The 71,300-nt window shown below is 47.3% G+C and overlaps 2 protein-coding genes across 2 annotated transcripts; one reads left to right on the forward strand and one right to left on the reverse strand.

Annotated features, from left to right (window-relative positions):
* Positions 1–13,928: 13,928 nt before the first annotated feature.
* Tsn (translin) lies at positions 13,929–20,382 on the reverse strand. Its single transcript, XM_075987658.1, has 6 exons — positions 20,167–20,382; positions 18,954–19,047; positions 18,191–18,287; positions 17,208–17,323; positions 16,720–16,799; positions 13,929–16,367 (listed from the first exon to the last, which is right to left on the reverse strand). Exons 1-6 carry the CDS (start codon positions 20,230–20,232, stop codon positions 16,134–16,136), a joined length of 687 nt encoding a protein of 228 aa, XP_075843773.1. The 5' UTR covers positions 20,233–20,382; the 3' UTR covers positions 13,929–16,133.
* Positions 20,383–29,197: 8,815 nt separating this feature from the next.
* Positions 29,198–37,527, forward strand: Nifk (nucleolar protein interacting with the FHA domain of MKI67). The gene is made up of 6 exons (XM_075987659.1): positions 29,198–29,336; positions 31,037–31,177; positions 32,725–32,833; positions 34,518–34,729; positions 35,830–35,889; positions 36,691–37,527. Exons 1-6 carry the CDS (start codon positions 29,244–29,246, stop codon positions 36,889–36,891), a joined length of 816 nt encoding a protein of 271 aa, XP_075843774.1. The 5' UTR covers positions 29,198–29,243; the 3' UTR covers positions 36,892–37,527.
* Positions 37,528–71,300: the final 33,773 nt, after the last annotated feature.

Below are 71,300 nucleotides of genomic sequence, written 5' to 3' on the forward strand. Positions count from 1 at the left end.
TACAAGGCCCATTGAAGGATCAAAACCAAGTTGTTGTTGCTGCCATGGAGGAGGGGCTCAAATCTCTCCCCATCCCTGAAGATTTAGAAGGCAGTTAATAGTTGCTGAAGGTAAAGGCTGGCAAGACCCTACCCTGTCTGAGATCTGTAGACAGATATATTCATACATATACATATATATATATATTATTTGTTAAACATATACATATTTGGATATATATATATATAATCAGGGGCCAGTAAAACTGCTTGTTGTAGAATAATTTTTTGTATTCTGTGAAGATGTTACTCTGATTGGTCTAATAAAGAGGTGAACGGTCAATAGCTAGGCAGGATTTCCAGTCACAGAGGATGCTGGGAAGAGGAAGGGCGGAGTCACCAGCCAGGTGCAGAGGAAGCATGGCATGAAGATGAGGTAACAAGCCATGAGCCACATAGCAGCATGTAAATTAATAGAAATGGGTTAATTTAAGTTATAAGAGCTAATTAGAAATGAGCCTAGGCTATTGGCCAAGCTTTTATAATTTAGAGTAAGTCTCCATGTCATGATTTGGGAGCTGGATGGCAGGACAGAAAATCCACCTACAATTTCAGCGAGTAAAGGCACTTGCTGATGACCTGAGATCAATTTCCCAAAGCCTCAGGGTAGACGGACAGAACTGATACCTGCAAGTTGTTCTCTGACCTCCACACACACACACACACACACACACACACACACACACACAAATAATAAATAATCTTTAAAATTTCCAGCATTCAGAAGATAGAGACAGGCAGATTTCTATGAGTTCAAGACTACCCTGCTCTACAGAGCTGGTTCCAAGCCAACCTGCCGATTACACTGTCATAGTGACTCAAAAAAAAGAAAAGAAGGAAGAAGGGAGGGAGGGATGAAGGGAGGGAGGGAAGGAGGAAAGAAAAAAAGAAAAGACTAAAAGGTGTAATAAGAGGTTTAAAATAGGAGCTGGTGAGGTGGCTCAGAGGCTAAGAGCACTGGCTGCTCTTCCAGAGGTTTTTGAGTTCAAGTTCCAGCAACCACATGTTGGCTCACAACCATAGTGAGATCTGGTGCCCTTTTCTGGCATGCAGGCATATATGCAAAAGGAACAGTGTGTACATAATAAATCTTTAAAAAATGCAAAATCACAAAAAAAGGTTTAAAATAAATAGATAAATCATAGATGTTGTAATTCTGCTGGCCTGCCCTGTCACCTGGGTATCCTGTCCCTTTAAGAGACAAGCTCTGGCTGCTCCCAATTTCCCCTTCCCAGCGAGGCAAGCTGATCTCCTGCCTCTTCTCATCCACTTTCTGAGTGTCTGTTCTTCTTCTAAAGAGGCAGCCTCTGTCTTCTCTTCCTCCCCACTTTCCTCTCTTTCTCTGTCCCCCTCCCCTCCATAACCCCCTAACCCTTATTTCTTATACTCTCCCAATACCCACTAAATAAACTCTACACCCAAGCTCTCTCGGCATGGCACACCTGTCTGTCTCCCACCTTCCGGGGTCCCCCACCCACAATGGGACCCCACCAGGGTTGCGCTGCCATAAATCACAACAATAGCATATTCTATAAAAGTAAAACAGAAAAGGGAACTGAGCTACAGGGGAGTTGACTTTAAGCATCAGATGTGCTGGCAGAGGCAGTCCTCTTGGCTGTGGAGCAACAAAATTTGCTTCCGACCTGGCTCTCAGCACTATAAAGTCAGCAGCAATTTCTGCTGTCCACTCTCCCTCGTTCCTCCCCGTTCTCCACCTTGTTTCTCTAGCCCTACAGTCAGCTCAGGGTTTGCACGATGGCCTTCCTAGAACACCGTTGATGGCTGCTGTTGGCCAGAGTGTGAAGAGTGAAGTGAGCCAGCAGAGGTGTCTAGCACATTTCTCTGGCTAGAACACAATGCCTACACTGGCTGATTTATAAGGAAAAGACTCTTCTTGCAGTTCTGGAGGCTGGGACACCCAAGGGTGGGTGTCTGCTGAGGGCCTTCTTGCTGCATCATGCAACAGTGGAAAGCAGAGGCAGGTAGGGGCTGAACCCCTAAATAGCACCTTTAATCAGGACCTCCACATAATCACCTGCTCCCACAACTGTTCATTCATTTGTAAAGTTACCTTATCACCCCCTAGGAGCCCCACTTCTCAACGTGGTTGCATGTGGGTTAAATTTTCAAATGTGAACTAGAGGAACAAAAAACGCAGAGGTGGGGGCTGGTTGAGGAGCCCGAGACAAAGAGGGGAAGGGAGAGCTAGCTGGATAGGGTGCTCAACGGGAGACCAGGGAGAGGAGAGATGGTCAATTTGGGAACTGAATTCATTTTACAGGATGCAGGTCTCAAACCCAGCCCACTTAAATTCTGAATCCTACCAATCTATCTCCCCCGTCTGTTGTGTCCCCTTAGCAGTGTGAAAAGGCTCTGAAGGGGCGGGAAGAGAAAAGAGATGGAGGCAAGAGCCTCACTCTGTTTATGCAGTCACTGCTGGTATCTTTGCCTGTTCCTCTGCCTGTGTGACCTTGTCTTGAGACTGCCGAGTCTCCAGAAAACAGTCCATATGAAAAATACACATTGTTTTTTCTGTGTGTGGGGGGAGGGGTGTTCATGCAGGTATACATGTGTACAGGTGTACCATGCCTCAGACTCCTTCTGTTTTTCATTTCAGATTAGGTCAACCCTGGACCTGAAATGTCTCCAAATAAGTTAGACTAGTTAGTGTTGACTGAGGTTTCTGTCCTGCCCAGTTCCTGCACTCGTTACGTCCCAAAGAAATCACACAGAGGTCTACATTAACTATAAACAGATGGGCCCAATTGCTGAGGCTTCTTATTAACTCTTACAACTTCTATTAGCCCATTATTCTTGTCTATGTTAGCCACGTGGCTCTGTACCTTATTCAGCGAGGCAGTCACATCTTGCTTCTTCTGTGGCTGGGTCAGGACTGCAGATTAGGACTTCCTTCTTCCTAGAACTCTCCTGTCCTTATTGACCCGCCTCTACTTCTTGTGTGGTTGTCCCGCCTATACTTCCTGCCTGGCTACTGGTCAATCAGCGTTTATTTAAAATATAATTGACAGAACACAGACCATTGTCCCACACCAAATTAGTGTCAGGATCTGCCTATTACTGCCTCCTGTCTCATTACTGAGATAGAGAGCCATTGTGGCTGATTTTATGCACGGGTTTGGGGGATCAGACTTGGGTCCTTATGCTTGTGAGACAGGCACTTTTACCAGGTAAGCCATCTCCCCAGCTCAAGACCTTCCTTTTAAAAGAAAAATGTATTACATTATGCAGTGGGGAGGGGCTGTACACCATACCATGCATGCAAACAGAGGAAATGTTTTTAAAAGCTGGTTTTCTCCTTCCACCATACAAGATCTAGGGATCAAATTTGGGTTGTCAGACTTGTCAGCAAACACCCACTATGCTATCTCATAGCTCCCAAACCCCACCTCAAATGTGTTTTTATTTTATGTGTATGAGTATCTGGTCTGCAAGTATGTCTGTGCATGTTGATGTACATACAGAAGCCAGAAGAGGTCATTGAATGCCAAAGAACTGGAATTGTAAGTCACCATGTGCTGGGACTCAAACCCCACCATCTGGAAGGGCAGCCAGTGCTCTTAACCACTGAGCCATCTCTCCACAGCTCTAGACCCTCTCTCTCAAGCAGCAATTCTCTGGGCCCCTCCCAGTGGCCCAGAGCAGCCATACAATTCTCCAGAGGGCTGAGTATGTGAGAAAGCTGGCTACTGTGTCAGCAAAAACCAAGGCAACAGAAACAGCCCTGCCTCTCTAGCGGCCTCCCAGGCACTGTCTGTCACCTCTGCAATGTTAGCTAGCATGGCATTTTGTCTGAATTAGTTCCTGATATCTAAAACTTGGGAGGATGCAATAAATAGGTGGGTAAGTAAATAGATAGATGGATAGATGGAAGGACAGATGGGTGGGTGGATGGATAGAGATAGACAGACAGACAGATAGATAGACAGATAGATAGATAGAATATAGGAAATTCAAAAGAAATGTCTGCCAAGTTGGGGAGGTGTCTCAACAGTAAAATGCTTGCCTTGCCAGTACAAGGCTTTACCATAAAAAAATAAAATAAAATAAAAAATAAAAATAAACAAGCCAGGCATGATGTCATTGCTTGCAATCCCAGTATTTAGGAGCCAAAAGCTAGCTAATCGCTGAGGCACAATGGCTCTCCAGCATAGCCACAAACAAAGAAAAAAGACAAGACGGATGGTGCCTGACAGATAACAGCTGAGGGCCCCGGCTCTGCACATACGGTCACACAAGTACAGGCACCTGCAGACACATACACACACACACACACAGATAACAGCTGAGGGCCCCGGCTCTGCACATATGGTCACACAAGTACAGGCACCTGCAGACACATACACACATACACACACACACACACAGATAACAGCTGAGGGCCCCGGCTCTGCACATACGGTCACACAAGTACAGGCACCTGCAGACACACACACACACACACAGATAACAGCTGAGGGCCCCGGCTCTGCACATACGGTCACACAAGTACAGGCACCTGCAGACACATACACACACACACAGATAACAGCTGAGGGCCCCGGCTCTGCACATACGGTCACACAAGTACAGGCACCTGCAGACACATACACACATAGATAGATAGATAGATAGATAGATAGATAGATAGATAGATAGATAGATAGATAGATAGACAGACAGATAAATCAGGAGGTTCAGCAACGGCCCACCCCAAGGCCCTGCCACCCATGGCCTAGAAATCCTGTTTGAGCAGGACACCTGCCTGCCTCCCTTGGGTGTGAGACTGACTGCTGCATTGGTCATCATCACCTCTGTCTCCTGCTGCACTGGAAACACTAAGAGAAAATGAATACAGCACACAAATGGACCATGAGAGGCACTAAAGCAGGACTATTTCTCCACATTACAAAGCATTTACTTTGTAACCTACCGTTTTCTACTTACCTGTGGGAAGGTCAGAATCCAGAATCATGAGATTCTCTGATTCTCTGGTCACAAGGTGGGGGATTGTCCGATGATGTTAGTTGAGCTAGGAAGACCCTTCCTGAATGTGGACAGACCTGACCCCGGGTTATACAGTGGAGGACACAGCTGAGAACCAACATTGACCCCCACTGCCTTATGATGGATGGGTACAACGTGACTTCAAGCTCCTATAGCCTTGACTTCCCACCAGGATGAACTGTGCCCCGAGCTGGAATAATCCCTCTGGGCCAGTGAGATGGCTCACCAGGCAAAGGCACTTGCTGTCGGGCCTGGTGACCAGAGTTTGAGCTTCCATCCTTGGGACCCACATGGTTGAAGAGGGTACTGACTCCCAAAAGTTGTCTTCTAACCTCCACATGTGTGCCATGTTACACACACACACACACACACACACACACACAGAAGCAAAATATATATCAAATTTTTAATTAAAAAAAAGCCCTTTCATGAGTTCGAGACCAGCCTGGTCTACAGAGCTAGTTCCAGGACAGGCTCCAAAGCCACAGAGAAACCCTGTCTCGAAAAACCAAAAAAAAAAAAAAAAAAAAGAAAGCCCTTTCTCCCTTAAGTTGTTTTTTTGAGGATGTTTTATCATAGCGACAGAAAAAAAAACCTAACACCCCACCCCCTCACCCCTCCATTCTCCACCCCCACATGATGCACCATCAGCCAGTGAGAACCCAGTATTATCCACATGGGAGCCTCGCTTGCCCAGGGGCTGAAATCACACTCAGTGAAGCTTTGCTCAGGCAGCCCCTGCCTCAGGCAGAGCAGCTCTCTGAGCAGCTGGAGTTGGCAGTCATGGTCAGCTTTGCTGATGCGGGTGCTCCAGGAAATGACACTGAGCGGAGGCTGGCTGCAGGCATGGGGCTTAATGAACTCCCTTTGCGGTCTGCAGAGGCTTCTGAACCCTAACCTTGGCTTTGGGCCTGGGGACAGCTCACTAATTCAAAACTAGAAGTCCTTTGTCTTCCTCCACTGTGTAGATTAAGCTTCCCACTGTTCAGTGTGCTGTTTTACACCTCTAAAACATTCGCTCATTCGGTAGGCAATGCTGAGCATCTACTGTGAACGAAGTGACCTTCTCTACCGGTCCTCTGAGAGCGGCAAACTACAGAAATATCACACAGGGGCTGGGGATGACTCAGCTAGCAAAGGGCTTGCTGTACAACCATGAGGACCAGAGTTTGAGTCCAGACACCCACATTAAAAAAGGAGGAGGAAGAGGAGGAGGATGAGGAGGAAGAGGAGGAAGAAGGAGAAGAAAAAATTAAATTGGGCATGTATAGAATATTATTTTAATTGTGTACATATGTGTTGCATTTGTTTCACCGTGCCTACCTAAGGGACCTGACTGGTCTAATAAAGAGCTGATTGGCCAATAGCTGGGCAGAGAAATGATAGGTGGGGCTGGCAGGCAGAGAGAACAAATGAAGAAAAATCTAGGCTTAAAAACAAAAAAGAGGAGATTGAGGGATATACTTAGAATAAGAAGCCAGGCAGCAGACATAAGAAGCAGCAAAAGTAAGATATACAGAAAAAAGGAAGAAAAAAAAAGCCCAAGGCAAAAGGTAGATAAAGAGAAACAGGTCAATTTAAGAGTTAGCCAGAAACTAAGGCTGAGCATGCATAACTGATAAGAAGTCTTTGTGTCATGATTTGGGATGAAACACCATGACCAAAAACAATTAGGAGAGGAAGCAGTTTACTTAGCTTAGGCTTCCACATCATAGACCATCACTGAAGGAAGTCAGGGCAGGAACCTGGAGGCAGGAGCTGATGCACTTGATGCACAAGCCACCCAGGGGTGCTGCTTACTGACTTGTTCCTTGTGGCTTGCTCAGCCTGTTTTCTTATAGAACCTAGGACCAACCAGGGACGGCACTGTTTGGGTGGAAAGTTCCATCCGGAGACCCCTTCCCTATGAGTTGCCTCAGTCTAAACTCCACCCCCAAGAAAGTCGGCCAAACAGTGACCCCTCCTCAGAGATGCTCAAGGCCACTCCCACAGCGTTTTTTTAACTGCACCCTAGAGAACAAACACATGGTTTCCTGTCTTCCTTCCCCATCTCCTTTCTGAGGGCCTGGAAGGCCACCAGAGAGTGCTATATCCAGTAAACCTGGGATTTTTCTAATTTAGTTTGATTTGATCTGATTTGGATTACATCGGCGAAGATGTTTATTGGGCCACAAAAACTTTTCAGGCACCACCAAGAATGGGCTGGGCCCTCCCACATCAATCATGAATTAAGAAATGCTCCACAGGTCTGCTACTTAATCATATGGAGACATTCTCTCTGCTGGGTTTCCTCCTCTCAGATCTCTAGCCTGTCTAGGCAGCACAGACACATCGCAGGAGCACTCTTATTTATCTGAATACTGAATCTCTTACCTGTTCACATATTGTTTCAGCACCCCTAACACCTTTCTGGGGTGGGGTACACATGTATGCAGGTACATTTACATATGCAGAAGTCAGTGCATAACCTCCGGTTATTTCTTAGGCACCCTTCTTTTTTGAGGCAAAGACAGTCTCTTACAAACCTGTGATTCAGTAGGTGTTAGAAATATTTCTTAGACGAGACTCTCTGCCCATGCAAATAATTCCAATCAGAACAAATTAGACCGAATAAAAGATGGCCATGTTTAATGCAGTGACCCTGGATGGCACCGGGAAAGCATGGCGAGGGGGAGAGAAGGGAGGCCACGTGAAACCCGGAGACCACATGTTCATTCTCTGGGGGGCAGCTTAAATAGCCTGTGGGAGTGGTCCTGACCCTCTCTGTGGAGGGGTAACTGGTTGGTGGGCTTTCTTGACCCTCCCTGGGGAGGGGTTACCTCTTGGCAAGCTTTCCCGGAGGTGAGGTGTGGAGTCCGGACCAAGGCAACTCCCAGGGGAGGGGCTTGAAATGGATGCCAGGGGCTAGGGTGACGCTTCCAACCTAATATCCCAGACTCCTTGAATATAGGGTTGTCAGGGGGCTGGGATCTCACTCCCAACCAAATAGTAAGCTACAGTGGCTAGCCAGTGAGCTAGGAGGGGGCATGGGCAGGGGTAGGGGCGAAAGTGGACAACCAGTCCTAGCCTCCCCAGCACTGGCTACTGTAAGGACACGTGGACAAGCCTTGATTTTTTCCAATTTGTTGAGAATGAACTCAGGTTGAGTTTGTTAGGTGTGCCAGTTAATGTTAATCACCAACTTGGCGGAATCTCTCCTGGAAGTCGGGCCTCTGGGCATGCTTTGTAGGGGTTATTTTGATTGGCGTGAGGTGGAAGACCCACCCAATTTGAGTGGCTCTGATATTAGACTGAATAAAAGGGAGAAGCCAGCTGGGCACTAGTGTGCTTTCATTTCTGTCTCCAGCTGGAGAACCAGACGTGAGCAGGTGCCTCAAGCTCCGGCTACTTGGAGCTCCCCACTGTGCCCCAAAGTCAATCGTTTCTACTTGGGTTGCTCTTGTCAGAGTATCTAATCACAAACAACAAGAAACATAAGACACAAAGCCCTAACATCTTAAAGAAAAGCCAAATCATCCCCTCATCTTTATGCTAATTTTAAAGGCAACTCCACCCAGATCAAAGTTAGGTTACCCTAGGATTTCCTCTTGGTCTTCTTGGGCTAGGGAGTAATCCCACAGATCATCAAGGGTAAAACGGTTCACGTGAACACCGAAGATACAGTTGAAACTAGCCCAACAGCACGTGACTACAGCCCAACTACTTAAAAGACTCTAGCTGAAGCACGGCTTGAGCCAGAGTACAAGGCTAGCGTGGGCAACACACCAAGAGCCCATCTCCTTAAATCATTTCGATACAACCGTAAAAGGTAATTGGCCTTGCTTCACAGTTGAGAACTTAGGAAGGACAATTCCTCTCCAAGCCAAGAAGCACATACAGCTCCCTGGATGCTGGCTGGGGTGCGCTCCAATGGGCAGAGTGCTCGCCTGCCAGACACAAACTAGCACTGAAAAGAAAAACTAGGTATGGTGAAGCCTGGAATTCCTGCTCTGAGCGCGTAGAGGCAGTGTTAGGAGTCAGAAGACATCCGAGAACACTGAGTTCTATCAAGTTGTAATTAGTGAGTTTTTATTTAAGCTACAGCTGTCCTCAGTTCCCATGGGTGGCTTTGTAACTGAGCTAAAAGGAGAGGGCTGCTATTAAAGCCAAAGGCCACGATTTACTCTTGTGAGAGAAAGTCCCAGGTCTTTTGCACTCCTGCGATTCCTCCTGGTGTTGTCTCAGGAGCCACAGACTTCTAAGATGGAGTCCTCAGCTGCTACATCCCCTGCTGTCTCTGGCTCCTGTGAACCCAGTCACTGGCTCACATTTATGCAGTTCTAAAGGTTGATATCTTAACTGTGTTGACTGTCCTTTTTACTGTAAGTAGCCAGTTTGTGACACCACAGGGCCCTATTGTAACAATCAAAAGCGAGAGGGGAGGATTTTAGCTGATGAGTACTATTTCTTCCTCTCTTCCACATAGATATGGGGACAGGGAAGACACAGACCAAGACACAAGGGCGTCCCCCATGGGGTTCCAATTCCAGATACTTAGCAGGAGGCAGTTTTCTTTAGCTATCAAGGCAGGAAGATGCGGGAGTTCAAGGTCATTCTTGGCTAAACAGCGAGCTGAAGGTCAGCATTGGTCAGTATTTGTCTCAAAAAAAAAAAGAAGTTATAAAACACACATACAAACCCAACACTGATGCTAGCTCAGCTGTTATCTATCTCCCAAGCAGGTGAAAGACTTGGATAAATCCAGACCCCTCTAGCAGAAAGAGCAGAGCCAAAATAATCTAGCAGGGAGAGAAGAACCAAAAATCTAGGTTAGCCAGTTCCTAACCTAGGTAACTCTGTTCCAGGGACTAGCTGACCATAAAGTTAGATTATAATCTTGAGAATAATCTTGAAACAGGGAGTTACCCCCTTGTGATTATCACTGGTATTTTCGGAATTTTCCAACAATGCCCTCCCTAACCCCTTTGAGTTATTGGGCTATGGTTTCTTCCCTTAAATACCCCTTCTCCCAGCTACTCGGGGTCAAACTCTCTACCCCTGCGTGGGAAATGAGTTTCAGCCCCAGTGCACTGTTTCCTGTCCTGTCAATAAACCTTGTGTGATTGCAGCAAGGACGGTCTCTGCGGGGTGGGAGGGGGGGTGTTATCCCGAGACTTGAGTGAGAGTCTCCCCACTCCTGGGGCCTTTCACAGGAAACCCACAGATCCACCTCTTGTCACCACAGCCAAGTGTGGCCTGCAACCCAGTGGCGCCCTGAATAACCATTCTCTCACTACACGATTTCACATCCTGGCTTTTTATAGTTTAACAGGGCGACGGAGTCTAGTTCACAGGAACTGACTCTAAAGGTGACGTGTCATCTGCAAACCGGAGCGTGTGTGGGTGCGAGAGCTTGCAGGTTTTTGCCTCTCCCTGCGACCGCCATTGTCAGGTTTGTAGCTGCCAGCTAGGGAATAATAGAAGCAGATTCCCTGCCATCATGCACTGCACAGGGCTTGCGTCAGAATGAGACCACCTACAGGCAATGCCTGCACACTTTGTCAGTGTTAGGACAACACAGCCCACCTGACCTACCCTACAAAGCCACGTGGTTCTCAGGCCATGAGATGCTGTGTTAAAAATCTCCCTGCCTGAGTTTGATCCTTAGGATCCAGCAGTGGAGAAAACTAGTTCCGGCAATCCTCTGACTCCACTGGCACCACTGCAGCACAAATACCGGAAAGAGAACAGGAACAGCCAGAAGGACTGTGAAGTGGGCATGTTACAGCCCACGCGACCATGATCCCACAATGGCAGCAGCCGCCTACAGCGGGCCTGCAGAAGGTCTCTCAAGAGCCCCTACAGCCCATGTGACCCAACCCTTACCTGCCAAACTATACGCTACTGATGGATTCTAGGTGCGCCGGCTGGTGTATGTCAACTTGATACATTCTAGAATCATCTGAAAAAATACCTATGTAAGATCCAGCTACAGGCAAGCCTGTAGGCATTTTCTTAATTAGTGATTGATGAGAACGGGGCCCAGTCCATTATGGGTGGGACCAATTCTGGGCTGGTAGTCCTGTGGAAATGTAAATCGTATAAAACCTTTCCTCCCCAACTTGCTGGTCACAGTGTTTCATCACAGCAATAGTAACCCTTAAACTCTAGAGGAGGGGCAGGTGTGAATTATGAAACAAAACAGGAACCTGGAAAAGGGAGTAGAGAGGATAGGGCATTAGGGGTAGGAGGGAGACAAGAGGCAAACGCACTACCTCCAGGTAGGACACTATCAAAAATCCAGGTATTTACTCACTCGTTCATTTATTGATTTGTCCAGACAGGGTCTCTCTGTGTAGCTTTGGACCCTGTCCTAGAACTCACTCTGTAGACCAGACTGGCCTCTAACTCAGAGATCTGCCCGCCTCTGCCTCCTGAGTGCTGGGATTAAAGGTGTGCGCAGCCACCACCGCCACCCAGCTATAAAATGTAACTCTTATCCCAAAACCTTGTAAAGACTGCATCTTCTACCGCTTTCTGTGACAACCACTCCCACTTTCCTGCCAACCTCTATTTCCTCTGCCTAACAGACCTGGGTATTGGTTTGTCTTGGGGGTGGGATATGGCACCTGCTCACATGCATGTCCCAGTACGTGCACCCCTACACGGGTGGGGGCCCAAGGGGCGTCCTACTCTGTCACAGGGTCTCCCACTGAACTTGGAGTTGGCTGGCAGGCTGCAGGCCCCAGCAACTCTCCCATGTACCCCCAATATCACTAGAGTAAGAGCCACACCCAGATTGGGTTGTTTTTTTTTTAACTTGGTACTGGGGATCTGAATTCAGGTCCTCAAGCTTATGCAATTTGTACTCTTGGCCACTGGGCATTCTCCCCAGCCCCTAACTCATCAAACCATGCCCTTATGTGGTTTCTGCCTTCAGCTTGTGTTCAACATTTCACACATTCCTACGGAGCTTGCCCACTTCTGACAAACCAACTAGCTGCTACACAGCATCACCCCAGACATCCAAAGGTGGCACTTTAACTGTCGGTGGCCCCCTCCTCCACTCCCCAGCTGAGTCATCTGCACCTCAGTCTGCTACCCAGCCCGTCCTCCCTCAACCATCCAGTACTAGCGGTTTACACAGCTTCAACAGCTTGGGTGTGGGTCACTGTCCGGTGAGGAAGTGTTTTTATTTATACAGTTCTTACTATAATGGCCTTGACAGTTAATCTCGGTTGTCAATTTGATTGGACCTAGGATCAATTAAGACAGCTCCCTCTAGTCTACTAGGGTATTTCCCAGAAAGACTGACTGCCGAGAGCATCTGCTCTGCTGCTGCCGTCAGCAGTCACCCTTCACTCAAGTCACTGGGGGACTAAGCCTGTCTCTGCAGTGTGCAGACAGCCACTGGTGAACTAAGCAGTCCGTATTATACAAGCAAGCCAATCTAACAGATCCCTTTTATAATGTCCTCATTGCAAGAATCCTGTTCCTCTAGAGACCTGAATACAGCTAGATACCAAGAGAAAGTACTCCCAGCTTGTCAAAAGCCTTCCTGTCAGGAATGGCTAGGAAGCTCCAGCTGAAAGAAAAACAGTTCAGAACAAATAAAACTTGAGTAAGAACATGGCTTGGGCAGCTCTTCTTCTGCCTATCCAGGAGCTAGGAAGTCTTTCTGGTGCTTCCCTCTAAGAAACCCTCACTATAGCTTATTTATTCTGTGTGCACATTAATGTGCAAGTCCTTTCTCTCCTTACACCATGTGGGATCCTCAGGTCCACAAGACTAAACTCAGGTTATAAGGTTTGATGGCAAAAACCTTCCCCCACTGAACCATCTTGCCGGGCCCTATCTGGTTTTTTTAGTTCTGTTGTTGTTTTTGAGTTTTATTTTTAATTATACGTATGCATGTGTACTGTGTAGGAGTACACGAATGTGCAGGCGATTGCCCAAGGAAGCCAGAAGAGAGCATCACATTTCCTGGCATCTCTGAAGCTGCAGTTACAGGCAGTTGAGCCACCAGACTGACATGGGTACTGGACAGCCAATGCAGGTCCTCTGAAATGTTGTGGTCTAGCTGCCCTCATTCCCCCTGACCGACAGCGAAACTTCCTTGTGGTCTATAATTGACAAGGATGTTTGTGTTCTTTCTGGCCAGTGGTTTTCCACAGAAGCAGGAGAGGTATAAAAGACTCAGGGCAAAATAAAGGTTGCTGTTCTTCCACCTGAAAAGAAGGCTCCGTGTCTCAATCCCGGCACCCCCGCTAGTCTCGGCATCCAGGCTGCGCTGGGGCAGCATGAAAGAGCCATGATCTCTTCGGCTGCCCTGGATTCCTAGAATTAAAGCACAGTTGAGGCTGAGGCTATCCATGGTTGGTAGAGTGTTTGCCTAGCATGTACAAAGCCCTGGACTCGATCCCCAGCAGGACAGCACTGGGAATCAGACCTGAAAGCCTGGCACTCAGGAACTAGAAGCAGGAAGATCAGAAGTCTAAATAATCCTCAGCTACACAGCAAACTGAAGGCCGTCTGGGCTCCATGAGACCCTGTCTCAAAAAAATAAATGAAGAATAATTCTGGGAGCTGTGTATCTCAGTGGTAGAATGAACGTTTAGCATATGTGAGGCCCTGGGTTTAATCCACGGGTCATCAAAACAAAGATAAACTAAAACCAGAGGCACAATTTCTTGACATCTTCAATTCAAATACCTTTAATCTCCTGGTGGAGGTAGATTCCAGACATTGCCTGTACTTCACATTAGAGCCCAGGAGTGGCCAGCGGTGTCTTGGTTAGAGTCACTGTCACACAGCAGTACATGCTTACCACTCTGGGCTCCTTCACCCTCAGAGAAACATCAGCAGTTAATTCTCTGCGGAGGAGAGCTCAAACAGAAGCACACTAAGTTACAAAGGGACCAACAACAGTTTTATTGCTTTACAAGCCAGCAATGAACACAACTAATTATCAACATGACACTTCAAAACTCTCCGATGGAATTACAACACCAGAGGTACGCCTTCGCTCTAAGTGCAATTTCACTGCACTGTTAGAACTCAAGTTCAAGAGTTAGGGAGGTGCAGCGGCACTGGCGAGAGTCCCAGCTGCTTGGCAGGCCGAGGCAGGAGGAGGGCTTGAGCCCAGGAGGTTGAGCCCAGTCTAGACAACACTACAGGTGGGACATCACACCCTCTGTCTCTGAATAGGGAAATCTAGACCGTTTGGCAAGAGCTTTAATGTCTCCAGCAGAACCCACACCTGAGCAACAAAGCAAGAACCTGGGGAACCTCCTGTCTCTGAGCGTGCAGCTGAAAAACCTACTCAGTCCAGCCTGTGCTAACACTGAGCATTTAACAACCTTCCTGGACACTTTCAAGAGCCTAAACCTGTACTCAGGAAGTGGAAACAGAGGTGTGAGTCCCAGGCCAGCCTGGACTATTTCCCTGTCTCAAAGGCAAGCTAACAAAAAATAGCCTAATAACCTATTCTAACCCCGCAAAAAGACCATGAAGAAAGCTGGTCTCCACGCCCAACCACACAGAGCAATCACATCTCATGCCTGCTCCTTCCCTGCGATGGGAATTAAGGTCGGCCTTGCCTCACCCCACTGCAAAATGAGGGGCTGAACCTAGGCCTTGAACATGCTAGGACGACACAGTCGCTGAAACACCCTCGTCTTCTAGGTTGTATGTCACAAGGTCTCACTCAATTAGCCAGGCAAGCCTTGAGGCCTGAATTTGCCATCCTCCTGCCTTAGCCTCCTGAGTAGCTGGAGTACAGGACTGCACTCTCAGGCCCCACTTTCCAGTCAGCCTTAAACCACCACCTGATAAAAGCCAGTGTCAAATATCCCACTGCACAAACAAGAAGCCCAAACTATTATCAAGCAAGAAAGGGGACATTCCTAAATACTTCCTATTTTACTGGAAATACCAACAGCTTCCTTTCACAGGGTACAAAAAAAAGTAGGGTATTTTTGTTCATTGGATTTTGGGTTTGTTTTTTTTTTAACGTCCCAGGGATGGACCCAGGGCCTCACCCCTGCCGGGCAAGTGCTCTACCACTGAGCTACATCACCAGCTGTGACTGTTAACAATTTCAGTCCTGCCCCAGGAATGGCCAGATATGCATTCTTATACTATCTAAAGAGAAGGGTCGGAGTTCACAGGGTTTACATGACTACCATGAACTACACATTTAAATGGTACTGATAGCCTCAAAACCTGAAATTTCTTATTCCAAAAAATACTACCAATCACATGGAATTTTTAAAGCCAAGTTTTACTTTCTTCCACACCAAACAGCACTGCTTTCTGTAAGAAGACGCTCCTTGGGTACAGCTAAGGGATAAATGCACAAGGATGGCTTTCTACTCCCAGACCAGGTCTAGTGCCTGCTGGAAAAAGGTCTCATGGCTCACGGACACGGCACAGGTGTTAGCTCACGACAGGTGTGGGGACGACAACTGCTAGGCAGGCAGGACGTAAGGTGGCCTCAGAAGACAAGGTGCTCCAAGCAAACAGACATCACTTCAGAGAAGCTCTTTCTAAACTGGCCTTGCTGAGCTGGACTGTGCAGCTCCATCTGCTGTATTCTCACGGCAGTGAAGGAATCAGGGCCTCTAATTTTCTCGGCCAAAAAAAAAACCTTAACTAATTTACACGACTTACAATAAAAAGGGGAAAATAAAGTTCCCTTGTCTAGTCTCACACTATATCCGGGCTAGGACTGGGAATGAAGCACAAACTCGGACCTAGAAAACATGGGTCACTTCTGGAAGAATCACAAACAAGACAACAAACTTGTTAATCACATCAACAGTCCGGTAAGCAAGAAAAGAACTTTTACCAAGAGACCGACATTTACACTTTCGACAAAATGGGAATACAACAAAGTACACAGCAAGTTCACTGAAACTTCAACAAAAATCCTATCCGTGGAAAGGGCTTTTATATATCCAAAAAGTATCTCAATTCTGATACACACACCACACAGCTGGTTACGAAAATAAAGAGCAGTGTTTAGCAACTGGCGTGCTAACTACAGAAGAGGCACCGTGCTACCCTCCCTAGCAAAGGCCGGGTCGGCAAGGCCAGCGCGGGGAGAAGCTTCTATTTTTCACCACCAGCCGCCGCCGTCTCCTTATTAAAGCCACGAATGGAAAGGTCATAGACCACTTCTTCTACTTTCTTCACATCGTACTTCAGGCCATCGTAGCGCTTCCTCAGCGAGTCGTTTTTCAGGTTGAGAAGGCGGAAGCCTGAATCCAGCTCGTTGATGAAAGTCGAGATGTGAAGGGGCCGAGAGTAGTCCCCGGCCGTCACACTGTTGACAGACAGCCGCGACTGCACAGGAGAAATCAGGGCATCACTGTGAGGTTTCTCCCTCAGCACCTCCTCCCAGTAACCGCTAGAACCTGAAATCTAGACACCTACACTGAACTGGTGCTCCGCGTTCATGTACATGTTAAGCAAGAACCCACTAAAACTTGAAACTTGTCTTCTGATTTCCATGCAGACTCCATGGCACATGTACACAAACACAAAACATGATTTTTTTTCTTCCCACAAAAAAAAAAAAAAAAAAAAGGTGGCCAGCACAAGGAATGACAGCAAGTTTGTCCTGGGGCCTCCACATGGACATTCACAGATGTGCACCTGCACACACAGGACCACACCCAACACCCACACTTCTTACCAGCTCACTGGCAAGAATTAAAACTCCTGAGAGATAATCTTCCACATCCAAATGAAATCCTTTTTCCCGATCTGGTTCAACTAAAAAACACATCAGAATAAAAAAGACAGTCATGATATGAAGGCAATTTAAGTAGAAGAATAAAAAGATACACACATATACATTAAATGAAGAGATGAAAATCTTTTCTAGCTTTTTAGAGTGTTCCCACCCTTACCAACTCTACAGATACTACTGCATGTGGCTCATGGTGGCCTCCCAGCCTGACGACCTCGGTTCAATACTAGGAACTGACTGATGGGACAGAAGGGAAACCAACACCCAAGCTGTCCTCTGACCTCCACACGAGCACATTCTGTGCACACACACACAATGCACTGCAGTTATTGGCCTTACACACACACTCACAAACACAGAAGATAGTTCTCACCCGACACCAAAACCTAAGCTAATATACAAGACTCTACAGATCACACGGAGGCACTTACTGCCAAGAATCTCCGTAACCGCCTCTCGAGTCACCAGGGTCTCTGTTTCCAAATACACTACGAAGGCCGCCAGGAAGACAAGGCGCTGGAGCACAAACCGCCAGTGCTCATGAAACCTGCAGCAAAGGTACAGCAGGTACCAAGTTAAGGACTACCACAAGGACATACCTGATATGGCTCAACCCAGTGGATTAGAAACGGCGTTCTTCTACAAACAAAATCTGTGTGCAACCACAATATGTAAAACAAACAGAAGCCATTCATCACTCAAATACATTAAATAGATTTGGTATAAGTTTGATACGTTCAGATTTATAATATTTACTTGTAAGCTTAATCAAGTAGAATCACAATCCAATTTTTTATTAATATAAAAATTAAAATTGAAGAGGGCTCAGGTGGTATAGTGTTTGCCCTGGACTCTAGTCCACACACAGTATAAACCAGGAATGGTGGCACACTTTGTAATCCCAGCACTCAGGAGGTAAAGGCAGGAGGGTGAGATGTTCAAGGCCATCATCCCTTACTATATACCAAGTCTGAGGCCCCCTGGGCTAAAATGAAAAGAAGGGAAGGGGGAGGAATGTTGCAACTAAATTACAATCTCAACAAATAAAATTTTCTAAAGTAACAGTTTCCTTGTAAATTGTTTGAAAGTAAATATTAGAAAATATGAAAATGCAGCCAGGCTGTGGTGACGCACGCCTTTAATCCCAGCACTCGAGAGGAAGAAGAAGGTAAATCCCTGTGAGTTCGAGGCCAGCCTGGTCTACAAGAGCTAGTTCCAGGACAGCTAGGACGGTTGCACAGGGAAACACTATTGCGAAAAACCAAAAAAAAGAAAATATGAAAATGCTAGTCTTACTGCCATTATTATCAACATAATCCTGTGGTTCCTTCTACAAGACTTTTACCTATCCATATGAAATCATCCTGTCCCTTCAGAGCCTGATGTTACCAACAGTGCCCGTTTTCTTACAGACCTGTAGTACTGCTCGGCGGGGAACTTGGTCTTCAGAGACGTCAGATGCGTCTTCACCGTACCAAAATGTTCTCGCGCTTTCAAGCACCTCTTTGGAACTGGTCAGAAAAGATAGTCATGTTTAATAATGAAAAACTTACCAAACTGTAAACACAGTCCTTGCTTAATAATCTATGTAGTCTACCTGGACATGAAACAACCGAAAACCAGAGACTAGTATCCCTCAGCATCTACTCCTACCTGTCCTCCGATACCCAATTGTTGCTGCCTCACAGCGATTCTCAGACTGATAAGCTCTACATCACTACGTAAATGACTTGCCTTAGAAATCTGCAAGCTGTTACTATAAGACTCCATCAGAAAACCATCTCAGCTCTTAGCTACACTGGCTGCATCTTACAACAGAGATCCGCCTGCCTCTGCTGCCCACGTGCTGGGATTAAAGGTGTGTGCCACCACCGCCCAGCTAGATTTACAAGGTTTTTAAGCAGCTGTAATTAATGCCAGTAGAATGTCACAGCAACAAACATCCTTATTTAAACCACACTATGTACAAGTTGAAAACCAATCAAAATACTAAGAATATAGCAAATCCATAAAATGATCAAATCACTACGCTCCAATTCTTACTGCTATAAAAAAGCAAAACGGACATTTTACACAATAAAATGGCATGGATGTATTGGGTATATCTTTTTAATGGAAAATGGTTTAGAGACTGATAGATTGCACAAAAATCTTCAAAAGGAAAGCAAAGCACTTACTGTCCTGAAACCCTGTGCCCTGATGGACCCCTTGAAGCAGGGTCAAAATCTCTCGAGCAGTTTGTTCTAAACTCTGTACAACTTTTCGAATTTCCTAGAGAATTAAAAATAAAAGTTAGATAAGGTCAGTGTAATCATTACCACAGACACATATAAACAAGCCACCACAACCTCACATGCAGGCACAGCCCTCAGGACCTTCACAAGAAAGGACTCTTCAGGCGTGAACCCACACTCTTCCACGGACTACTTGTCACTAAAAGCCTTAGATTCCTCAGGGGGCCAGAAGAGAAAAACAGCCACCTGCCAAAGTACCCACCTGAGACACTTTAAAAATGAACAGTCAGCAATGTAAATGTTGTCTACAGAACAAAGACTTGTTGAGAGGTTTTCATTCATTCATCCACACACTCATTAAGCACATTAGTGACGGGCATTAGCAACCACTGAAGAAGCAAGCAATCCCTTTTGGCAATTTAACAAATAGGACACGTAAACATTTTTTTAATTTTTCGTGATTTTAAAAGCTAGCAGAAAAGCAATCCTTTACGTTTTAAGGTCAAGACGAGAACTACAAATTGTTCTCGTGGTGACGCCCGTTTCTGTAATATCAGCACGAAAGACGCTAAAGGTTATTGAGCTTCAAGTTCGAGGCCACACAAGGTCTCCGGTACAAAAGGAAAGAGTCAGCGAAAGCAGGAGATAAATCCCAGCAAAAGCAGACAGTACAATATCTGAAGCACTAGAGAAATGAAGTAGTAAATGTGAACACACACACAGTGACAAATGTAAACTGAGATCAGGGAGAGACACCTTATGAGCCACAGCAGCATCTAGATTTTTGTTTTAATTCTATGTGGGATGAGAAGCTATAGCAGAGTTTGGTGTTGGTTTTGTTTTTAAGGAAGGATAGTAAGTACTTTATAAGAAAAAAACACCAGCAACCAGTACAGGAAAGGTGTACTGACTGATAGCACCGGGCGTTAAGGAAGCCTGGGACTGGAATGCTGAAACAGTGGTATTTCAAAGTGGCAGGAAGGAAAAGTGACATTCAAAGAGGCAGGTGATGCTGAGGAGCAAGAAGAGAAGTAGAATCCGGAACCGAGAGGCGGCCTAACCTGAACCCATCGGACCCGAAAACAAGAGACCGAGCAGGGGCGGGACCAAGTAGCCCAGCCTGGCAAGGAAAAGGGAGAAAGGTGGGGAGGCTCGCCTCTCGGATGTCCTGCTCGGCAGCCAAAAAGCCCTGCAGCTCCACGAAGATCTCGCTCACAGACATGGCGCCGGCCGCCCAAAAACCAGCCAGCGCCGGAGCCCCGCCGAAGAAGCGCGTCTCACGGACTAGCAGCGAACTCGCTCGTACAGCCCGTCGCTGTCGCTATCGCCGCGTCCACCGGCTCTGCGCCACCGCTGGCGCCGGGGTCTTCCCACAGTCGCGGCGCGCCGGAGCCGGGGCTGCCCGCCGCGCTGCCTGAGGCGCCGCGCGCAATGTCCCGTGCCGGGCGCGTGTCCCGATGCCGGACAGCGGCACTAAGGGCGAACCTCGCCTGCCGCCCGCAGATAGGCATCTCCGCAAACAGCCCTACGGAAGGGGCCTCGAAGGCACGTGGCCATAGGCCAGCTGATAGGCAGCTCCAACTGAGGAGGCGGGGCCGAGGGCGGGCACAAGTCCTAGGCATCTCGGGAAACGGGGAGGGGAGGGGGTGCCTTAGCGGCACGTGGCTCGAAGAGGGCGGGGCCTGCGGATGGTGCCGTTTGCTTATGCATATGCATATGTTATTTATATACTTCAAACCAAGGGAAGAAAAAATAGTTCGCGTGCTTCACAACAAACAACATGCATAAACTGAGTGTAAAAGAATGTCGAAAGAAGTAATTTGTTAAACAAAAACAGTAAGTGGTGGCTGCCTTTAACCCCAGCACTCTGGAAGCAGAGGCAGGAGGATTTCCTTGAGTTCGAGGCCATCCTGGTCTACAAAGCAAGTTCCAGAACAGCTAGGGCAGTTACACAGAAGAACCCTGTCTCGAAAAAGAAAACAAAAAACACCTTGGGGCAGTCAAGTGCTCATTTGTCATTCATCAGGGTCTTAACTAGGCTGGTGTTGAGGTCATTAGGTAGCCTTGAACCTTCTGATCCTTCATCTCCCCAGTGCTGGGTTGACATGGAACACAATGCCCAGCTTTAAGTCATCACCTCATCAAACTCCCATGCCTGCCATTTTATGCAACCTTCTGGGGAAGTTTCTAAAAACTCCAAGTTCAGGGATGTGGCAGACAGGAGGACAAATACCTCCAGTAGCAACAGTTGGGAAGAGTGGCTTAAGGAAGATAAGGGCCTCTTTCTCTGCCGAGTCCTATGTCCAAAACAGAAATCTCTGGCCTCCTAGGCAGACCACACCAAGTGACTATAGCTGGTATGCAAACCCAGGAGCTAGAGAATACAGGCAAACAGTCAGCTAGAGAATACAAACAGTCAGCTAGGGAATACAGGCAAACGGTCAGCTAGGGAATACAGGCAAACGGTCAGCTAGGGAATATAGGCAAATGGTTGAAACCCACTGGGTCCTGTGACTGCCCATCAGACAGAAAGACAGCAACTGGGAGTGTGTGGCTTGAGATAGCTTTCCTTTTCACTTGAGGGCATGGCTTCTCTCACCAAATTACAAATTACTAAACCTTATCTCTAAAAGTTAGAGTTACATCTCTGAAAGGTACGTTGGGGAACGTCTCATATCTGCAGTCCCAGCTACCTGGGACAGAAGTAGAAGGACCTCTGAGTTAGGAGTGTAAGGCCAACCTGGGAGCACCACTGAGTAGCATTGTGAGACCCCCTTCTCAGAGTGGGTCAGGAGAGCAGCGCTGTAAGACACCTATGTAGGGGTGCAGAAAGGGTAGCTGGGCCAGCTGTGGTGATGCACACCTGTGTAACCGGCATGTTCAACAGCCAAGGCAAAAGGATTGGAAATTTAAGGACTCTCTAAACTAAGAGTAAGACTAGGTCAGAAACAGAGGCGAGGGCACCAAAAGTGCATGCCAAACAGAGCTTCTGTCTTTATGAATCTAACTATACCTCATAGAAATGTAACCCTGGAGGCTACTAATCTAACTATACCTCATAGAAATGTAACCCTGGAGGCTAGTTGCTTGAGTGCTTATCCAGTGTTAGGTCCAAAGAGCCCCCCCAAAATTGTGGGTATTAATGACAATGTCCTAAACAGAAGCATTGTTACTGGATAAATGGAGTCCTGAAGGTGAGTTTTACCGGGAACCTCCCTTAACCCACCCAAAGGTCATCTACCCCAGGCAAGGGCATCTAGTTCCTGACAATCTGAACAGCCTAGGTTCCAGGAGCACATAAACTGGGAGTGGGGGTGCACACCTGTAACCCCAACACTTGGGAAGCAGAGGCAGGGGAACCAGGAGTTGAGGTCATCCTCAGCTCCACAGTGAGTTGCGGGTGAAGGAGTGTTCTCCAGTGTCGGGCTTTGTCTCAGGGTTTTGACTGTAATGAAACACCGTGACCCAGACAGCCTGGGGAAGAAAGGTTTACTCTTCCAGGTGACAGTCTACCACTGAAGGAAGTCAGGACAGGAACTCAAACAGGGCAGGACCCTGGCTGCAGGAGTTGATAAAGAGGCCATGGAGGGGTGCTGCTTACCTGCTTGCTCTTCATGGCTTGCTTGGCCTGCTTTCTTATAGAACCCAGGACCACCACCCCAGCGATGGCACCACCTTCCATGGGCAGGGCCCTCCCCATCAATCACTAATTAAGAAAATGCCCTACAGTCTTGGCTACAACCTGATCTTATGGAGGCATTTTTGAGGCTCCCTCTTCTTAAATTACTCTAGTTTGTATCAAGCTGATAAAACTATCCAGGATAGGCTGGTTTCATGTTATTTTACAACATCCTCAAAGTTCATCTGCATTTTAGCATGTAGCCAGACTTTAAAATCCTTTGTAACATTGAATGAAATCAAATTTTACCAATTGTCTGTTGACCAGCATTCAAGTAATATCCACCTTTTGGCTGGCTTTCATTTATTAGTAGCATCTGTGGGTGTGTGGGGTGTTAGATTTCTGAGGCAGTATAACAGAAAGCAGAAAAAAGTCCTCAAAAGACTGGACTGTTTATTTCAAACATCGAGGGACAGGCACTCTTCTGTGGGAAATGGGTGCCTGTCGGGGGCGGGGGTACAAATGAGGAAACGGTTTGCAGCTGTTGGACCCTAGTGTCCAATCACCGAGGAGGAGGAATCACCCCAAGAGACCATCTCTCATCACAAATGATGTAAAAGCATGAGGATTTTTATTAATTCTGTCATGACAGGGTCTTCCAGCAGTCGGGAGGCTAGAAGACCCTGAATGTCTGGCTATTTTTAAAGAGAAAAACCACAGAAGGAAGGGGTGTCTGGGGGTTGTTCTTTAACTATTATGATTGGCTTATTCAAAAAGGCTATTACCAATAATTGGCTGGAGAGTGGTTGCCAGATCAGATGAGGTAAAGGGAAACTTCTGAGGGTCACTTTGCCCCTTTCCCAGAGACTAAGTCAAAACATCAGTAACTGAGTCATCACCTAAGGGTTATCATGCCCCTATTCAAACAGATGAAAAGTTCCTAACATCTTAGTACGTGCATGCATAGCTGTTATGTCCTTGGTTCCAGGGGAGAAGGGGAAGTACTAAGAGTTGTCAGAAATGGCTTCAGAATTGTCTTAAAGTTCTACACAGCCATAGGAGGCTAAGATGGCTCCACAGTCTCTCTTCCCTGGAATTGTCTGCTTCAGGCAAGACAGATTGTTTGGGAGATAGGTGATCTCTGCAAACACTCCTTTCAAACTGAGCAAAGTCATTTATAGGAATCCTGCTTTATGGCCTGGGCACCCTATCAAGTATGGTGTGAGTATGGATGCATAAGCCACAATGTGTGTATGTCAAGACTGTAATATTAATCTGGGGGCATCACCCCAGCCCTTTAACATCCCTATATCCAAGAAGTCTGGGATGATTGGAAGCCCCAGGCCTGGAAGTTGTCCTGGCTTGGACTCCAACTCCCAGCCTGCTAAGTAAGCACTGACCCCTCCCTGGGGAGGGTCAGGACCACTCCCCCAGGATATTTAGGCTTGTGCCAGAAAGAAGAACACATGGTTTTTGGGTTGGGGCGGATCCCCCCACCTCTGTCTCTCTCTCCCTTGCCATGCTTTCTCAGCCACCCAAGAGTGCACCATTTATTAAATATGGGCATTTTAATTTGGCTAATCTAGTCCGATTGGATTTCTTTGCACCAGCGGAGCCGCTCATCTTAGGAAAGATTTTTCCTAGCAGAGATCAGAGCACAACTTCTGCCCATGGCTACGGAGGCTGGAACTCAGGTCCTCATGCTTGCAAGGCAAGTATTCTACAAACTGAGTTGTCTCTCTTCTGTTTATTTCAGAAAAGTCAGAGCTGATGCTGCTGGGTGTGGAGCCGAGCAATGCAGTGCTTGCAGGCATGGCATGCACAGAGACCGAGTGCAGTTTCTAGCCCAGGACAGAAAGTCAGGAACAGCCAACCCAAAGACCTCTGTTTGTCACACTTAAATAAAGTACCACTCTTTTAAAATATTAAAATTATGCATTTAAAGTATTTATTTTTAAGTCTGTGTAACGGGTGTTAGCAAGAAGCCAGAAAATGGGATCACATCCCGCAACTGAAGTTCCTGGTGTTTGTGAGTGTATGGGAGAGGGCACAGTAAAGAAACTGCTTACATGAACACTCCGTTAAGGGGAAGGTTTTTACTGTAGGTAAAAGAGAGGGAAAAAATACAGAAGCATCCGGAAGAGTCCAGAGCAGAGAGAAAAGCAGACCAGACATGGCCAGGGCCAGGAAAGAGGGAGAGTAGGGAAGAGGCAGAGATAACAAGAGATGGGGCATGGTGAGGACTAGTGAGATAGTCCAAGAGAATAGCAAGATAGAGCGAGGGAACACCGGATGGACAAATTTGTCCTGTGTTCATGGAGGAGCACTATTTATTGGCTTGTTCCCATGGCTTGCGTATTGCTTAGCGCAACCTGCCTTTTTCCCTCTTTCTTTCTTTCTTTTTTGAGACAGGGTCTATTGACCCCTGGTTGTCTTGGAACTTGCTAACTAGACCCTAAACTAGGCTGGCCTCAAACTCTCAAAGATCTGCTTGTCTCCACTTCATGAGTGTTGTGATTAAAGATATGCACCTCTATGCGTAAACCCTGGCTTCTGCCCAGGACCAGCTGCCGAGGGGTGGCACCATCCACTATGAGCATTAACACATTAATCAAGAAAATGTCCCACCAGCATGCTCACAGGCTGATCTAATGGAGGCAATTTTTCAATTGAAGTGATCCCTTGCCAAATGACTAATCTGCGTCAAGTTGTCAAATACTACCAAGCACACCCCTTGTCAGAAAGCCCACTTTTTGCAGCAGATCAAAGACTTACTGAGATCCATAACTAGTCAAAATGCAGAGGCTAAGGGGCCTCGTCGGTGCCCTGTAGCAACAGATGTACCTACAATGAAATCCCTACAATCGTGGAAGAGTGGCCGGAGTGTAAGAGTCGGAATAGCAGGATGCCTGTCAAGAGGTGGGATCTTCTAGACACGATAGGGAAGCTGCACCCGGGAAATCTCAGCAATATGGTTGCCTGAACAAGACATGCATAAGGACGGCGTGGATGGGAGGAATTTCACAAGGCCTTACCCCTAGATGAAGAGCTACAGGCAATCCATGGCTGCTGAAAGAGGGAGAATCTACCTTAAGGAAAGAGCCCCCTATAGGTTAGCCAATCCCAGGAGGCTGGTCCCAAACACCTAGACATGTGAACAACCGTAAATGGGCTCAGCAGGAAGTATATGAAGAGTTCATGAATGGGAGAGCGAGTGATAGGGATATGGGAGGAGTGGAAGGGGCGAGGGAGTGGGGGAATGATGGAAATACATAAATACAATATTTGTGTATGAAATCTCAACAAATAAATGTTTTTAAAGAAGCTGGGACAGGCCCAGCCCAGGCCGGGGTGCAAGGCAGCCAAAGGACACAGGGAAGGAGTCACTCCATGAACAAGTGTGAGATGGAGAGAGGGGAGAAAGAGCAGAGGAGCGGTTGTATCCTATGAAAAGAGGCAGAACTGGGGATGTGTTGGTGGCGAGTAACAGCCTAAGATGAGAGGTCTGTGCCATGTCTCCATCTGTAGTGCTACCGAAGCAGGAGTCTGTGTGGATGTCTGTGGCTCATGAGGACATCCATGGTCTGGGCTGCCCGCCATCTGGGGATATGTTGATGACCGAGTGCCACGCTAAGTTTGCTTGCCCCTTGCCATTGAGCTGGCCTCAATGATGTAAGCACAGGGAAGCTGGAGGGTTGATCAGATCAGCTACCACCCAGACCCAGATTCAGGGCTTTGAGGTGGCCCACCCCAACATCTACCCCACGTGCGAGCTGCTGGAGCTTGTGAAGGGACCGGTCCCGCAGAATCAAAGCTGCGGGGTCTCCCTGACTCAGGGCAACAGCAGGATATCAGAGAGGAGTTCTGGTGAGCATTCAATATGGATGGTGTAGCAGAGCCAAAAGGTGCCTCAAATCAAACAAATGACTCTTTGGAATGAACACTTGCAAGTAAAGCCACGTGGACAAAAGGATATGCGGTGTGACACACTGCAGCATCCACAGGGACATGTTTTTCTTTTGTGGGAAGGCTACAAGGGTGGAGGATAGATATGGATGGACTGGGAAATGGGTAGGGTTGGGGTGCAGAATGTGAAATTCACAAAGAAGCAATTTTAAAATTATGGGGGAAAGGTTGGATGTGAGGCTGATGAAATGGCTTAGTGTTGAGAGCACTTGCTGCTGATGCAGAAGACCCAGGTTCTCTTTAAACACTTACACAGTGGCTCACAACCATGTGATTCCAGTTCCTGGGGATCCCAATTCCTCTGGCCTCTTCAGACACCAGGGATACATGGTGCCCATACATACAAGCAGGCAAAACACTTATACACGCTCTTTTATTCAGATACACATGCTTGTGGTCCGAGTGCTGGGGATTTGAAGACTGGAGATCCCTGGCCAGCCCGCCTAACCTCACTGGTGGACTATGCCAGTAAGAGACCCTGTGTGAAAGGAAGTGGACAGCATTCCCAAGGATGGCACCGGAGGTTGTCCTCTGACCTCCACATGTTCTTTCACCCATGAACGCACTCACCCACACGTGGACAAAGGCTTGGAAAACATTTCTTTTTAAAGATTTATTTAGTTTTAGCCTGGTGAGGTGGTGCATGCCTTTAATTCCTGCACTTAGGAGCCAGAGGCAGTCAGAGCTCTGAGTTTGAGGTCAGCCTGGTCTATGTAGTGTGTTTCAGGACAGCCAGCACTACGTAGTGAGAGCTTGTCGCAAATCAAACAAACAAAAAGATTTATTTATTTGTGTATTAATATAGGTATTATATGCAGATGGGTACAGGCGCAGCCGGAGGCCGGAAGAGGGTAATGGATCCCCTAGAACTGGAGTTACAGCACTTGTAAGCCACTTGATATGAGTTCCAGGAATCAAGTTCTAGTCCTCTGGAAGAGCAGTACACTCTCTTAACTGTTCTCCAGTCCCTTGAATAGACGTTTCTCAAAAGTTGCCCAGATGTCTCCTAAACATGTGAATAATGTCCCTAATCACCAGAGACTGCAACCCAAACTACCAAACACCACTGAGCGCGTGAGCACAGGCACAGAAACAGAGAGAAAGGAAAATGTGGAGAAGTAGGAATGCTTGTGCAGAGCTAACGAGACTGGAAACTGGCTGCTGTGGAAGCCTCAAAGGCTCCTGAAAAAAGTGTAGGGGCCATGGAGCTGGCTCAGCAGGTAAAGCCCCTGACACGGAGGCTAACATAGTGATTTGATCCCCAGAGCCTACATGGAAGAAAAGAACTGACTCCCGCAAGTTGTCTTCTCACTCTCCATGTGCACCACAGCACACACCTCCCCACAACAAATAAATGAATGAAATACAGGATTGAAAAGCAAACTTAAATACAGTGTTTCTGCAAACAACACTAATAAAACTTGGTGGGGCACACATAAACAACTGATTGGAAGGTGGGCTATTTGGGAAGGGGAAGGGGGTCAGCTGGAGTGGGAGGAGAAAGAGAGGGTAACGGGGGTGAATATGATCAAAATACACATAGCATGTATGTAGATGTCATAATAAAACCCATTATGATAACTTCACATCTGCTATTAAAAATACGAACAGTGGAGTTGGAGAGAGAGTACACATTGCAGCTTGGATGGTAAGGGATCCTGGCCGCCGGAAGGCAAGGAATACTAGGTGCTACAGCTCAGGCGGAAGAGCATTCAGGCAGCTGGGAGGGAGTACAGGTCACAGTGAACAGAGCCATTTGCCGCTCTAGGGAAAGGCTTCCCAGTGTAACAGCACCGCTCTGGCAGGAGAGGGCTTCCCCAGGGAAGCCGTCACAGTTTGGCTCTAGTGCCCCAGGGTATAGCAATGCCACTCCCCACTCCAGTAGGGGAAAACTGTCTCTCCGCTCTATTCTGGTGAAAGAAGGTCTTTACCCAAACCTCATCCAAGAGATTTAATGGGAGAAAGAATTCAGGAGAGTGGCTGCCTCTGCCAGGGTGGAAAAGGCAGCAACAAACAGAACAGGTGCGGGACTTCTTAGGGGTGGACTTTTCCCAGGGAGAAGAGGGGTAGGTTAGTTATCCCTACTCAGGGATTGGTTAGTTTAGCTGGTCAGTGGCCGAGATGGCCGGTTTCAGAGCCAAACTGTGTTTCTTTCACTGGTTTTTTTTTTTTTTTAGCTTTTTGGCTTTAGTTTGGCGTCCGAGGCATATTTTTTTCACTGGCTCTGATTCTAGGACCAAAGTGTTTCTTGGGCACTCGTTTCAGGGTCAGGGTGTATCACTTTGGTTCTGGGTTCGGGGCTAAAGCATTTCTTTCACTGACTCAGGTCTCAGAACCAGGGTGTGCTTCATTCACTGGCTCTGATTACAGACTTGGAACTCCAGTCTCCGTTTCCAACCCAGGACTTCGTGGAAGCCAGGCAAGCACTTCACCAACTGAGCCATAACCTCCGCCTTGGGATTTATTTTTAATCGGCTTTAGGAAGCTTTTCAGTTTCTGGCCAGTAGGTGACGCTGGAGCTCGTCCGATACCAGACACTAGGACCTGAGGTTCCTTTGCTACGTTTGCTCCCGCCTCTCTACTTCCGCTTCCGAGGGCCGTCACTTCCGGGACCTCCGCGTGCACCGTCTGGGAAGGATTCCTTCAACATGGCTCCCGCACAGCCGACTCTAGCGCTGAACCCGCAGGAAGACGAGAAGTTTCAGAAGGTTCTGACACAAGCCAAACAGCTCGCGAAAAAGGTGAGCGGCCGGGCGCTCCGGCACAGCGGAGGCGGCGGGGTTAAAGACTGCGGTTCAAGCGGGGAGACTGAGGCAGGTCGGGAGTCGATGTGAGGTTTGGCTCTTTAGGCCTTCAGGACTCACGTGGAGAGAAAGGGGTACCACGTGTAGGAGCATGGCACATCCAAATCTTAGAATATATTAAAGTTGCCACGACTCCACTTTAGCCCGCGAAGTGAGGGTTCATGGGCTCCCGCAGCCCTCGGGAGGTGTGTATGTCCTCTTCCGTTGGAGAGCTCAGGAGGCGGAATTGACGTCCAGAAACCCAGCGCCTGGGAGGAGGACGCAGGAAGAGCGAGAGGCAGAAATAGCCTGGATTACATGTTCTGATCAGGGTTTAGCGGGGGGAAAAAATAGAGACATTGCCGGGCGGTGGTGGCACACGCCTTCAATCCCAGCACCCTGGAGGCACGGGCAGGCGGATCTTTTGAGTTCGAGGCCAGCCTGGTTTACATAGTTCCAGGACAGCTTGGGATACATAGAGAAACCCCGTCTCGGGGGGGGGAAAAAAATAGAAGAAGAAAATAGACATGTCAAGCAAGCTCTAGTTGCACGCAGTAGCCCCTAACAAACGTTAATATTCCCTTTGGTTTTTAGCATGAAATGCACTGGAGAAAATGAAATATTTTTTTTCCTTTTCTTTTTTCAAGACAGGGTTTCTCTGTGGCTTTGGTGTCTGTTCTGGAACTAGCTCTTGTTGACCAGGCTGGCCTCAAACTCACAGAGATCCGCCTGCCTCCCGAGTGCTGGGATTAAAGGCGAGCGCCACCACCGTCCAGCTGTTTTTGCTTTTAATGTCACTACCGGGTCTACTGTAGCCGAGACTAGTCTGAAATTTACTGTGCAGCTGAGTATCCTTGTATCCAGTCCACTTCCTGAATGCTGGGATTACAGACCTGGGTCACTCCCCTGATAGAAAACCATAGTTAGAGTATGGTGACAGAGAAGTACAGTCTGCACTGTGAGGGTCACAACTGGAAATAACATAGTCTGGTTAGGTGTGGATAAGCTGTCGTCTGCATTCAGAGTCGAAGTCTCAGGTTCCGAGTGACAATGACAGACAGTTGCCTGCTTATCCGTTCGCTCAGTACAGCTAGCTCTCAAACACATGTCCTGAGGTGATAGAAGACTGGGGTGGGTGAGTGTGCACATGTGTGTCTGTGGTGTGTTGTCATTAGACAACCTTTAGGAGTCTGTCTCTTGAACTGTGGCTCCCTGTGTTTGAGCCGTCCTGCTGCCCCAGGAAAACCATTGGTAGCCCAACGGTTTTCCTTAAGATAAGAGAAACATCAAACACCTAGTTCTTTAATTAGTGCTGTGCTAGAGGTGTGAGTAGGTGACTGGACCAAGGGGAGTGTGAGCCAGACAGGGTGATACACCCCTGCAGTCCCAGTGCTGGGACACACGGGCAGGCAAATCTCTGCTTACCTCCAAAGCGACTTCAGAATTAATATCCCTCAAAGGGCATGGTGATGGAGGCCTTTAATCCCAACATTCAGGAGTTAGAGGCCGGCCTGCTCTACATAGTGAGTTCCATGCAGCCAACGTTCTGAAGTGAGACCCTGTTCAGAAAGGTACTCACTCTCAGACACACACACACACACACGTTTCGGTACAGTATGAGTTTGTATTTTTTAAATATTTGTTGTTTTTGTTCTCAGCAAAAGAAGGAAGAAAAAAGTCTTAATCCTGGAGTGATCTTTGTGGGCCACCTGCCAGCAATATTTTCTGAAAGTCACCTCTATGATTACTTTACGCAGTTTGGCACCATTAGCAGATTCAGATTGTCCAGAAGTAAACGGGTAAGAGTACGTGTGTGAACTCGACTGTGTGTGTGTGTGTGTTTTCAGTTGTTATCGTCTGTTGTATTCATACACACAGCACTGTTACCTACAAAGTTCACACTCAAGAACTTTTCACAAGCCAGGCATGATGGTACGTGCCTTTAGTCCCAGCACTTAGAAAGCAGGGGCCAGCACATCTCTGTTGACTGCAAAGCCGTCCTAGCTTGTGTCATGAGTTTCAAGACAGCCAGGGATACATAAGGATATCCTGACTAGAAATAAATAAGCAGAAATAACTTCACAAGTTGCAGTGGAAAATAAGCCTGGCATAGTGGTCTCTTCCTTCAGTTCCGACTCGTGAGAGGCAGAGGCAGGCAGGTCTCTGAGATTGAGGCCAGCCACAACTGTATGGTGGGGAATCCTGTCTCAAAAAGAAAAAGAAATCGGGAGGCTGGGGCGAGAGCTCAGTCTGTAACTCTCAATCTGCAGAAGCCAGGTGTGGTTATATGCACTGTAACCCCAATGCTGGGAAGGTGAGGACAGGATCCCTGAGGCTTGCTGGTGAGCCAGCTTAGCCCACGTCCAGGCCACTGAGAGACTGTTTGGGGGCTAGGGAAATGGCATAATGGGTAAGAGGACTTTTGCTGTAAGCATGGGGTGGAACACACACATCAGGTTTCATAGCAAATGTGATGGGTTATTTTATTGTCCTCGTTCCACGGAATGACAATCTGAGTCTTACATGTTACTTAACTCAACTCGGGTGTCAGCTCCAGGATCAACATAGGCATTTGAGCTCCAGACCCATACTACAGTTGAGACTAATGTGGGTAAGGGGATTGATTGATTTGTGTCAGGGGTTAGGAATTCAAAGGCCTGCATTTCAGAGACCATTATTGGCATGTTCTTTTGCCTGCGTTGTAGGAGTCCATGTCGGTTTCTCTGCACCTTGTGACACTAGAGAGTTGGTAGTGTTCACCCTTGGCCTGTGAGATAGGTTGTGCTGCCTGCATTTTCCTCTTTAGTACTAGGGCCAGAACCCAGGGCGTAAGAGGTAAGCACTAGGTTACATTCCTGTCTTATTTTTGAGACAAGGTCTTAACTGAGTTGCCCAGACTGACCTGATTAGACTCACAAGAACCAGCAGATTCTCCTGCCTCAGCGTCCTGTGTAACTAGGGTTACAGGTGTGCCGAGACTGCTGTGTTCCTAATGAAACAACATTATGCTTATGACACAGGATTACCAGTGAAACGTTTAACAGGTGAGTCCAGGGCTGTGGGAGCCCAAAGATGGACCTCTTACCACTTACTTATTCAATTGCTATTGGCTACATTGGCCAGAATACTCACATGTCTTACTGAGGGGAATTTTAAGGATACTAGAAAATCTGTTTGTTCCAAGTTGTGACTGTCTGGTTGTTTTCCTTTTGAATAGCGGTTTAAGAGCGTGTGGAGTGGAGTTGCAGTGGCAGTTGTGACTGCCGTCTCCTAGCACCCACAGGACTGTGTTAAGAGCTTGGCGATGTGTTAGATGTAACTGCTCTTTCTTGGATTTCATTTGCAGACTGGAAACAGCAGAGGGTATGGTTTTGTGGAGTTTGAGTCTGAGGATGTTGCCAAGATAGTTGCAGAAACAATGGACAACTACCTTTTTGGTGCGAGACTTCTATCGTGTAAGTACTCTGACCTAGCTGGGGGCCGTTTCTACACAGATAGGGTTCAGCAGTTACTTGTGGGGCTTGTACTCGGGAAGAAGAGCTTAATGGGTGATTGAAAAGGACTTGGTGGACTGGAGAGATGGCTCAGCGGTTAAAAGACCCCGCTCTTCCAGAGGTCTTGAGATCAATTCCCAGCAGCCACATGGTGGCTCACAACCATCTGTAGTGAGATCAGGTGCTCTCTTCTGGCTTGCAGGTGTACATGCAGGCAGAACACTGTATACATAGTAAATAAATGAATCTTTAAAAAGAAAAGGACTTGGCTGAGGACATACACAAATTGAAGACTGGCGGGTTAAAGCCTAGCATGGTGGTACATACCTTTAATCCCAGTACATGGGATATGGAGGCAGAAGCAGGCAGATTTGTCTCAAAAAAAGAAAAGGCAGGGACTAGCCATGAGCCAGGTAAAGGGGTGCAAGTATAGACTGAGGTCATCGCTGACCACATGAATGGTAAATGCCAAACCAGAGGTGACATATTTATTTGTTGGGGAATGTAAGGGAACCAGAATAGGGGGAAAATAGGCTACAGGTCAGATTCTTGATACCCATAATAAAACTCAGAGTTTATTCTGAGGTCTGGGTACAGCCTTCATGGAGTCTAAACAGGACAATACCAAAAGTAAAGAATCCTGTTTCAAAGTCAGACTACGTGAATTGGATGCAGCTATAGCTGCCAGCACGGCTCGAGGATCTGAAGGAAACAAGGCAGAATGGTGGAGCAGAAAACCATATGCTTTCCCCCTGCCCCGCACAGATGCACTCATCCAAACACACATGCATCGGCTGCATTCAGTTACAGCCACTCAGTCCTGTGTCCATCCCAAGACACCTGTAGCATCGCTGTGCAGATCTCTGTCCTTGGAAGATAGGCCTACGTTCCCGCGTCTGCTTATGTCCATAATAGAGTGTGTGCTACCCTGGGACTGGTACACAGGTCCACAGGGCTTCCTGGTAACATTGTTCTCCCAGTTCCTTCACCGTGAGAGACATCTCAGTGGCCTGATGGGAGTCCCATGCTCAGTTGACTGGGCAGGAACTTGAGAGTAGAGGGGCTGCGCTTTGTCTGCTTTGAGGGAAACATTAGAGAGGGCTCTGGACTCTACAGACCATTGTGTGTTCAGGGTGGAATGGGATGATCTGGGTCTGGGAGATAGCCTGGGTGGTAGAATGCGGCCTAGCATGCACAAGGCTCTAGATTTCCTCCCCAGGAACACACACACTGTATCTGATGGCACAAGCCTTTAATGCTGTATTCACATTAAATGTGGACAATCATTCTAGACAACACGGGTTCAGAGCCAGCTAGACTACATGAGACCCTGTGTTAAAAAGAGCAGAGTCAGCTTCACAGGTAAAGTTTATGCTGTGAAAGTATGGCAGTCCAAGTTCAATCACCCAAACCCACATAAAGGTGGAAGAGAGCCAACTTCACAGAGCTGTCCTCTGGCCTCCACATGGAAGGTGAGTGAACCCACACATATGGATTTGCATAGATAGTAATAACTGAGTTTTTTAAAGTTATTTTTCTATGATATAGTTACTTCATACCATAAGAACTGGCCCTAGGGAAAATATAAAATTAAAATCCTTTCCGTTTTTTTTGGTTTTGTTTGTTTTGTTCTTTTTATATGCAGGTAAATTTATGCCACCAGAGAAAGTCCACGAGGACCTTTTTAAAGAGTGGAATGTTCCCTTTCATCAGCCATTATTCCCGGCAGTGAATCGCTATAATCAGAAACGGGGGCATTCGCAACTGTTGAAGATGGAATATCGGTTCAGGAAGAAGGAAAAATTACTCCGCAAGAAGCTAGCTAAGAAGGGGATCGATTATAGTTTCCCTTCGTTGGTAGGTATCCTATCCTGAGGCTTTCTCGGTGGTTTCTCTATGGGGTGGGGTTTCTAACTCACTAGTTCTGGCACAAGTCTATATGATGGCACTCTATTCCAGTGCTTCTCACATGCTAAGGTTTGGGTTGTTTGGGGCGTGTGGTTCTTTTGGCTGATTGGCAGCCAGGCGACACTATGCCCAAGTGAGGCAAGTGATCTGTTGCTGAGCACTTGTACAGTTCTCTGTGTTAAGGTTTTTACTGAAACTTTGAAACACGGCACTGTGGGTTCTTGTTAGTGTTTATGGTACCGAGGATGGAATCCAGAGCACTGAGTGTACACCACCCATTCCTCCACCCAAACCCTGTGTCCCCTTTATGGAGAAAACTCTCTGAGTTGCATGGACTGGTTTGAAAGCAGTCTAGCTTAGGGAAGCCTTTGTCATAGTTCTTCCTGCGTTTGCGCCAGGGTAAATAGATGGGCTTCCAGCCCTACACAGGCACCTTCTACTGTTGATGTTGCTAAGACTGGGTCTTTCGTTCCAAGCGGGCTCAAATGTGTTAGACAGCCAAGGAGTCTTCTGCCTCTGTGTCCTGAGTGCTGGGATCTAGAGTTATGCAATCATGAAGTATAACCCGGGGCTTGTGCTGCTCTATATGAGCTACGTCACCAGACCCCTGCCATTTTTGTTCCCCCAATATAATTTTCCACCTGTGTCACAACTGAATACCAGCTACCTCAGAGGCCAAAAGAAGACATTGGATCCCCTAAAACTAGTTTACAGATAGTTGTGAACCATCATATGGGTGCTGGGCATTGAACCTGGGTCCTCTGAAAGAGCAGCCAGTGCTCTTAATTGTTGAAGCATCTCTCCAGTCACCAGCATTTTAAGCCAGGGTCTTACTACACGATCTAGGCTCCCCACAAATTGGCGATCCTTCTGCCTCAGCCTTTCAAGTGTTGTGATTGTAAACATGGGATACTCAACCTGGGTTATAGCAAAGCCTTTGCCCCTGGTTACATTTGAACCACTTGGCAGCTGGACATTGGTGCTTAAAATAGTCATTCAGCTACAGCATATTCATATAGATGATAAATATGCAAATTGTTTCTTTGCAGGTCTTACCTAATCCAAAGAAAGGGGCTTCACAGGGCACTCAGGAGTCCAAGGGTAACCAGGTGAGATCAGCTCGATAATGGCCGCCAGTTACTATAGAAATACTTTCAAGAATGTTGGCAAGATGACGTGGGATGAAGGCTCTTAAAAGTTGTTCTCTGACCTCTATACATATACGTGCACACAGAGAGTAATTTAAAAAAATTTAAGGCTCATTACCTGAAAAAAGAAAGTTAATTTCTGCTACTTTATTTATTTATTTATTTTGTTAAATTTCAGTTGGGCTTTGGTGGTGCACACCTTTAATCCCAGCATTTGGGAGGCAGAGACAGGCGGATCTCTGAATTTGAGGCTAACCTGATCTACAATAGCTAGTTCCAGGACAGGCTCCAAAGCTGCAGGGAAACCCTGTCTCAAAAGTAAACAAAAAACAGTTGAGGGGGTTGTTAGGATTTTTTTGAGACCTAGTGATTTTAATGTAGCCCAAGTGAGCCCCCAACTTACTGTGTTGTGAAGATGAATGTCTCATCCTCCTGCCTGCCACATCCCTAGTGCTGGGACTCTAGGTTTCTGCCACTGTTGCTGTTCCCTTGCATTATGGATTGTTTTGTTTTTTTGAGACAAGGTTTCTCAGTAGCTCTGGAGCTTGCTCTGTAGACCAGGCTGGCCTCAAACTCACAGGTCATCCCACAGCGACTAGGAGATAAAAACGGGCTGAAAATAGATCCCATGGTACAACTTAAGAGTTAGGATAGTGGTGGTGGGTGGTTATTCCTGATAAAGCCAGGAAGGCAGTGATGGTGGGTGGTTGTTCTAAATGCCTGCTCTCAGCCCTGGACTATAATAATACTTGTTGATTTCAGGATCCCACACCAGTTTGTACACCAACATTTTTGGAGAGACGAAAATCACAAGTGACCGAAATAGATGACAATAAAGATGATGAAATCATTTTCAAACAGCCCGTGCCCACAGTGAAAGAAGAGGCACAAGACTCATTAAAGACTCCAACACCTGCACGCTCTGGGACAAAAAGACCAAGAAAAAGGAAGAGCAACCAGTGACCCTGAAAGCATGCTGTGTTGTGTCTTCCAGGCAGATGTGATTTTGTTATAAAGGCCTACATATGTTACTGGTGCAGCAACATGCGAGCCACTGATGAGATTATTGGAGGAAAAACACATTTGTTCATGCCAGTGAGACACGCCATCAGGAAGTTGGCTGTTGCGCCCTCTCCTGGCCTGAGTTTTATTCAGGCTTCACAGCTGCCTTAGTTTACTCTGCCTGTATCGCATTACAGACTTAAATACCACCAGTGCTGTTTGACTGTCTGTGTGGTGGCTGTGCACATAAAACCCCAAAGAATATGGCAGGCTTCAACCTTAGACCCCAGAAACTGGAAGTTAAATACACATACGGAGAACGAGAAGGCAGTTCACGTGTGAATAACATTTGCACAAGTGCTGTAAGAATCTGGAATAACTTGTTTTCATACATAATTACAGTGACCTAGTGTAGGTTTGACAGATCAGTTTCAGCAGGTATAGTCAAGATTCAAACAGTGACCAAACTTTTCTACCATTTATCCATGTACAAGAGAACCGAAAAACTTTGTGTGTTGGGGGGGGGTCCACCATCTGTTTGTTTCTTGCTTTTGTATTGCTCATGCAGGTTTGTTAATATACCTATCAATCACCATTGAGCGTTCTCATCCATGTGTGGGGTGTGAGCATACATACTTGAGTGTGAGAGTACGCAGGCCTGAAGGGGAGATCCAGTCTCCTGTCACTGCCCTTACTCTTTTGAGATAGACTGTTTCTGCTTTGGTTTTTGAGACAAGAGTTTCTCTGTGTAGCCCTGGCTGTGCTGGAACTCATTCTGTAAACCAACCTGGCTTCAAACTCTGCCCCAAGGTCTTCCTGCCTGTTCCTCCCAACTGCGGAGATTAAATGCATGTGTCACCATCACCCAGCTTGAAATAGGACTCCTGATGAACCTGACTTAATGGACAGGCCATAACACAGCACCTGGATGGCCTGGCAGTGAGTTCAGGACCTAGGTGAATGCATTGTGAGTGTGAGAGCCTCTTCTATTCACCAGTAGACACTTGGCTAGTTTCCTGATGTTTGAGCTAATGAATGGAATTTAGAATGTAGGCAGAATGTTGTCTTTTGTATGTGGTGTGAGCTGAACTCTCTTGAGTCACCTTATGTGTATGTCTGGTGTTAGAGGAGGAAGGAGCTCGTATCGGTATGGAAGTCAGAGCAATCCTTTTGTCTCTTGCTGCATCACCAAGCATGGTTCTTGAGGTTCAAACTGAAGTGCTCACATTTGTATGACAAGTACTGTACTCTGGCCCTCCCAGACTCATTACAACCCTCCTGAATCCATCTCTAGGTATGTGCCACCTTACCTGGCATCTCCCCCGCCACACACTGAGCTGAATCCTCAACCCTATGGAGTGGTTTTCAGGTGATGTGTTAGGGTTGCTATGAAGAGACACCATGATGACAGCAACTCTTGATAAAAGGAAATTTTTAATTGGGATGGCTTACAGTTTCAGGGGTTTAATCCATTATGGTAGACGTGGTGCTGGAGAGGTAGCTGAGTTCTGTACCTTTTGCAGGCAGCAGGAAGTGAGCTAAGACACTTGGTATCTAGAGCAAGTATGCCTCCTCAAAGCTCACCTCGCGGCGACACTCCCTTTGGGGGCCACTTTCTTTAAAACCACCGGAAATGACTAACATTTGGCTCAAAGTAACATTGGTGTCCTTTGTGTGTTTGTGATGTCCTCTGGCCTCAGTACCTGGACATCTACGTTTATTAAGATTATGTGTGCTAGCCACTGGGGCACACACCTTTAATCCCAGCCCTTGGGAGGCAGAGGCAGGTGGATCTCTTTGAGTTTGAGGCCAGGCTGGTCTACAAGGGCTAGTTCCTGGACAGGCTCCAAAGCTACAGAAAAACCCTGTCTTGAAAAACAAAAAAAGATCAGTTTAGGGAGTGGCATCTGTATTTGGCCATGACCAGAAACAAAGTCTCATTACACATGGGCATCAACAGGCCCGTGTTACCAGTGATTTGGGTAGTAGGAAACAACGTCTACAAAAACTGGAATATGGGTGTTTATAGTAATCTAAGGAAAAACAAAACGAAGCTGCAGAGATGGCTCAGCCTAACAGCACTTGTCCTTCAGAGGAACTAGGTTTGATTCCCAGCGCCCACACTGCAGCTAACAGTTGTCAGCAACTGCCTTCTGGCCTCTAAGGGCACCAAGCAACAAATTGTGCAGGCAGAGTGTCCATTGTCCACAGATACAGCACAGTGCTGACGGGGCTCACAATGTCCATTTGTCATCAACGCTCAGGTGTGACATACGATTCATTTGATGTCACCAAAGTCGATACTGTGTCTTCAGCATTGTGGTACCGCAGGGCTCTGTTGTGATATGGCTGTCCCATAGACACTAGAATGTCACTAACGATAGTATGGTACACCACATGTGCCGCTGTGGCTCCACCAAGCGCATTGTCACAGAACTGGGTTGTTAATGCTCCATTGTGTCATCAGTGTTGAGTTGTGACATCACAGTGGATCGTTTACCACCACACAATTGTGTCCTTGTAAAGCACTATTTGTCATAGCACACCCCCACTGGAACATTTAGTTCGCTGTGTTACAACCCTCAGATACAATGGCAAAATGATTCGTTGTGTCCTAAGTGCTGGGCATGGCGCTGTGTATCTGTAATGCTCAGGAAGCTAAGGGAGAAAGTTCAGGGGGCAACCTGGGTTGCATAGTACAATTGTTTAAGAACAAGGGAAATCATCTGGAGATTAGCTTTGTAGTGTGCTTGTTTGGCGAGCTTGAATCCCTAAGGTTAATTCCCAGTATGGAAAATTGGTTATGGTGGTATACAGTGGAGGCAGGAGTATTTGAAGTTCAAGATTATCCTAGCTATATAGTGAGATAAGCCTGGCATGAAAGAAACCTTATCCCCAAAAGGGGAGGGTGAGGCTAGTAGGAAAGGCTTTGAACCCTTGAGTTCCCATTTAAGCACTCATAAGTGATTGTTTGGGCGGTGGTGGTGCACACCTTTAGTCCCAGCACTTAGGATGCAGAGGTGCTCAGATCTCTGGTCTAGAGAGTGAGTTCCAGAGAGTTACACAGAGAAACCCTGACTTGGGAGGGGGGAAGCATGTGATTGTAATTTACAGTGTTTTCCACCATTTCATGTTTCTTTGTGTCAGACACTGTTGCAAGCACTGTACGTATCTTAACTGCTTGTTTTTCCTTTCTGCATTGGCGGAGGGGGGTGGTGTCCTTCCTAAGTCATGACTCCCTTGTTCCTGCTGTGCTCTGTACTCCAGCCTAGCTGGCCCACAGACTACAGGTGATTCTCCTCTCTGCCCATTTCACTGTCTGAGTGCTGGGATTACAGGTGCACGCCCCTGCACACGGTGTTCTGTGTGGTTTCTGGGCTGAACTCAGCTCTTGAGACTTGTAACATAAGCACTTCTCCCCGCTGAGCTATTTTTCCAGCCTAAATCTTTTGTTTGTTTTGCTTTATTTTTTATTTTTTTGAGACAGGGTTTCTTTGTGTAGTCCTGGCTGTCCTGGAACTCACTCTGTAGACCAGACTGGCTTTGAACTCACAGAGATCTGCCTGCCTGCCTCTTGAGTGCTGGGATCAAAGACGTGCACCACTGGGTCTAAATCTCTTTGAAGACAAGATTTCTTCCTGAACTTGGAGCTCACCATTTTAGCTAACCTGGCTGCCAGTGGCCCCCAAGGAATACCCATCTTGGCTCTTTGGCGCTGGGGTTTCAAGCATGTACTCTTAGCTTTCCACGTGGGCGCCCCAGTCCTTACTCAAGCTTGCGAAGCAAACACTTCCTACTGAACCATCTTCCCAGGTCCTAACTGGCTTAATGAAGCAGCTGTTGTTACTATTCCCGTCCCAAAGAGGAGGGAGCTGAGGACTGAATGGTTCCCCGGCTAAACCAGGTCAAGCCCATGTCTCAGCGGGGCAAGCGGGACTCCTGTATTAGTTTTAGCAATGTAAAGGGAAGTCACAAAACCTTGTGGATGAGACCTGATGACTGGAGATGGGGTGGAAATGGGTGGTGGGGCAGTTATTCCGAGGAGGCCAAGACTTTTTTTTTTTTTTTTTTTTTTTGGTTTTTCGAGACAGGGTTTCTCTGCGGCTTTGGAGCCTGTCCTGGAACTAGCTCTGTAGACCAGGCTGGTCTCGAACTCACAGAGATCCGCCTGCCTCTGCCTCCCGAGTGCTGGGATTAAAGGCGTGCGCCACCAACGCCCGGCTAGGCCAAGACTTCTTATTTAGATTCTGTGCTGGCTAGTTTTATGTCTACTTGACACAAACCATTTGAGAGGAGAAAACCTCCATAAGATAGGCTGTGAGTAGGCAAGCCTGTCAGGCATTCTTAGTGATTGATGGGGGAGTGCCCAGCCCATTGTGGGTGGTGCCATCCCTAGCCTGGCAGCCCTGGGTAAGAAAGCAGGCTGAGCAAACCAGTAAGCAACACCCTTCCATGACCTCTACATCAGCACCTGCCTCCAGGTTCCGGCCTTGAGTTCCTGACCCAACATCCTGCAAAGAATTGGGATTTGGAAATGTAAGCAAAATAAAGCTTTTCCTCCCTAAGTTGCTGTGGTCTTGTTCCATCACAGCACTAGAAACCCTAACAGGACAGGCTCTCCAGATAACAGCAGCATACCACTAGGTGGCAGTCGAGCCTAAATACTAATTCTAAAAAAACTAGATCTGCCCTTTACAGATTGCCAGAAGTACAAGATTATTAAGGGATTTATACTGTTGTTAACTTAATAAAACAACAGCAGAGTCTCCTTTATCCCCTATTAGCCTCAAACTTGCTGTGTAGCTAAGGACCTCCCAGCTTCCACCTTGCGAGTGCTGGGATTGCAGATGTGCACCGTGGTTTTGCAGTATTGGGGATAGAGCCCGTGTGCATGCCGGGCAAGCATTCCCCCAACAGAGCTAGATTCCCAGGCCCCAGCCTCCACTTAGAACTAAAAGTCCATGCGGGGAACTTGGCTTTGCTACCAAAGTCACTCTAAAGACAGCCTTGTTTTGTTTTGTTTCTTTAGGTGTGTGTGTGTGTGTGTGTGTGTGTGTGTGTGTGTGTGTGTGTATGCAGGTGCCTGCAGAGGCCAGAAGAAGGTATTGGCTGGAATCACAGACACATGCTAGCCACCAACATTAATCTCAGATCCAAATTTGGATTCTTTGGAAAAGCAACAGGTACTCTTAAGCGCTGAGCCGTATCTCCCGCTCCTAAACAGTCTTTCTTTCACAATGCATTTTCAGCTCAATTGTATCTATTTGTGTGCCTAAACACTCTACCCAGAATTGTGTCACTTTTCTGCTTCACCCAGTAACCTCAGCATTTGGGATTTTTCCTTTTTTCTTTCTGAGGCTGTTTTTGAACTCTCAATCCTCCTGCCTCAACCTCTGCAGTGCTACGATTACAGGCCTGTGATCACCCAGCTAGAATTATAGCTCCATGTTGCATTTGTAGCCTTGTCCCTGTCAAAAACAATATTTTAAATTTCATTTGAAAAGTTAGAGTTTACTTTAGGCCAGGAATTACTGTCCTGTCCCCATCTGCACCCCCCACCCCGGCCCCAAAGGCTCTCACATGTCCTGGAACTTGCAATATAGATCCAGTTGGCCTCAAACTCAGAGACCCTCCCCCCACCCTGCCTCTGCTTCCCAAGTGTTGGGATTAAAGGCGTGCAACACTACACCCATCTTGAGTGTTCCATTGCTTTAAGTAAAGAATACTTAAGGCTAGGAATGTAGCTTAGCTACGTGTGCTTACCTACCACGCCCCAAAACCTAGATGCTATCCCAAGCTCTACAGAAACTATGTGTGATTGTATATGCCTATAATCCCAGCACTTGGGAGACAGAAGCAGGAGAATCAGAAGTCCAAGGTTAGCTACATAGTAAACTTGAGGCCAGCTTGAGGTGCCTGAGACCCTGCCTCCTGGGGCTTCGTGGAGGGGTGCGGTTGTCAGGAGGTAAAGGCAGGGGATCTCTGTGAGTTTGCAGCTAGCCTGATCAATGAAGCCAGCTTGGTCTATCTACATGGAGAATTTCAGGCCAGCCAAGGCTCCATAGTGAGACCCTTCTTGCAGAGGTCCTGGGTTCAATCCCAGATACCCACCTGGTGGACCATAGCCACCTGTCTTTCCAGTTTCAGGGGCCTCTCACCCTGTTCCGGTGTCCACTGGTACCAGCAAATTTCTCTCGTTTTACAGTTACGCTGCTCAGCAGGTGTCTGGATGCCTGCACTGCGTCTGCTGTGCTAACGGAAAAGCAGGACTCGGTGCCATCCGAGATTTTACTTCTCTGGCCAGATGGCGCCAATTTTAGAATCTCTCTAGTTATAAATAAAGCTTTCAGCTCTCTGGTGCCCAGAAAAAGAGACTCAAGACATTTGATACTTGCCAACATGGTTTCTGTACAAACGTCCCGGTATTAACCCTGCTGTCCTCCAGCCGTCTCATTCAGTTTCTCCTGTGGTCTGGAAGTCTGTGGGAGGTTTCGGGTTGGAGCTGATGCTGCCGCCGGGAGGCAGAACCAAGAGAAACTCATGTTCACCAGCCAGCAAGAGACTGCGATGTCGGGGCAGCACCACGGGGTCATTGGCAATTTGTTTTCTTCTGCAGGAGCATGACATTTCCCCCTCTGTTTCTGCTCTAACACGTCAGTAAATGGTAAGTGGTGTGGATGGTTTTCCATTTGTTTCTTTGTTTTTGAGACAAGGTCCCTTGTAGCCCAGGCTTGCTTAGAGATTGAAGTCTAAACTTTAACTGGCCTTAAACTGTCTCCTTTGCCTCCCCTGCTGGGATCACACATGTTCACCCTTATGCCTTTGGTTGCTTTTGTTTTGAGACAGGATTCCCCTATGTAACCGTGGCTGGCTTAGAACTCACTACTGTAAGTAAGAGATAACCATCAAGATGACTCAACTATTGAAATAATATGTATGTGTTTGTGGCAGAAGTTGGTGATCTGGATTTAATCCTCAGAATCCACAATGGGAGGAGAGAACCCATTCCCAAAATCGTCCTCTGTCCTCTGTATGCTCACAAATACACAGTGAAAAATAAAATGTTTTTTTATATATTTGTATGTGTATGAATGTTTTGCTTAAATATATGTGAGCGCACTGTGTATGCTGTGCCAGGGGAGGCCAGAAGAGGGCGCCAGGTCCCCTTGAACTGGAGCTACAGGCAGTGTGGGTGCTGAGAACTGAACCCAGGTCCTCTCTAAGAGCAGCAGGTGCTTTCAACCACTGAGCCAGCTCTCCTGCCCCTAAACTGAATGTTTTTATTTTTTATTTATTTTTTTATTTTTAAAAAATATTTATTTTTTAAGAATATTTATTTATTTTTATTATGCATACAATATTCTGTCTGTGTGTATGTCTGCAGGCCAGAAGAGGGCACCAGACCTCATTACAGATGGTTGTGAGCCACCATGTGGTTGCCGGGAATTGAACTCAGGACCTTTGGAAGAGCAGGCAATGCTCCTAACCACTGAGCCATCTCTCCATCCCCCTAAACTGAATGTTTTTAAAAGAAATGCAAACATGTTCTACAGCACAAAGTGGTGGGTGTCATGGGGAAGACAAAACAGGAAGCTGGAGCTCTCACTCCGTTGCTAGCAGGCGTGAAGAAACCTAGGACAGACCCCAGATACAGTGGCAGTATTAAATAATCCACGAGAAATCAGTGAATCAAGCATGGTCCCCTGGTCAGACGTAATTCTTACCACAGGAGCAACTCCTCCTCCTCCTCCTTCTGTTTTGTTTTTGAAGCAGGGTCTTACTGTACAGCTCTAATAGCTAGAAACTCACTATGCAGACCAGACCATCCTGGAACTCACAGAGACCCAACTGCCTCTTCCTCCCAAGTGCCAAAGGTGTTTTGCAACCATGCTGGTTTTCGTTTGTTGTCTTTGCTTTTGATTTGAGACAGGGTCTTGGGTAGTCCAGGCTAGCCTCCAGTTCACTGTGTAGACAAGGATATCCTTAGACTTCTGATCCTCCCTTCTCAGCCTCCTGGGTGCTGACATTACAGATGTGTGCCACCACACCTGGGCTAGGGGCATGTAAGCAAATCACACAGAGTCACACACAGATACACACACACACACACATGCATGCACGCACACACACATGCATGCACGCACGCACACACACGCATGTATGCACGCACACACACACATTCATGCACACACACACATGCATGCACGCACACACACACATGCATGCACGCACACACACACATGTATGCACGCACACACGCACCCATGCACGCACACACACATGCATGCATGCACACACGTACCCATGCACGCACACACACACATGCATGCATGCACGCACACACGTACCCATGCACGCACACACACATGCATGCATGCACGCACACACACACAGAGCACACCAATTCTTACTAATACACTGTGAGTAGACGACTTGCACGGCTTCTCTGAACACTTGGCACACTTTCCGAGCTGCTGTGCTCTTTGTCTCTTTTTCATCACCACAGGGAGCTGTACCCTGACAATAAAGTCAACACCAAAGAAATCTGAGCTAAGGGATGGGAAAAGGTAGAAGAGCAGGGGATACAAACAAAGAAAACAGTGAGAAAAGCAGGAGCCAAGGGAGAGAGCACAGCTGGCAGGAGATCCTAAGGAGACTGAGGAGCTGTGGGGAAGGAAGCCCAGGAGATGTGGACTAGGGTGCTAGCATGGACTCGGAAGTGTAACAGGTACTTGTGACATCAGCGTCTTGATATGCTGACAGTGCCACAGTAGCCATCTGTCCCTTCTGCTAGTGATGAGCGGGAGGGACTCCTTTTGGTCGAGGGGAACCAGCTTCACAAGTTCCTCAGGAATGCTAGCTTCTAGCCACCAGAATCCTCTTATAGCCCAGGTTGAGCCCATTTCTGGATATTTGTACTGCCTTCTGGGGTTTGGAGAATTAGAGTTTCTGTTGGACCTGACAGAAGTCAAAATTTTATTGGGAGGTGCGTGTATGTGTGCACGCATGTGGACGCTGAGGTCTATGTCAGGGTCTTCCTGAACCACCTTCTACCAGTGTGTGTGTGTGTGTGTGTGTGTGTGTGTGTGTGTGTGTTATGTTGGAATGTAAGAGTGTGTAGTGTGTGCACCTGGAGATGTCCTCTGTCGTTCTGTGTCTTACAGAGCCTGGAGTTCCTGTGTTTCCAGCTCAGCTGGCAGTCCACAAGCTCCTTGGGTTCTCCTGTCCACTCCCACCTCACTTCGCTGGAGTTATATGCAGTTGTACGGTACAGCCATGTGGCTGATTTAACTCAGGTCCCCGTGGTAGGCTTGAGGCACACGTGGCAAGCACTTTTCTCACTGAGCCCTCTCCCGAGTCACACATTACAGGTTTCTCAACCTGCGACGATTGCAGGCTGCAGAATGGGAAGTCTGACCTTAACACACAGTCCTGAAAGCGATACTGTCGTAGCTGACTCCAGAGCAGTGAGCACAGAAGCTGCAGGGGACTCTAGAACCTTCTGAAAGCCATCCTAGCCAACTCAGGGTGTGGAAACCTTGCAGCCTATAAACAGAACTCCAGAAGGAAAGCAAGCACCTTCTGAAGAGGGGTGGGGTGGGGTGGGGAGTGGGCACCTGTTCTGTCAAGGAAGCCCAGCATACCAGTGCCTCTAGGGGGAGGTTTTTCCTCCGACCTGCATAGTGAACGTGTCTTGCATAGTTCAGCCTCTCTTGTTCTGGGAAAACATTCCATATAGCTGCCTGGTAGGTGGTAGGGGTGGTGTGGGCAGGGTGTGGGGCAGCAACAAATCACTGCAGGTATGCGTTAGTGAGGAGGAACAGCAGCCCTCAGGATCCACCTGGGTGCAGTGGATACAGGACTGCAGTGAATTGTCCACCCGGCTGCCGCAGGTGTCAAGGTGTGCGGGCGTTCTTTGATGTTAAAACGACCAGGCATTCACTTGGCCAGTTCTTACGGGCAGACACCACGGCCGCAGTAGCAATGCTCTCATTTTCTCTTCCGAAAACCTCGTGTTCAGATGGGCACGGTGCACACCTGTCGTGGCAGCAGTTGGGAAAGTGAAGCAGGAGGATTGCTGCAAGTCCGAGGCCAGCATGGGCTGCATAGCAAAGCACTGTCTCAGAAAACCCGACAGGTACGGGGAGACGGCTTTCAGGCCTCCAGAAGCACATAAACGCCAGGCAGGCATGCTCGTCTGCCTGTAACCCCAGCAGCAGGGGGCAGACGGAAGAGATCTCGGGAACAAAGTGTCTAGCTAGACTAGCTAGACAGGCGAGCTCTGGATTCAAGTGAGAGACCCTGCCTCAACATGTGAGGTGGAGGGTGGCTGAAGAAAATACTTGACGTGTGTGCACGCACACACACACACCCTGGATTGAATTCTCAGCGTAAAGGGGGAATGGCCAGCGATCCCAGCACTTGGAATGTGAGGAAGGTGGATCTGGAGTTCAAGGTCATGCCTGGCTACCTTTATTTCGGCTCTCTAGGGGAACAATAGGAGGAATGTGTCTCGCTAAGGGGGCTGTTAAGATTGGCTTATAGGATGGACTGGGTCATCTAGCGATGCCTCTCTTCACACTGGGAAAGCTGAGAATCCTTAATTGCTCAGCCAACAAAGCTGAGTGCCTCAGCAGTCCCAGGCTGACAAGGAAAGTTGGAGGATTCAGCCCACCCTGGAAGGATGAAGAAGCAGATTTCTGATTCCTGGGAAAGAAAGCAGCACTGCAGCAGCCGTAGCACAGCAGATGAACTTGCCAGCGCTAGGAAAGCAAGAAGGCAAACAGCGGGAAACCTCTCCCTTGGGCCATCTGTTTTGTTTGGTTTTGTTTTTGTTTTTCTCTGTGTAGCAGCCTTGGCTATCCTGGAATTCACTCTGTAGAACAGATTGACCTCAAGCTCAGAGATTCACCTGCCTCTGCCACCAGATGGTGTCACCTGTGTTCAGAGTGGATCTTCCCACTTCAAGTTTAGTCAAGAAAATGCCCCACAGATGTGCTCAGTAATTTGACTGATCCAGATCCAATCAAAACCAAGATTAATGATTATAGCTACTTAGTGAATTTGAGGCCAACCTGTCTCAAAAAACAAAATGGGACTGAGAGATGGTTCAGCAGTTAAGATCACTGGCTGCTCTTACAGAGGACAGGGATTCAATTCCCAGCACCCACATTGAGAAACTAGGTATTAGACAGTCCCTGGAAGATAGAGGAAGAGAGGGGCCCTGGCCAGGTTGTTGTTTTTTAAAAAATGCTGGGGTGTCCCAGGTGGGCTGGTGGAGCTGCGCAGAACAGCGCGGGTCCGAAGGTGCTGGCGGCTGCAGCGAGAGCCAAGCGGCTGCAGGTTCCCAACAGCCAGCTGTTGGTTCCAGAGCAGCGGCCTGAGCGGTGGTGGCAGCCATGTGGCGGCAGACAGCGGGCCCTGGGAGCAGCCAGTCCCAGGCAGAGACAGCTGCTGGTCTCAGAACAGTGGTGGCAGGCCATGTGGCCGCAGGCAGTGGGCCCCAGGCAGAGACGGCTGCTGGTCCCTGAGCAATGGCTGGTCCCAGGCACAGAGACACATGGCAGGCGGGCAGAAGACAGAAACATGGATAGACATGACATGCAGGGTGAGGTCGAATGTTTATTCAGGGGGTTATGGAGGAAGAAGGGTGAAGGGAGGACAGAGGGAGAGGGAGAGGGAGAGAGAGAGAGAGAGAGAGAGAGAGAGAGAGAGAGAGAGAGAGAAGAGGAGAAAGAGACAGAGAAGGAGAAGGGGGGAAGCAGAGAAGTGGGGAGAGAGGCAGAAGCGAAGCTGCCTCTCCGAGAGGAAGATGGAAAAGAGAGCGAGCTCAGGCTGGAAGCTGAAGATCAGCCTGCCTCAGCGGATGGGGGAGGGAGTGGGCGTGGCTTGTCCCTTAAAGGGACCAAAACCATAACACAGGTAATAAAGGTGACAAACTTCTATGTAACAAGTCCCACCAGCCAGCTCCCAAATAATGACGTGGAGACGTCCTATTAACTATGAAAGTCCAGCCTTAACTTAGGCTAGTTTCTAACTAGCTCTTATAATTTAACCCATTTCTAGCCCAGCGATGGTGACGCACGCCTTTAATCCCAGCACTCGGGAGGCAGAGGCAGGTGGATCTCTGTGAGTTCAAGGCCAGCCTGGTCTACAAGAGCTAGTTCCAGGACAGCTCCAAAGCTACACAGAGAAACCCTGTCTCGAAAAACAAAGCTAAATAAGTAAATAAATAAATAAATAAATAAAATAACACACTTCAATTAATCTACATGCTGCCACATGGCTCATGACTTTACCTCTCCACTGCATGTCCTGTTTCCTCTGTGTCTGGTTTGTGACTCCCCCTCCTTCTTCCCAGAGCTCTCTCTGTCAGGAAGTCACGCCTACACCTCCTGCCTAGGTATTGGCCATTCAGTTCTTTCTAATACCAATCACAGCACTGTATCTTCACACAGTGTACAAATATCCCACAACACTTCAAAGCTGGGGCTTTTTCCTCACGCTCCTGATCAGAGACAAAAACCTGGTAGTTTAAAACAAAAGCCCTGCAGGCTTTTGTCTCCCACCAGCAGGCCCAAAGATTGAGCCAGTCCACACAGCAGCTGTGGACCAATTGGCCACCCTGTCTTTCTTCATACTGGCCAAGCCTAATCGAGGGAGAAGACCTTCAGAGACCGATTGTTCAGCTTCTTGAGCCGCGTCATCATCCCCACCTCGCCCCACCCCCACTCTCAGGGGGTCTTTTTCTGGGTGTCTGCTGTGTGTGTGTTTCCTCACTCCGTAAACACTTTTCTTAACTGCTGATTCTGGCTGCTGCTGTCTGCCTGCCAGGCTTGAGATCTTCCCTGCCTTCCAATTCTTTAGCTGTCGGAGAAAACTAACACAATCAAGACCCTAGACTATATCAACATGACATCTCACCAGCATCTGTAACTCCGGTTCCAGGATAGCCAGTGCCTTCCTCTGTCTTCTGCAGACACCAGGCACACACATGGCGCAGACATATATGCAGGGAAGACATTCATACACACGCATGCACATACACACACATTTTTAATGTTCAAAGCGAAACTGAAATAAGTAAAATAGAATTATTTTAATGCCATTTTTTTCCATGGAATTGCTGCTGGGAGTCTTGAGTCAAAAGCTATAAACTACATTCCATGCCAGGCGGTGGTGGTACACCCTTTTAATCCCAGCACTCAGGAGGCAAGGGCATGCAGACAGATCTCTGTGAGCTCCAGGCCAGCCTGGTCTACAGAGTAAGATCTGGGACAACCAGAGTTACACAGAGAAACCCTGTCTCAGAACAACTCAACAAAAACCCCACAGGAAACAAGGAGTAACTTTTACATACTCAACACATATGTGGTCCCATGAAAAATACATGTAATTATTGGGGTGTAGTTCACGGCTGCAGATACACTTCACATGCTAGAGACCGAGTGTTTAGTAGTGCCTCCAAAATGTAATGTGCAGCTTCTAGATTCATTTTTCCAACTTAATATTTGTATTGATTGTTTGTAAATTCCACATCATGCACCCAATCACACTTACTTCCCAGTCCTTCTAAGTCTGTTCCCCATCCTTGTAACCTTCCTCCCACCCCTCCCCCCAAAAAAGGAGGAAGAGGAAAAAGCTAAATGCTCTGAACGCTGGACCAGAATCTCCCTTCTGCCCACCTTCTGCTCAGTGGCGGAAGGGTAGAGCTTCAGAGAGAGAGGCCTCAGCGTTGGCATCTGAGGGGCTGTTGGGGTAGTTTAGTAGGAAGGGCGCTAAACTGAAGGACAAGGGCACAATCCATGGAATCCACAGGTGCTTGAAGAGGACCGACTCCTGCCAGTCCTCAGACGGCCACAGATGAGCTTTGAAGTGCGCGTGGGGCACACACAGACACAACACATGAGGACCAGGCCTGATGGTGTGCCTTTGTGAGTTCAAGGCCAGCCTGGCTTATTAGTTAAGTTTCAGGCCAGATAGGGTACCATAGTGAGTCCAGTTCAAAAACAACAAAAACAAAACACAACAAATTAGCATATGAAAGCAGCTCTTGACAGAAAAGGGCGGAAACTTCTTCCCTCCTGGGCTTCTTGCCAGGACCAGAGCCTGTGTGAGAAAAGCCTGTGATGTACTGGCTTGGGAAAGGGCAGGTGCTTTGTAAATGACCTGCGAAGGGTCATGTGACTCATGGCCCAGGCCTCCAAGTATTTCTACTCAGTTCACTCTCTCACTCCCAAGAGTGCCTTCTTCCCACCCCACCCCCACCACTTCACTTGGTTTCTTTACCATTTTGTTCGTTCATTCCTTTGTTTGTTTGTTTGTTTGTTTTATTTTCGAGACAGGGTTTCTCCGTAGCTTTTTGGTTCCTGACCTGGAACTAGCTCTTGTAGACCAGGCTGGCCTCGAACTCACAGAGATCCGCTTGCCTCTGCCTCCCAAGTGCTGGGATTAAAGGCGTGCACCACCACTACCCGGCTCCTTTGTTTGTTTTGAGACAAACTGGCTGTCCTGAACTCCCTCTGTAGACCAGGCTAGCCTCAGACTCAGAGATTCACATGTCTCTGCCTCCAAAGCACTGAGATTAAAGACACGAGCCACCATCACCCTGCTTAACTATCTTATTTTATGTACATGGCTACTTTTGTTAGCATGTATGTCACATACACGCCTAGTACCTTCGGGGACTGAAAGACGGTGTTGGGTGCCCTGTAACTGGAGTTACAGATGGTTGTGAGCCACCATGTGGGTCCTCTGGAAGTGCCCTCAACCACTGAGTCATCTCTCCAGCCCCCACACTGGGTAGCCTAAGAGTGGGCATCCTTGCACTCATACGGCAGACCTTGTTTATCAAGGAGGCAGGTGTTGTGTCATTTATAGAGGAGGCGAGGAGGCGGGTGGCCCTGTCCCGACCACAGACACTCCGTTTTCAAATGGAGCGGTTTATTTGCACATCCTGTCACAGCTCCCTCAGGCCTGCCACCCACAGATGGCTTAGTTTACGTTTCACATCTTGTCATCCCTAGCAAGGACAATGGCCTCCTAGATAAACCTTTACTTCTGTCAGGTCCCTGTTCACAAAGCGCGGACCAAAGAGACAATTAAGTCAAGTCTAGCTTGCTGGAACAATGAACCTAATTGAGACTATACAGGTGTGTGAGCAGCTGGCAGATACCTATACCACTAAGAAGAATCGCTCCCCATAGTTATCTATGCAAGCATCCTCAAAGAGGGTGGTCCTTGTTAGTCACCCCTGCCCCCATACTGCTTGTGAGCCCCCACAGCCTCCTGTGAGAACGTGTTAGCCAGCCCAAGTCGTGAAGGTCTTGTGTGACTATCCATGCTTGCTCTGATTTCAAGAGGACAGGCAGAGGTCTGCTCAAAGGCTGCCCGAAGAGTGCACCACAGGCAGGCTGGTGGCGTGTGCCTATGATTCCAGCACTACGGAGACAGAGGCAGGAGGATTACCACAAGTTTGGGGCAGCCAGGGCTGTGGAGTGAGTGTTCAGGCGAAAGCTTCACCCAGCCCCAAGTATCCATATATCCAAAGAGTCTGGGATGTTCTGGTGGAAGCTCCACCCCAACCCCCTCCCCCATCTTTCTCCAAACCCTGCTGCACCTCAGAAAGCCTGCCAAGTGATGACCCCTCCCCCAGAGATGCTGAAGAGTACCACAGGGTATTTAAACTGCTCCCCAGAAAACAGACATGTGATTTTCCGGTCTTCCTTTCCCGCCTCCTCTCTGGGGTCTGGAAAATCATCCGGGAGTGCTTTTTTTTAATCCATTAAACCTGGGCTTTTTCTAATTCGGTTTGATTTGGTCTGATTTGGACTGCTGCGTTTGCAGAGAGGCTTATCGAGGTACAGAAACTTTTTAGTGAGATCCTGCCTTCAAGAAAGCGCTGAGGAGCGTCACTCAGAGTATTCACCTGGCATGCGGGAAAACCAAGGTTCCATCCCCACCAGTACACAAATCCGGCAAGAGTGGTGTGAGGTATGACGTCATAGTTGTGATCCCAGCACGCAGGAGGTGGGGGCAGAGGATCATGCATGAGTTCAAGGCCATCTTCAGCTATGTAGCAAGTTTGAGTTTGAGGCCAGCCTAGAATACATAAGAACCATCTACGAGAGAGAGAGAGAGAGAGAGAGAGAGAGAGAGAGAGAGAGAGAGAGAGAGAGAGAGAGAGAGAGAGAGAGAGAGAGAAACTCACCAGATTTGCCAAGGACCAATCAGCTTGGCTCTGGGGATGAAATACCCACTTATTGGGAGAGCAGAAAGCAGGGCTCTGGCCGAAACCACTTTGTCTTCAACAGCAGCTTTTAATCCCTTTGTCTGGAGAATGAAATCAGTTCCCAGAACACCGAGGTTATTAATAACTTTGGGACTTTTTCCCAGTCTCCGAATCAATTGGCAGAAGTCTCTGGTTATTCCCTCCTGGATGCTCCTATTATTTCGTCAGGAAGTGACTTTCTCTTCAAGAACCTGCGCTGATGTTTATCCTGCTTGAAGTTATGCAGGACCGCTACGTAGCTCACCCCACAAGGAGGCCCGCCTGACCTTGAGGCTTCTGGAGTAAGCTAAGAGTGTGGCTGCATCTTAGCTCACTGTCTCCTGGGAAGTCCAGTGTGCACCTCCCCTCTCAGATGGCTCTTCACTGCCAAGTGCAGTTCAGAGTGTTGACAGGGAACCATGGAGCCGGCCCGATTTAGATTGAGGTCACTTTGAGCTGACGCCTCCCTTTGTGCTGGTGGCAGTCATCTGGGTAGGTCACAGGCAGGGCCACAATCTCTGTCTGGGCACCGTGTGGTGGACACTTCTTCCAGAGAAACTACTGCAGTCCGCAGCTCCCCTGGCATGGGGGCACCCTAAGTGCCTGTCAGAGGGTGCCTTCTACTCTGCATCTCTTCTGTCACCCTTCCTGAGGGCCCAGCCATGCCTGTGCCCCCCACAAATCTCACTGCAGCCCCTCTGTTCCTCACCTGCTTTCTTAACTTCTGCAGACTCACCTGCTCACAGCCAAACCGCAAGGGGTTGTATCATCATCCTAATACTGCTGGGCACAGTGGGGCACCCAGGCCTGGTGTCACTTGCTACTAGCTGAGCTGAGAAGTAAATATGAGCTCATGCTGCAGGAGGATGAGTGATATGGCTGGCAGGTAAAGACTCTTGCACTAAGGGTAGCATCCCCGGGGCTCGGGGAGGTGGCTTACTAAAGTGCTTTCTTGCATAATCTTGAGGACCTGAGTTCAGATCCCCAGCACCCATGTCAAAGCCAAGCACAGCAGTGCACATCCTGCGTCCCAAATCTGGGGACCGTGTGGGGAGGCACACCAAGAGACATCTCAGGGCATGCTGGTCAGATACTAGGCAATTCACGGGCGTCAGTTTCAGCGAGAGACCCTGTCTCAAGAAATGAGGGCTCAGCTAGTAAAAAATAGCTGGCCCAGAAGTCTGGTGATGTGGGTTCAATTCTTGGAGACCATATAAAATTGAAAGGAGAGAAGCGAGTTCTCAAAGTTGTCCTGTGACCTCCATGAGCATGCAGTAGCACATGTGTGTCCCCCATCACACAATGTACAAATGCACACACACGTGAGCACATGTACACACGCATGCACACACGCACACTGTAATAATAAATTGAAGACACTGGAAAGGTCTGCTTTTCCAGAGAACCCAGGTTCTATTTCTAGCACCCACATGTCAGCTCACAAACATGTAACTCCAGTTCCAATGTCCTCTTATGCAGGCTTATGCAGGCACTGTATGCACATGGTGCTCAGACATACATGTAGGCAATCACTCACATACAATAAAAATTAAAAAAATCTAACAAAAAAATGTAAAACAATAAGGTAGAGAGTGATTAAGGAAGATATCTGACATCTTCATCTCTGGTCTCCAATGTATATGTGCAAGCGCACACACGTATGTGAATATGTATATATATATAATATATATTCTGTCTATTTATATATTATGTATCACAAACTCACGCATGCAAACAAACAAATAAAAAGTGTGGTACTATGACACTCCAGCACCAGCCTCATCTTTCGCTGGAGACCTCAGCTGAAGCTGTTGGCGCTATTTGGGAAATAACCAAGCCAGCTTAAAGATAAACAATTATATTTTTAGTTGTTATAAGGGGAAAGCCATGCCACAAGAATGGGAAGTCCGAGTTCTGCTGCATCCGGCAGGAATCTCCCAGAGAGAGTGTGCACCTGGTCCATCCCAGTTTTCTTTCTGGGCTCCAGGTAGCCACACCTTAACTAGGCTCCACTTCTTAAAGGTGATTGGTTTTTTATGAAATTCAGAGGCCTGCAACACACTTCCAATCAATAATTGATCAATTTCTGCATTACCTTGTGCTAGAATACCTGGAAGACCTGTATGGGATCAGATGTGTGTTATGTACATAGGACAAAGCCTATTCCTGATCATGTATTGCACCTGGATAACAATGAAATCAATTCTGTATCATCTGGTATAAATTCAGTTGTTCCAATATGCAAGATAATCCTTTCTGCATATTGTGAATCAGTAACTATATTAAGAGGTTCTTTAAAATCCCTTATCACCATAAGAATGACAAATAATTCTGCCTTCTGGACAGAATTATAGGGCTTTGTTCCACCTTACTCAATTCATCTGATTTGTAACCTGCCGTCCCTGATTTATTAGCATCAGTATAAAATGTACGGGCTCCAGTTATTGAAGCATCATGTACAATTTGAGGAAGACTCCAAGAAGTTCTCTTTATAAGGTTAAGTCTATCACTTTTTGGATAATTGAATTAATTTGTCCCAAATTTATTTATTTATTGGTTTTTCGAGACAGGGTTTCTCTGTGGTTTTGGAGCCTGTCCTGGAACTAGCTCTTGTAGACCAGGCTGGTCTCGAACTAACAGAGATCTGCCTGCCTCTGCCTCCCGAGTGCTGGGAATAAAGGCGTGCGCCACCACTGCCCAGCTTGTCCCAAAAAATTAGCACAAGTTTTTTGCCATGGTTCATTGTCTTCCCATAACTTTTATTTCATCAGTAGTAAAAGACACTATAATTTCTGCTGGGTCTATACCTGCTAGTTGACGAAGTCTCAATTTACCTTTTATAATTAATTCAGAGACTTTTTCCACATAAGTTTTTAATTTTTTACTTGGTTTATGTGGTAAAAAGATCCATTATAAAATAATATCATCCCTCTGCATTAAAATTCCTGTAGGAGAGATTCTGGAAGGCAATATGACTATAATACAACTAAGATTTGGATTTACTCTATCCGGATACATGTGCCTTCTGTAATTTTTCCTCAACCATTGTCAGTTCCTTTTTTGCTTCAGCTGTTAATTCTCTGGAACTATACAAATTTTTATCATCATCTAAGATTTTGTTTAAATGAATTATTAGATCAGGTGCTATCCCAACAGCTGGTTGTAGGCTGGATATGTCTCCTAACAATCTTCAAAAGTCATTAAGAGTCTGTAACTGGTCTTTCCTAATTTGTGCCTTTTGTGTTCTAATTTTTTGTAAACTTATTTTATAACCTAGATAACTGACATAATCTCTTCTCTGTATTTTTTTTCAGGAGCAATCTGCAATCCCCATTTAGGTAAAACTATCTTTACTTCTTCAAACATTCTTTCTAAAGTATCTATGTTTGAATCAGATAGCAAAATGTCATTCATGTAATGGTAAATTATAGACTTAGTAAATTGCTTACAGGGAAGCTCTGTTAACCAATCACCTTTAAGAAGTGGAGCCTAGTTAAGGTGTGGCTACCTGGAGCCCAGAAAGAAAACTGGGACGGACCAGGTGCACACTCTCTCTGGGAGATTCTTGTGGGACACAGAGGAACTTGGACTTCCCATTCTTGTGGTGTGAGTTTCCCCTTGTAACAATTAAAAATATAATTGTTTATCTTTAAGGTGGCCTGGTTATTTCCTGAATCAAGCTAACTTCCCCACGTTGGGTGCCAAGTGTTGATGGAGAGAGGGCCTGCTTTTTGTCTCGGCCACCGGGCTAGCTTACACCCAAAATAACCATACAGGAATTGTATTAATTAAATCACTGCCTGGCCTATTATCTCTAGCCTTTATTGTCTAACTCTCACATCTTGATTTATCCCATTTCTATTAATCTGTATCACCACGAGGCCGCAGCTTACCCGGAAAGATTCAGCATGTCTGACCTGGCAGCTCCATGGAAGTTCTCTCATTCTACTTTCTCTCTCCCAGAATTCAGTTCTGTCTTCTCCGCCTACCTAAGTTCCGCCCTATCAACTAGGCCAAGGCAGTTTCTTTATTCATTATCCAATGAAAGCAACACACAAACAGAAGGAACTCCTATACCACTCTGCTTCCTGTCCACTGAACAGCATCAAAGCTTTGTCCATCCCTCGCTCTGAGCACACATCACTTTTTCTGTACATCTTTCATTATGGTAAACTCTACCTGTGTTTACCATCTCAACCTTTTTTCTTTTCTTTTTAAAGACAAGGTCTCAATAATCAATTCCTAGCTCAAGCTAGCCATGAACTCCTGACTCTTCCAATTCTGCCTCCCAGGTACCTCCCAGGTGCTGCTGTCAGAGTTACTGTGCTGTTGCTGTGAAGAGACGCTATGGCCAAGGCAGCTTATGAAAGACAGCGTTTCATTTGCAGCTGCACACAGCTTCAGAGGGTTAGTCCATGGCCACGATGGGCTGGTGCTTCGGGGTTCTATAAGAAAGCAGGCTGAGCAAGTGATGAAGAATAAAACAGGAAGCAGCACTCTTCTCTGGACCCTGCATCAGCTCCTGCCTCTGTGTTCCTGCCAATGCTTGGCTCCTGCCTTGACTTCCCTCAATGGACTGTGATGTAATCCAAATAAGCTCTTTCCTCTCATGGTACTTTGGTCATGGTAGTTCATCACAGCACCTGACATCCTAAGACAACCACCAAGCCAACTCGGTAGTCCGTGCTCTATTATGTATTTATCTTAAATTATTTTAGATTTATTTTTATGTGTTTGAGTATTTTGCCTGCATACATTTATATGTACCATATGCATGTCTGGTGACCTTGGAGATCCAAAGAGTACATCAGATCCCCTGAAGCTGGAGCTACAGATGGTTGTAAGACACCATGGGTCCTGGGAGTAAAATGTCAGGGGCCGTTTCCTCCTAGGATTATTGCAGGAACCATCACTTTGGGGAGTCTGCAGAGAACCCCACACCCCTAATTGTGTTAGGAATCGTTCTATTGACAGAGCCTACCTCACACCCAAATTGGCTGTTAATGAGAGCTATCTGTTAGCGGAACCCACCCCACACTCCAAACTATCTAGAGAACTAGGTGTGTCAACTCCTAGTTGTGACTTCCTGGCCTACGTGACCTGACCGAACGTAACCTCCTGGCCTACGTGACCAATGTGAAACACGTGACCAACGTAAACTATGCGGCAAGAGTCCAGGCCCCTGTGCCCACCCCCCAACTCCATACCCTATATAAGCTGTAACCTGTCTCTAATAAACGGAGGCTCTGACAAACCTAGCATGGCCTCCTTCTTCTCTCTCAGCCCATTATCTTCCAGATAGTACCTCTCCGTGACCCTGGAATAACTGAACTGCCAGGCAGGTTACAAACCCTAGACTAAGTAACCCGCCAAGGCAATCAACAGTAAAATTCAGGTCATCTGCAAGGGCAAGTTCTTAACTGATGAGTCATCTTTCCAGTCCTCAGTTGTTTTTAATTATCAAATTTTAAAAGTTTGACTATCTTATACATGCATTCAATGCATTGTGCTCAGATTCTCTTCCCACGCCCACTGGCTCTTTACTTCTTTCCCACTGTTCCCTTGCTACTTTCATGACTATGAGCATGGCTTTGTGGAGGTGGGATGGAGGGTGTGTGTGTGTGTGTGGGAAGTGGGGGTTTGTGTGCGGGTTCATGGGAATATGGGGGGTTGTATGTAGGGGCTATGTATGTGTTTATGAGGGGACTGCATGTGGAATTGTGTATATGTGTCAGAGTTGTATGCAGGGATCCAAGGATACCTAAACATAATACAGGCAATCCAATTTAAAAAATGGGGTACAGACTTAAACAGAGAACTCTCAACATAGGAATCTCAAATGACCAACAGACACTTAAGGAAATATTCAATATCTTTAGCCATCGGAGAAATGCAAATCAAAACAACTCTAAGATTCCATCTTACACCTATTAGAATGGCCAAGATCAAAAACATTGATGACAACTTATGCTGGAGAGTTTGTGGAGTAAGAGGAACACTCCTCCACTGCTGGTGGGGGTGCAAACTTGTACAACTGCTTTGAAAATCAGTATGGTGATTTTTCAGAAAATAAACAATCTTCTTAAGACCCAGCAATACCACTCTGGGGCATATACCCAAAGGATGATCAATCATACAACTGATGTGGGATTCTCCTCTGTATGCTGTAAATATGTTTTATTACCAATGGTTAATAAAGAAGCTGCTTTGGCCAATGGCAGGGCAGAATATAGCTAGGTAGGAGAACTAAACTGAATGCAGGGAGAAAGAAGGCAGAGTCAGGCAGATGCCATGTAGTCGCCCAAGAAGCAAGGGGTAACAAACCACGACGAGCCTTGTGGTAAAATATAAAATAATAGAAATAAGTTAACTTAAGATGTAAGACCTAGTTAGGAATATACTTGAGACATTGGCTGGTCTGGCTGAGCGTTAAGGGGCAGGAGGGAAGCCACAAGAGATCTTGCCTTTCTTCCTGGTATTGGTGCAGGTGCTTTCTTCCTTAGAGCCTCCACCCTCCTCCACTCCTCTTGTACCTCAGTGTGCCCTCTTACTACCCAGGGTACCTACACTAGGGACCCCACTCTTGAGATGCCGACCAAGCTTCCCAGCCACTGTGTTCCCCAGATTAGTAAACTTAGAGAATTAATCCATTCATCTTCACGTATCCCCTACCTCTTCTCAGGTAGTCTCCTGTTGTTTTCAAGTGTTGTGCATGCCTGTGCATGTGGTGTGTGTGCATACATGTGTGTGTGCATGTGTAACAATGTGTTTTATGAGGGTAAGTTACTTACAGGAGCATGGGTGTCTTACCAGTGGCTTCAACACTGAAGAGAATCTTCCCTCCCTCAGCCACTATTAGCTGCCTCAGAGAGTTGTGGAGCCTTGTGAGCCCCTCGGCCCCATTGGAGGCTTTTGATTCTGGGTGGCGTTTGCCAAGTGGCATTGGTGCCTTTTGTCTTCTTGCCTGCTTGCTTCTCTCCTGCCCCTGCCTTCTCACTCCCTCAGTACTGGCTGCCTTCTCCAGTGGAGATGCTCATCATGAAGTCATTCACAAGTCGAAGCCACAGTCTCCTGCAGTACTAGAAGGAAGAGAACGATGCATTGTGGGAGTTCCGGCCCCCAAATCCTCCTCACCAAGGCTGTTCTCCCAAGTGTGTGGACAGGAGGAAGGCAATCCAAAAAACTCCACTGGATCCATTTCTCCCCAGGACTCCAGCCACTCTGTGGACTCCAGAGGGGAATTATCAGTTGGGGGAAGGTTATTTGTCCACCCATCTGTCTGTCTATCTATCTATCTATCTATCTATCTATCTATCTATCGTCTATCTATATCATCTACATCTATCTATCCATCTATTTATCTTCTAACTTAATTTTTTATTATATTTATTTTCTTGTGTGCAGGGGGGAATACAAACACCACAGCCTATGTGAGAAGAGAGAGGACAACTTGCTGTGTTCCCTTCTTCTACCACGTGGGTCCAAGTGAACTCAGTCTGCCGGGCTTGACAGCAAGTGCCTTTACCTGCTGAGTCATATCGTGGGCCCTATTTAGAGTTGTTGTTTTGTTTTTGAGACAGGGTTTCTCTGTGTAACAGCCCTGGCTGTCCTAGAACTAGCTCTGTAGACCAGGCTGGTCTCCAACTGATCTGCCTGCCTCTTCTACCCAAGGGCTGGGATTAAAGGCGTGTGCCACTGCATAGTAGTATTTTTACTGTTGTTTAGTTTTTAAGAGATTTATTTTATTATTTATGCTTTTGTGTGGGTCTGTATGAGTGTCCCATCAGAGGTCAGAGGAGTGCATCAGATCCCCTGGAGCCAGAAATGTAGGTAGCTGTGAACCACTTTCCATGAGAGCTGGGAACTGCTATGGTAAAACATCATGACCAAGGTACCTTAAAGAAGGAAGAGTTTATCTGGACTGTGCTCCAGAGAGTTTAAGAGTCCATGACGGAAGCCAGTGGCTGGCATGGTGGTAGGAAGCTGAGGGCTTCCTTCACAGCAGGAAGCAGCTGTGAAATGGCTGGAGTCTTAGCCGGAAAGCCCACCTCCAGCATCACACTTCCTCCCATAGGCCACATCTCTTAGGCCTCCTGAAACAGCACCGCCAACTGGGACCAAGCATTCAAATGCCAAAGACTGTGGGAACATCAGATTCAAACCACCACGGAACTGAACCCACTGAACCCCGGGCTTCTTGGAGAGCATGGAGCACTCTTAACTGTTAAGCTGCCTCTCCTGCTCTGTTTAGCTTATGAGACGGTCTCATGTTGTGGGATAGTTGTACGCTGTGTGAAGGTGTGTTGCCATGATTGGTGTAATGAAGAGCTGGATGGCCAATAGCCAGGCAGGAGAGATAGGTGGGACTTCTGGGAAAAAAGAGAGCAACTGGGGAGGATTCTAGATAGGCAAGGGGGAGACACCAGCAAGATGCAGAACCAGTGTACGTACAGAATGGGAGAAAGGTAAAAGCCACATGGTGGAACCAAGATTAACAAAAGCAAGTTAATCAAGTTGTAAGAGCTAGTTGGGAAGAAGCCTAAGTGAAGGGCAAGCTTTCATAATTAATAATAAATCTCTAATAAGAAAGCTTATTACATTCCCATGCAACTTTGAGTAGCCTGAAGCTCTCTGTGTAGTTGGAGGGTGGCCTTGTAGTTCTTATTCTTCAGCCTCCGCCTCTCAAATGCTGTGATTAGTGGCCTGAGCCATCACACCTGGTTTATGGGGTGCTGGGGCTTGGCCCCTGGTTTTGCACATGCTAGGCAAGCACTCTACCATCTGAGCTCCAGCCTCACTTAACTCACCAAACACACATGATTTGCCACCGGGGCAGAGCCAGTTTGGAGCTGTGGATTCCGAAAGTGTGCTTAGGGGAGAAGATGTTCCCGTGGAAGCAATGCATGTCAGACAACGCAGCATTTCCGCCCCCTGGCCATCCACCCGTTTTCAAAAAGACAATTGGCAGTGGGACCGGACACCTGCATTCCTGCTGAGAATGGATGCTGGCTGACACTTTGGAGAAGTGTTTTTCCAGCAAACGTCAAGAATGTGTTTCTATCTTCTGAGCCCACATTTTTAACTCTGGGACTGCAACCCAAGCCAAGGCTTCCAAATAGAAGAGATGCCTTCTGTACCAAGATATTTGGGTTCAGGCTTGTTTTTCATTTTTTTTTTTATTTATTTATTTATTTATTATGTATACAATGTTCTGTCTGTGTGTATGTCTGCAGGCCAGAAAAGGGCACCAGACCCCATTACAGATGGTTGTGAGCCACCATGTGGTTGCTGGGAATTGAACTCAGGACCTTTGGAAGAGCAGGCAATGCTCTTAACCTCTGAGCCATCTCTCCAGCCCCTGTTTTTCATTTTATTATTTATTTTGAGGCTATGCAGCCACAGCCTGGAACTTGCCATGCAGAGCAGGTGGGCAGGTCTCTGTAAGGAAAGAAAGAGACTAAGCCAACTTTGCATGGGAAACAAGGAAATCCAGAGGTCTGCCTGCCTCTGCCTCCCCGTGCTGGGATGACAGGCATTTGCCTCCGCGCCTGGCTCTAGTTTTTTCCTGTTATTGGGTGTATGAATGTGGGATGTGTGTGCCACTTGGATGTATGGAGGTCAAAGGACAACTTTGGGGCCTCTCTTGTGGCTTCTGCTGTTCTGCGTGGGCCATTTTCTGTCTACTATCTCCCATCTAACCTTAGTAGTCCTTGGATTACAAACATGAGCCACCACATCTGGCTGTCATGGGTTCTGTGGGTTGAGCTCAGGTCACCAGTCCTGGGCAGCAAGTACTTTTACTGGGTGAGCCATCCTGCTGGACCTATTTTTATTTATTTATTTAGAGATAGGATCTCACTCTTGATAATAATCCAAACACCTAATTAGAGAAGACTAACCATTTGTGGATAGTTTATGATACGCGGTTGGTAACTGTTACTGAAATAAGGGTGATCTGCTTAGCCCAGGATGCATTACTGATCTTAAGGAGGCTGCAGGAAGACAGAAACTCTGCGTTTCTAGAGGAGGAAGGGACCTGTTGCTGGTCTGGGTCTTTAGAGATCCACCAGTCTGACAGAAATAGCTTTTAACAAAGAAGAGGCTTCTATTCATGCTGCCAGGTTCACACCCAGGACTCGGGAATCCTAAATTTAGTGCTCACCCAGCTCAGTCACGTTTCTAAAGGCAAATAACACAAAGTTACATTTCCTTTTGGTGCAAGCAGAGGGTCATCTCCTGGAGCTTTTGTTTACAGAGGTAGAAACAGCAGTTGACCTTATGACCCACTGCCTGGCATAAACAACAGTTTTGTTAAAATTGTACAAGACCAGGCAATTATAAAAAAAAAAATTAACCCTTAACAGCTCTTAACATTTAGAAGCCCAATTTTGCTTTATAGTTTTCCTTTTTATTTCTTCTTTCCTCCTTCCCTCCCTCCCACCCTGCTTCCTTTCTTTCTTTTTTGATTTTTTGAGACAAGGTTTCTCTGTGTTAAGAGCCCTATAACTGTCTTAGAACTAGCACTGTAGACCAGGCTGACCTTGAACTCACAGAGATCCTCCTGCCTCTGCCTCCCAAGCTCTGGGATTAAAGGCATGCATCACCACTGCCTGGCTTCTAAAAGTCTTTTTCTGACCCTGTCAGCCAGTAAAATGTTTTCATAAAGATGACTTGGTTCTAGGGAAGAGAAGCAGACTGAGGATTAAAAGGGGCTGGCGTCCTGGAGAGGAAGGGGATAACTCCTTCTAGCAGGTAAGAGGGCTGTCTAGCAGTTTTCTCTGAGACTGAAACATTCCATCTTGCAGGGAGGCTCCTTTAAGCAGGAAGGAAAACAACTACAAATAGCTTCAGGAAGTCCCTGAAACTGACCAGATTCACTATGCCCCTCCCTGGGAAACTGACTGCAAAGCAGTCTCTTAGAGGAAAAAACTGGAGTCTCAGAGACTGACCAGCTGGAAGAAGCAGAAACCAGCTGAGCTGTCTTAAGGGGCTTAGACCAGAGTCACTTGGAAAGGACATTCTCCACCCTGTTGAGCTGCCTGCAGGCTGTGCAGTGTGCTTCAGGTTCCCAGCTTTGTGAGCTGCCACCCGTGCTGGGGTGGGCCTTGGTGATGCAGCTGTCTTTGAGTCATTTCTGCTCCTGTAAGTAACCCCCATCCATATTCCTGTAAGTAACCCCAATAAAACTCATTGTTTCACTGAGTTACTCTTTGGTGCTATCTGTACTTTGGTCTGTCCTGGGCCCCCTACCTGGGGTGAGTAGGCGTGTGTCTCACCTCCCCAGGAAGAGTTTTGTCAGTCATCAAGGGGGGAGCTGAAGGTTTGAATCCCAGACACACCTCAGTTCACAAGTGCCCAAGCTGCCTGTGCACCTGCCCTCCTCTTCAGTCTAGCCAGTTTTCCTTCCCCTCCCTCTCTCCCTTTAAAAACAGAGCCAGGTGTGGTGGCACACACTTTATTATGTGTACAGCGTTCTCCCTGCATGTGTGCCGTCATGCCTCTGTCTCCCAAGTGCTGCTATTAAAGGAGTATGCCATCACACCTAGCTTTATTTTTTCTTTTTAATGTTGTCCAGGCTGGTCTTAAACTCAGTGTGTAGCCAAGGGTGTCCTGAACGTCGATCTTCCTGCCTCTGCCGCGCCTGGGATTACAAGTTTGCACTACCATGACCTTTTTACATTTTTTAAAATTACATTTATTAACTGATTGTGTTTGTGCAGAGGTCAGAGGTCTGCCTACTGGAATTGTCTTCTTTCATCACACGTGTTCCAGAAATGGAACTCATAATTGGCCCAGGTGGTGAGTGCATTTGCTGGCTGAGCCATCTCACTGATGGGAATAGAACCCAGGGATTCCTGAACGTGAGGCAAGCACTCTGTCAACCAGGCCCATCCCCAGCTCTCTATTGTTTGTGAATGACTGTGAACTCCTTCTGGCTCTAGAACCTTGGTGAACTGTTTTACCCAGCCCTCCAGGAGTGCGTGCCTTAGAGGAACACTGGCAATGACTGGCTGATCGGGCTCCACCAAGGTCTACAGCTTGCCTTTCCTGTCTGCCTCCCAGGATGGGCTAGACACCAACCCTTCTTGGGCCTTGGAGAAGGCAGTGTGGCTCACTTACTCATCTCGGCACCCATTCATTCCACTTGCATTTGCTGAGCACCTGCTGCATGCTGGGACTAGTCTAGGCATTGGGAGTTAGTGATCAGCACAGTAGCCAGTCTCTGCCTTTGGGAGGTTTCGTCATGTGCTAGAGACAGATGCCAAGAGATAGATGAAGGGAGTGTGCTGGGAGTTGTATAGGGTCAGAAAATTGGGGGAGAAATGCATGTGGCGTACTGTATAAGTAGGATGATTGGAAGAGGCTTTTGTGAGCTGGGCAAAGGCCTATAGAAGAGAAGAGTGGGCCATGGTGCGAACCGGGAGAAGAGCATGCCAGAGCAGATACATACAGTACCATACATACATACAGCGTGGAGTTTCGAATGGATGTTAACCATCGTTTCTGGTATGGGGAGATGAGGGATAAAGTGCAAGCCCATGAGGTCATTCCCCAGATCCCATGTCAAAGGCCAGGTATACCTGGAATCCCAGTGTTCACACGTCTTCAAAATCAGGTGGATGGGGCTGGCCGATCGCTCGGGTGAAGGCTCTGGCTGCCAAGCCTGGAGCCTGAGGATCCACAGAGGTGGTGGAAGCCAAGAACCACCTGTCACAGGTTGCCCCCTGACCCTCACTTGAACATACACCCCTTAGTGCAGGTTTCAAAATCACCTAAGATGTTTATATGAAAAATCATCTGAAATTCAAAGAAAAACATTCTTTTCCAGATAGGGTCTCACTGTTTTGCCCTGGCACTCCTAGAGCTTGCTCTGTAGACTAGGCCAGCCTCAATCTCACAGACATCCACCTGTCTCTGCCTCCCAGTACTGGGATTAAAGGTGTGCACCACCACCATCCCACTCAAAATTCCAATCTTGTTGTTGACTGTTTTCTTAGACTGCTATGATCTGAGACTGTCTGACTGCTGTGATCTGAGACTATCTGACTGCTGTGATCTGAGACTATCTGACTGCTGGGATCTGAGACTGTCTGACTGCTGTGATCTGACTGCTGGGATCTGACTGCTGGGATCTGAGACTATCTGACTGCTGTGATCTGACTGCTGTGATCTGAGACTATCTGACTGCTGGGATCTGAGACTATCTGACTGTTGTAATCTGAGACTATCTGACTGCTGGGATCTGAGACTATCTGACTGCTGGGATCTGAGACTATCTGACTGCTGGGATCTGAGACTATCTGACTGCTGGGATCTGACTGCTGTGATCTGAGACTATCTGACTGTTGTAATCTGAGACTATCTGACTGCTGGGATCTGAGACTATCTGACTGCTGGGATCTGAGACTATCTGACTGCTGGGATCTGACTGCTGGGATCTGAGACTATCTGACTGCTGGGATCTGAGACTATCTGACTGCTGGATCTGACTGCTGGGATCTGAGACTATCTGACTGCTGTAATCTGAGACTATCTGACTGCTGGGATCTGAGACTATCTGACTGCTGTAATTTGAGAAGGGCCAAACGAAACGTTAAGATGAGTAATTAGAAAGCTGGATGCAGTGGTTCCTGCTGTGACTCCGGGACTTGGGATGGCAAGGAAGGCAAGTCACAGAGCTTAAGGCTGGCCTGGGCTAGCTTGGGCTACACAGTAAGTTCTGTGAGCAGGACTACAGATGCGGCTCAGTTGACAGTGCTTTCCTACTGCATGAAGACCTGGGCCCCATCCCGAGTACTGTAAGTCCTGCTTAGTGTCCTCCCAGCCCTGAGACAGGGAAGCAGGAGGGTCGGAAGTTCACCACCCTCCATTGTGTGGCAAGTTTGAGGACAGTATGGACTATCTTTAGACCCTGTCTCAAGGAAAGAAAAAAAAAGACAAAAGTTTTTGTTGTTTGTTTTATTGTTTCCTTATTTATTCATTTGAGACAGTGTTTCACATACCCCTGGCAGGCCTCAAGCTCGCTAGGTAGCTGACCTCCTGATTCTCCTGGGCTACCTACCCCGCTGTGTAGTGGGCTGCAGGCATAGGCCACAGTGCTAGTGAGAGGCATTCTTTAAGGGAATAACACACACAAAGCCAACCTAAAACAACAACTGCAAGCCTACACCCTCTGAGGTAATGGTGACTAAAGCCGACCTGCCCCTCCTTTTCTGTAAGCTGGCACCTCTGCTGCTTCCCCAGGGCAGGCCTAGCAGTGACACACTGGGTGTCTTCAGTCCACAGGGATCTATTCTCTCACCCAGCCCCACCCTCTCTGCAGACTCTAGGGAAGAACCGCACTGTTTCCGTAGCTCTAGTGGCCGCAGGTATTCCCTGATCCTGGCAGCACAATGTCAGTCTGGGACTCCACTGCTGCATCTTGTTGTCTGGGCCCAAACTGAACGGTGTGAGTCATTGGATGACAGCATGCAGGAGTCCAGGATGACTTCAGCTCAACCGATACAAAGTGCCTTTCCTAAATAAGGTCACATTCCCAGATCCTGCGGATTAGGACTTTGATGTATTTTTCTTGGGAACACAGTTCAGTCTGCAACAGTTAGTGTCCAGGACACCAAATGGTGTTTGTTTTGGTAACTTAATAACTTCTTTTGGTCAGGGAAGAGTTGGGGAGGTGCTTCAGTGGGCATGAGCATGTACTGTGCAAGCAGGAGCACCTGAGTTTGAATCTGCAGCACTCAAATACTAGATGTGGTTATTTGAACCTGTACCATCGGCGCTGGGAGAATGGGGGAGGCATGAGGCTGGGGCTTGCGGCCACCACTCTAGCTAGAAGAAAAGGAAGCTAGCAAGCCTGTTTCAAGAAAGTAATCCCTTCATTTGGAGGGATGGGGTGGGCAGAAACAGATGGATCTCTGTGAGTTCAAGGCCAGCCTGGTCTACGTAGAATGTTCCAGGGCAGCAGGGCTACATGGTGAGACACTATCTTAAATCTCTTCTTTAGAAAAGAAAGAAAGGAGGAAAAAAAGAGAAGGAAGGAAGGAAAGAAAGAAAGTGATAAAGGATACTTGATGCCCTCTTCTTGCCTCCCAAGTCTACACACACACACACACACACACACACACACACACACACACACGTCCCTCGGATGAAACACAGGATACTTCCAGCTTTCCAGAAACCTACATCCTGTCCCATGCCACTCAACACTGTAGTGTTGGGGAATCCTCCAAGGGGCCTTGACTTCTATCATCAATTGTAGTTCATGTTCCCACGCCATCCCTCAGTCAGAGTGGAACTCACAGAGCAGCTAAAACTTCCATCCTCAGGGCTGTGGTTTGTTGTTCAGTAGATGCAGATCCAGCTCAGACACTGGAAGAGGAATGTGAGGCTCATCCCAGGAGCCTTCAGACCAACTGCTGTGGTTTCCAGCTGTCCTCGCTCCAACTGTTCAAAGTGACAATGTAAGATAGCACACACCAAGTATTGCTAACTAGGGCAACTTACCTGAACCCTGTCCAGGACTTCTGTAGGGCTTGGTCTTGTAGACATGGCTGACTATAGACTTGGCTGACCCCGGGCTCTAGTCTCACCAAAGGAAAGCGTGAAACGCTACCTGCTTCTTTCCTCATTGTACTGACAGTCTGGCTAAAAACTAACCAAGCACTGGTGTATGAGTGTATCTGTAGATTTCTCAACTCTGTCCCTCTCTCTCTACCCTTAAGCCAGCAGCATATTGTTTCAATTATGGTTTCTCTGTAGTAAGGGTTTTTATCTGTTTTGGTGCCTGAGATGGAACCCCAAGCACATACTCTACTGCTGGACTGCAGGAAGCTTGATTTAGTCTTGAAATTAGCAACTGAATCTTCTAACTCCGTTCTTACTTTTATGATTGCCATGATTTTCTTGGTGCTTTGCATTCCCATATTAATTTTTGAACAGTTTTCTTTTCTTTTTTTCTTTCTTTCTTTCTTTTTTTTTTTTCGAGACAGGGTTTTAGAGCCTATCCTGGAACTAGCTCTTGTAGACCAGACTGGCCTCGAACTCACAGAGATCCCCCTGCCTCTGTCTCTCAAGTGCTGGGATTAAAGGCATGTGCCACCACCGCCTGACTTGAAACAGTTTTCTAATTTTATCCAAGAAGCTGGCTGGGATTTTAATGGGGATTGCTTTGACTTGTAGATAAATTCAGAGAACTTTATGACATTAAATGTGCCAGGCAACCAACGCATGATATTTTTTCATTAAGTTTTGTATTACCTTCTTTCAGCAGTGTTTACTTCACATCTTTCTTTCTTTCTTTCTTTCTTTCTTTCTTTCTTTCTTTCTTTTTTTTTTGAGACAGGGTTTCTCTGTAGCTTTGGGGCCTGTCCTGGAACTCGCTCTTGTAGACCAGGATGGCCTCGAACTAACAGAGATCCCCTTGCCTCTGCCTCCAGAGCACTGGAATTAAAGGCGTGTGTCTCCACTGCTCTGCTTTAAACATGTTCTTAAGTGTTAGTTGCTTAGATTCTATTACAAAAGAAATGTAGAGGCAGAGGAATTGGCTCAGCGGGTAAAGCGCTTGCTGTGCAGGCATGGGGACCCATGTTTGAATCCCCAGCTCCTATGGGAGCATGCAGCTGTAGTCCCAGAGCTGGGGGAGGAGATCAGAGACAGATATTAGGGACTCACTGGCTAGTCTAGTCAAAAGGACAAGCTCCAAGTTCACTGAGAGACCCTGTCTCAAAAAATAAAATGAAGACGAAGGGATAGCTAATGTCGATTTCTGGCCTCCACATGAATACATGCGTCACCTGCACGTACACACGTATACACAACACACACAGTACAGGAGATATTCCTATATGTCCAATTTCCTGAAAGAGAACACCACAAAGATCCAAGGTAGTTTAGAGAGTGAGCTGTCAGACTGAGTCCTGAGACCATCAGAAGACAGCCTGAAGTCTCTGGTGCTACTTTTCAGTCTCTCACTAGCCAGGAGTAAAGACCACGGTGAATCTCTGAGCTGCTCTGGCCTTTCGCCTCCTCATAGCAAAATCAATATGGGAGACTGTCTCAGTCCGGGTTTCTACGGCTGTGACGAAACACCATGATCAAAGGCAACTCCAGGAGGAAAGGGTTTGTTTCATCTTACATTCTAGGTAACAGTTCATCTCTGAGTGAGGTCAGGGCAGCAACCTGGAGGCAGGAACTGATACAGAGGTCATGGAGGTGTGCTGCTCACTGGCTTGCTCTCATGACTGGCTTGGCTTGGTTTCTTAAAGAACCCCGGACCACCAGCCCAGGGATGACACCACCTACAGTGAGCTGGATCCTCCTCTATCAATCAAGAAAATGCACCTCAGGTTTGCTCATAGGCCAGTCTGGGGGGGCATTTTTCACAGCTGAGGTTCCCTTTTCCAAAATGACTCTAGCTGTGTCAAACTGACATAAACTAGACAGCAAGGGGACTAAGTATCGTGCGCTTGTTTTCTACATGTAACTGATTTTAACAGAATTTGACATTCTGTCAAAGAGTCCTTTTGTCCCTTTACCTGTGATTCCTATCAAACTGGTTGGACAGACAGACACTGGCGATCTGTGTTTGGGATGCTGGGTTTTTCATACACTGAGGGAGATGTGTAAAGAGCCCAATGAGCGCACTGACATCAGGTGGAAGTCCTGGCTGAGCGTGTGGGTGTAGACTAATGCTATCTTTGTAGCTTCTACTAGTAGTTGTCTGTTGGTTATATAGTAAAGATTCTGTAATACAGAATTTTGTTTAGGGGAGGGGCTGAAGAGGCCCCACTCCTCCCTGAAAAGGTATAGGTAGTTCCTGGAGGGAAAAGAGACATTTTCTCCAGTGGTGTAGCCACTGGTAAGGTGTCACAGACTCATACACCCAAACACAGACCCCACAGTAGAGGCACTTCACTAGTTCAGAAAGAGGATGTGAACCAGCAGGAGGGGGATGGAGAGATGGCTCAGAGGTAAAGAGCTCTGGCTGCTCTTCCAGAGGTCCTGAGTTCAATTCCCAGCAACCACATGGTGTCTTATGACCATCTGTAAGGAGATCGGTATCCTCTTCTGACCTGCAGACAGTCATACAGGCAGAACA

Source organism: Microtus pennsylvanicus, chromosome 10, assembly GCF_037038515.1.
Source record: "Microtus pennsylvanicus isolate mMicPen1 chromosome 10, mMicPen1.hap1, whole genome shotgun sequence".
Taxonomy (NCBI): domain Eukaryota; kingdom Metazoa; phylum Chordata; class Mammalia; order Rodentia; family Cricetidae; genus Microtus; species Microtus pennsylvanicus.

Excerpts from the sequence above, each read along its gene's own strand:
- Tsn (XM_075987658.1), bottom strand. The coding sequence starts at position 20,232 with ATGTCTGTGAGCGAGATCTTCGTGGAGCTGCAGGGCTTTTTGGCTGCC. Across the intron at positions 19,048-20,166 it reads CCGAGCAGGACATCCGAGAG|GAAATTCGAAAAGTTGTACA; the intron begins GCGAGCCTCCCC and ends TTAATTCTCTAG. Across the intron at positions 16,368-16,719 it reads TAATTCTTGCCAGTGAGCTG|TCGCGGCTGTCTGTCAACAG; the intron begins GTAAGAAGTGTG and ends TCTCCTGTGCAG.
- Nifk (XM_075987659.1), top strand. The coding sequence starts at position 29,244 with ATGGCTCCCGCACAGCCGACTCTAGCGCTGAACCCGCAGGAAGACGAG. Across the intron at positions 31,178-32,724 it reads GATTGTCCAGAAGTAAACGG|ACTGGAAACAGCAGAGGGTA; the intron begins GTAAGAGTACGT and ends TTTCATTTGCAG. Across the intron at positions 34,730-35,829 it reads ATTATAGTTTCCCTTCGTTG|GTCTTACCTAATCCAAAGAA; the intron begins GTAGGTATCCTA and ends GTTTCTTTGCAG.